At 40.5% G+C, this 66,002-nt stretch overlaps 3 protein-coding genes, 1 long non-coding RNA gene, 1 other non-coding gene and 1 pseudogene across 5 annotated transcripts; 2 read left to right on the top strand and 4 right to left on the bottom strand.

Annotated features, from left to right (window-relative positions):
- Window positions 1-5,509: 5,509 nt before the first annotated feature.
- LOC148907697 (uncharacterized) lies at window positions 5,510-11,934 on the bottom strand. The gene is made up of 6 exons (XM_089035708.1): window positions 11,591-11,934; window positions 7,955-9,737; window positions 6,749-7,772; window positions 5,977-6,072; window positions 5,573-5,653; window positions 5,510-5,523 (listed from the first exon to the last, which is right to left on the bottom strand). Exons 1-6 carry the CDS (start codon window positions 11,932-11,934, stop codon window positions 5,510-5,512), a joined length of 3,342 nt encoding a protein of 1,113 aa, XP_088891834.1.
- A 2,175-nt stretch (window positions 11,935-14,109) lies between these two features.
- Window positions 14,110-42,488, bottom strand: LOC116300759 (uncharacterized). Its single transcript, XM_089035707.1, has 7 exons — window positions 42,299-42,488; window positions 41,999-42,217; window positions 41,618-41,715; window positions 40,461-41,295; window positions 16,551-16,846; window positions 15,050-16,052; window positions 14,110-14,981 (listed from the first exon to the last, which is right to left on the bottom strand). The coding sequence occupies exons 1-7, from the start codon at window positions 42,486-42,488 to the stop codon at window positions 14,110-14,112; spliced, it is 3,513 nt and encodes a 1,170-aa protein (XP_088891833.1).
- On the top strand, window positions 28,962-30,009 carry LOC148907696 (uncharacterized). Its single transcript, XR_016120849.1, has 2 exons — window positions 28,962-29,347; window positions 29,884-30,009. It is a non-coding gene; the product is annotated as an uncharacterized LOC148907696 (long non-coding RNA).
- A 4,895-nt stretch (window positions 42,489-47,383) lies between the features above and the next one.
- On the bottom strand, window positions 47,384-47,456 carry Trnat-agu (transfer RNA threonine (anticodon AGU)). Its single transcript has one exon. It is a non-coding gene; the product is annotated as a tRNA-Thr (tRNA).
- Window positions 47,457-52,348: 4,892 nt separating this feature from the next.
- LOC148907695 (5S ribosomal RNA) lies at window positions 52,349-52,467 on the top strand (annotated as a pseudogene).
- Window positions 52,468-54,010: 1,543 nt separating this feature from the next.
- LOC148907694 (uncharacterized) lies at window positions 54,011-55,015 on the bottom strand. The gene is made up of 2 exons (XM_089035706.1): window positions 54,817-55,015; window positions 54,011-54,177 (listed from the first exon to the last, which is right to left on the bottom strand). The coding sequence occupies exons 1-2, from the start codon at window positions 55,013-55,015 to the stop codon at window positions 54,011-54,013; spliced, it is 366 nt and encodes a 121-aa protein (XP_088891832.1).
- Window positions 55,016-66,002: the final 10,987 nt, after the last annotated feature.

Raw genomic sequence — 66,002 nt, 5'->3', positions numbered from 1 at the left:
CAATCAAAATTTCGAAATCATTTCAACAAATATTTGTTTTAATTTTTACATCTTTTGAATTCGAAAATGAAAATTGATGAGATAATATTGGAATTTTGACATGATCGTAAGAAATGAAAATTCAAAAAATCAGGCAAATTTCATATGTCCAATTGACGCCAACTAAATTGAAAAAGCTCTTTGTGGAGTGTTACACGGACCATAATGTATCAGTATTAAACTATAAGCTTACTTACTCGGCAGAATCTCGTGAAAGACACAAATGATCTAGCCTGTTTGTCTTCAGTTTTTATAGCAAGCCATCGTTCATATGCTTCAAACAAGCATTTACTAGTCACGGCCTCGTCTTCTTCGTTTATCTTTATCATATTCTTTATGAATTCCATCAAAAAAGGAATATTTACTTTTTATGATCCTTGCGCAAAACTCTGCGTACGTTTATAAACTCCTCGTATTTATTCTCCATGATCTCAGATGCATTTTACTCTTGAACTATACTCTCGTTCGTGCGATATGCGAAGTACCAACCAAAAGCATGTTGGAATGTTTTCTTTACTGACAACTTGACTATCAGTCGGTACTTTTACTTTTTTCTACTGGCGGCAATAAAAAGCAAATTTTGGTTTGGAACTAAATTTTCGACAATGCGATCTGCTTGTGAAATAAGAATAGGTGTTACTGGTGAGAAGTTACTGTTAGTTTATGTACCATATTTATATTTTACATCAGAGACATTTTTTAAAAGACACAAACCGTTTATAACCTGACGAAACTACGGAGCCCGATTAGTGCCATGCAAATTTCGTGATTGTTTTTACTTTTCTCGACTTTTTTCTCGACTTTTTTCTCGGCTTTTTTCTCGACTTTTTTCTCGACTTTTTTCTTCGACTTTTTCTCGACTTTTTTCTCGACTTTTTCTCGACTTTTTCTCGACTTTTTTCTCGACTTTTTTCTCGACTTTTTCTCGACTTTTTTCTCGACTTTTTCTCGACTTTTTTCTCGACTTTTTTCTCGACTTTTTTCTCGACTGTTTTCTCGACTGTTTTCTCGACTTTTTTTCTCGACTTTTTTCTCGACTTTTTTCTCGACTTTTTTTGACCGCTGAACAACAGTAGAGCAGGCTCATTCTATGCTGAGAGCATGGACAATATGGCGAGCTGCAAATGCAAGTTCTCTATGGGGTAAAATACCGGTCAAAAATACGTGTAGTATACATGTATTATACAAGTGTCATACATGTAATGACGTTTGAAACGTGTACTTGAATATTTAAAAATTTAACAAGTCTTGAAACGGGAAAACGTGTCAATGTGCTGGGCAAATTGAATACTTTGAATGGAGTAAAAGAATATTTGGGATTTAGTCATTGTAAGACAGAAGAAAGTCCGTGGATTCGGTTGGACTAAAAATAGCGTATTTTGTAATTCGCTTCTATGGTGGAACGGTTAGAGCATGGGGTTGCGGCGAAATGAAAAAAAGAGAGAGAGATGTAAGAGAGAAAAATTGGTGCGACTTTGGAAGGTAAAAAGAAAAGAAAAAAATATTTGTGTCAAGTAAGGAAATGATTTCGTGTACAAAACGGGACAAACAAATCATGCAAGGTGAAAATCACTCCGTACTAGCTCCCTGCCGTCCGTCGTCCCTCTCCATCAATTTTCAAATCTTAGTCCGGTTTACTGGTGAAGCGCGGTTTTGTAGGGTTGTGAGCATGAACATAAATTTGGTTAATTATATGGCGTAAAAAGCCGGCACGTTCACTCCCCTCGTCGACGAGGGGAGTGAACGTGCCGGCTTTTTACTCAGGCTAGCAATACCACAGGGAGCCCGGCTTAGTGATGCTAAATCGGTAAAACGATCATGTTTCATAGTTTGATGACATTACATAATAATCGTAACTCAATACACCCATGACAAATGGTCACTACGTAATAGAACACCAGTGTTTGTAACGCGTACTAGTACCGTAATAAATTCAAATTCAAATATGTAACGGCTAAGTGTAACGCACGCGTCTAACACTATTGCATTACAAGTAGCGTAGTGACCGTTTGTATATGGGTGTATTGAGTTACGATTATTATGTAATGTCATCAACATATGAAACATGATCATTTTACCGATTTAGCATCACTAAGCCGGGCTCCCTGCGGCAATAAGGGATTGCAGTATCATACTTGTACTTAGTCTTACTCGGACTGCTTGGCTGCTTGTTCAAAATGGCGAGTATTCAAACGCAATGTGAGCTATTTTTCTAATATTCAGCAAACAGAAAAACGTAATATGGAGGAATGTGTTGTAGAAATTAAAGTTTGTTAACAGCTGTTGCTATAAAGTTCAGCAAGGAGAAAAAACAAATGTAAAAACATTGATAGAAACGTTTTATAGGGAGGTGATCGGGGAGGTGATGCAAGATGAGACAGGTAAGCTTAATACGTTTATGTTGTGGAGTCGTATAATACATCGCTTTTCATAGATATAAGTTATCTTTATTATCAAAATGTTAAACAATAAATAATGTTTTGTAGTGATTGCAAAAACGCGTTAAACAATGAATGTACTGATTCTTGAAAAAGGATGCACTGATTGTTAACTTATTGTTGTTATTTTCGTCTCTCTTATATTTGACGGGTTAATTGTAATCATTCTAGGGATTATGTCACATTATAATGTTCAACTCTTTGCTCAATTGCTATGCAGAAATTTAGAACAGAAACGTCTGTTAACAAACAACTTGAGCTTAATAACCTAACTAAGCTTTAGTAGTAGCTTACAACTGAAATGCATGCACCTACATGTACCTATACATACAATGTTTAACCCCAAAGAGTCAAAATCTGTACCTTGATCTTTAGCGTTGCCTGTATGCCTCCTTCAACTCTGGAGTTTAATGACATTTATAGGTGCATTACATCTTTGTAAGTTTATTTTTTTGTAGTTTTTAAAAGGTATTTTTCTTTAATTTTAAACTTGGAGTTGTTTTCATAAACCTATGAAATGTTTCTTAATGTATTGAATAGGTACATTAAAAATATTTTATTTTCATTGTATTTTTGTGAGTTAATAAATATAGTTTGTGTCATAAGTTTATTAAAACCACTCACACTTATAACATAACAAATTTACACAAGAATATGGTAAGAAATTACTTCTAACTTTCTAAGTATAGGCACTAACGACATAAGAATGAGAACAATAGGGACTCTGACAACCAATTTCTACTTTATTTTCTGGAAAAAAATTGTAAGGTTTCATTTTTAGTCTAATCTTGTAAAGTGTAGACAGAAAGTTCTATAGAGGCAATTATTACCTCACAGAAAGACAATATGTATCCATATCAACTAAGCTTATGTCAACTTGTTGTTGTCATTGCCTCTTTTTCTGATTCTTAAGGTCCTTAATTTAATAAGAATGCAATACTTTTCAATTGTATATTGCAAATGTGTAATCAAAAGCTTGAAAATCGAACGACATATACGCATACAGAATATTATAATTTTTCTATTAGTGGTGTAGCATGCATACTATATTTACCATTTTATCGATACACATTGTATACAAAATTTGAGACTGATCTGGTATATATGCTATAAGAATAGTAGAATGTTTGTTGTTTAATTGAATTTATAGTCATGAAAATATGGAGATATAAAGGTATAAAACATCTACAGTTTAGAGATATTGTAAACATAAAATGGTAAATGGAGTATGTATACTGCTCTAGTTTTTGTTTTGATCTATGTGTCTTTCTTAATTACATGTAACAACAACACTCAACCTATGAAAGCTAAGGTTCCTTCTTTGACTTTTTTGGCATAGGTTCAAAGTCTAATGCAACAAACTGCATATCTTGTTTTCTGTTTAAGCGTTTCAAAACTAGGATAGCATAAGTTTTCTTGCAAATGTTGTTGATTGATTCCTGTGCATTTTCTTCAAATTCAGAAATGTTACACAGGGTAGAGATGTTATCATGAAAGAGTACAAGTTCATGAGGAAAGTCATGAAGTGTCAAAGAAAAAGTATATCTTTGTGATACTGCAACTGGTTTGGAACATTTGGTGCAAAAAGATTCTGTGTCCATAGTTATAACTGCTGTTCTACATTTGTCACATGCATAGTAGCTTTCGTACAGTACTTTGTCAATTTTAGCTACAATTTTTACAGAGCTGTTGGTTTGTAAGTTTGGAAGGTCATCTAAATCAACAGTCTTGTATGGTTGGTTATCAAGGCGATGCTTTGTTAGAGGTAAAAAACTAACAGTTTTTTTCAATTTCATGTCAATCAACAGATAAATGGTCTGTTTTTGGATCATTTTGATCAGCATAGCATATTTTGGCACATGACAATGAGACTTCTGTCCCATATGTTTTAACAAGAGCATTTTGAATATAGACAACTTGACCATTTTGTGGGATAAATTGTTCAGCTTTCTCTGCCCATAAAGTGGCTTTAATTTTAAAATGCTCATCTGCAATTATGAGTGATCTTCTTGAAACTGTTGTGCCCTTGTTAGTATTTGTTGGGGTCGTTTCAGACTCATGATCAATGATGCCACCTACAGTATTGATTCTCTTGTTCACATATTTGGTGATATCTTCGATTGGGAGGAACTCTACGTCTGGTTCAGATATGGGTGTTGAGCTTATTTCTACAGTAACTCCAGATGTTAAAGTCAAATCAAATGGAATGTAGTTATTACTTTTGATGTATTGTGGTGGGGTTTCCTAACAGAGATGTTAAAGAACTTGTAGGTTGAATCAACAAAGATCTTATTATTAAAAAATATGGCAACTGGGCCCCAAGCTATCAGTCTTGCACGTTTAGAACCATCTGTCACATTAGCTTGGAAGAGATGGTTTGAGTTTGTTAGGTCTTTTAACTCTTTGTTTGTAACACGGACTTCGACTGATACTGTTTTAGTTTCATCTGTTATGACTGTAGTAGTATAAATAATACAGATGGATTATTTTTTAATTTTGTGTTTGAGAGGTAAACCAAAATGTTGTGATGATGATTCAATCAAGCCAAAATGCAAGTGATGAATACAAATTCACAGCTTGTCAGGTTGCTAGTTAACTATTATTATTATATAAACTCCAATGAAATATCAGGTGATCTCTTGTGTCAAAAATTGTTATCTTGACACATGAAGATACCATGTTATTTTCACCTGTGAAGATAACATGTTACCATGGTTACTCTGAGAAGTGGCTAAGTGAAGGAAGTTTGTGTTGACAAAAAAGGTATTGAAAAACCATGAAAGTGCTAAGAATCTTGATGGTGTTTTACATTTTGTACATAATGGTTTTCATGGTGGCCATGTTGGTAAAAGAACAAAAGAATTGTTGATTAATTTTTTGTTATATCCTCCAACATGGCAGCTGTGTCTTTTGTTATTTAATTCTCTTGGGAATGGTTTAAAACCATCAATAGTCCTTATTGGTTTCTTTGTTGACATACTTGCTGGTTCAATAAATAATGCAATAAAGTGTTCATAAAGATGACAATATCATTATGCTGTATCATCTGCAATTATCAAACGACATGGTAAAGAATATTTTTTTAAAGTTTTTACCTTCTAAACTCTCCAGAAATGATATATCTGTAGAACCATCAGAACCAGATTTTTTTTGGAAGTTCCTTCCTTGACTTGAACCTGTTGAGAGAAAAACAATTGGTTTATTTGTAACAGAGAAAATATGATGTGTTTGAAACTATCTTATATTATGGTGGTAAAGGGTTGTATGATAATAAAATATTTGCATTGAGTACTAGCTTTGATATTGTGATGTTCCATTGTATGCTTCAATAAATAAAAGTCATTTGAACTTGATTCAGTGTTGAGAAGAAAGTAATATTTAGTACCTAATGTGTATCTCCTGAAAATATTTGGTCCCATGCCTCACAGCCATTTTCATAAGTGTAAATGGCTTATAGATTTGAAAGACAATATAATTTTTTCTGTTCTTTTACTATTACCTTTAGAAGAGAGTCTTTCTTTTTCATTACTGCTAGTTGGTTTTTCGTTGGCACATTTTTTAGGAGACGAACTTGTACTTTCGTTTGTTTTTGAGCCTGTTAAAAGAAATAAAAGATAGTGTGGTTTCTAATAGTCCTAACAGTATTTTTTTCTTTAGATATTAGTGTGGCTTGCCATATGAAATTGATCCACATATAGCTTCAATGATATGAGACTAAATGCATCTAGTAATACCACGTCAGTATAATTAGAACATAAATTTCTGAATGGTAGATTCAGATTGATTGTTTAGCAATTGTAAATTGTTTTTGTCCCATGATGCTCATTATTTCCATTGTTTCCCATGTGTATTATTGATGAGTCTTTTATGAGAATTTTATGATTATTTTGAGAAGAAATTAAAAGACATGAACATTATGAAGGTCATTTGTTATTAATTGCTCCCTGGGTGCTTAAACACCAGCAATAGACATGCTTGTGTGAAGAGATAGTAATGATAATGAAATAAACAACAACAACAGCAGCAGCAATTATGATATAGTAAATATATATAAGGACTTACTTTTTTTTTTTTTTCTTTTGATGATCTTTGTAAAACAAATATGTATCAACATTGTTGTTTTGTGCCTGATTGTATATTTTTATAGTAAGTAATCACATTTTCAGAAGCATATATTTTCTTTGTGTCTAATGATATCAAAGATATAGCAGATAAAGATGTTGCTCTGCTCAAAGCCACATATGCCATTCCAGGTTGAAATACTTTATTACTCAAATCAATTACACATTTTTGAAGTGTCATGCCTTGTGATTTGTGTATTGTGGTACCCCAGCATGGTTTTAGTGGAAGTTGGATTCTTTCCCAAATAGTGTTATATTTGCCAAAGAATTTTACTGAAATAGGTAAAATATCAAATATCTGTTGGTTTTTGTCAGGGTGCTTCTTAATATTATCAAATCGTATTGTTACTGATATTGGTAAATCTGCATCTACATGTTTTTGAGAACTAGCCTTGTTTTCTTTTTCCCAATGAAATTCTATGATTGTGCCCATTGCTCCATTAGTAAGGCCTTGTAATACATCAACATTTCTAATAAGCATAACTCTTGAACCAATAGCTAGTGTTAACGTGTCTAGTAATCCAGATGACTTGCTATCATCTGAATCAATAAGTGAACTGATATCATTATCAAGTTGACTGCTATCATACTGTTTGTTTAGAAGATTGTGATGTGATTGTATGTGATATACAGTACAGCCTGTGTGTGATTGCAATTTGTCTGCCATTTCTTTGTTGTATTCTTCACATTGTTTGTTTGTTGGAAAGAGTTTTAATGCATTATCAAATGAGTTGTCATTTACATGAACATTGATTCTTTCTGATAATTTTTGTATGTCATCTTGTGATGGATTCCCATGTCTTATATTATTGAGTAGTTGTGTATATGTATCATCTTTTGATTGCCTGTGATTAAAATTTAGTATTAGTGGTGTAAAGTTGTCATTCCATAGATGAGTAAAATTGACTGCATTTGAATAAAAAAGGAAAGGAGCACAAACTGGTTTTAATTGGAAATAGTCCCCGAGTGCTAAAATATTTAAGCCTCCAAATGGTACTTCTTTCTGAGTAATCTCTGTTAATCGTCTATGCACTTGTTCCAAAACTCTATAACTAACCATACTTATTTCATCAATTATGACTGTTTGCATGTGTTTAAACATAGTTCTTCGTTCTTGTAATGCTTCTCCATTAAGCGGTGTGTATTCTTGTTTGTATTTATGGTCAATTGGCAACTTGAAAGTGTCATGCTAGCTATGTTATATGCTGCAACTCCAGTTGGTGCTGTTTTTATAACAATTGGTATTTGCGAGTTTGAACTTCTTAAGAGGTATTCGTAAATAACTGATATTAGAAAAGATTTCCCAGTTCCAGCTCCACCAGTCACAAATATATAATATGGATTGACTTGAGTTGCCTGGTTTCGACATTGTAATTGTTTTTTTGTATTGTCTGAAATTATGTTGAACACTTGTGCTTGATCATTCCTTAATTGCTTCAATGAATTGGCAAATTCAGAATCAGTCATTGTGTACATTGATAACAATGTCCATATGTGGTTATCATTGTTGTTGTTATTTAACAAAGGCTCATTCTCCTCTATGTCATACAAATTTGTATTCAGTGATGAATCAATATTTTCTTTTGATATAATAGTCTGCCAATCATCTTCATTTGTTGAATCGTGCTTCTCAGAATCACTTTGGTGTAAAGTATTTGATAGCAATGAGTCAATCAATGTATTTGTGTTGTCTGACATTAATATTCTTAATTGCTGAACAGCTTTAGTAATTTCATCAGTAAAATTGCCATATTCTTTATACTCAGAATCAAATTGTGACTGCTTGTTTAAAAAGGCCTCTGCAGAATTGTTGTAAGGTTGTAAGAGTTTGCTTTCATCATACCATCGAAGATAAAGAAACAGTAGCTTGTAGTAATATTCATCACCATCAGTTTCTGGTGTCATGTATGGAACTTTGAGACAAGCTGGTCTGGTTCTTTTTTTGAAAATTTTGTCTCCTGCTTGAAAGCAGAATGATTTTTCTGATATTTTTGTGTTACTTGGTACTGCAATAAATGAAGTTGCAAATCTTGCTAGACACATTGCATTAAAGTTTTCATTTTTTGGCCTCTTTGAATAATAATCAGTAGTATTGTTCAAAAATAAGTCCTGGCTATCATGGGGAAGTTCATTAAGCTGTTTTTTGCTTCTTAATATTCTAGATCGTTTTTGTGGAGGCTTGCAGTTAACAGAAACTGTTACTCGGGATGAATCTACGAAAGGTAAACCTGTTATTCGAAAAGCAGCTTCTTGTGCACTTAGCTCACGCTGACTTAAGAATTTCGTTCCAAATTTACTCAGTTGTTGACGGAAAGTTAAGTTACTTTGCTTTATCTCACAGATAACATCTCGTATTGCTTGGCGTAAACGTATTGGTTCTGCTTTACATACATATGAACATACATAAGATGCTATACCATAAGTACATCCAACAAATTGAATGTCCATGTTGGCTTGCCACAACTTCAAAATGACTGGATTATAAGCATTAACCCAAATATCAGTAGGTTTTCGTCTGGTTTCATAAAAATTAGATGATGTTTTTGGATCAACATTAGGTTTTAACTTAGTTGCAGTGGAAGGTTTTCGTGGAAATTTAAAACGGCAGAGTTTTGCCTTTTTTTGGCATGTTGTTGTATGTTTGTGAATTTGAAGCTGTGTTACTAAATCTCTGAGTTCTTTATTGTCGTCTGATGGTATCTCAGTACTTACGCATTTATCTAAAAATTTACTGTACTCATTTTGACCTTCGGGTGTTTTTAAATCTGGAGCATCTTTAATCCACAAAAATATATGCAAGTAAGGACTTCCTCTAGACTGAAATTCTACTCGAGCAAAGTAGTCTGTGACTTCACCAAGAGGATTTAATTTTGAATTTCGTATTACATTTTTAAAGAATGACTTCCATCTATGAACAAAGTGTTGTGCAACCAGAACAGGATTGGATCGTACCAAATCAATATTTGACATCTGTGATAATTCTTCATCTGAATAGTCCAACTTAACAAAATTGATTAAGTCTTGCCAGTGATAATCATCGGCACTTAAAGTAAGAAACCAAGTTGGTGGCCCCAAACTTCTAAATTTTGCTAAAAGATCAAATAATGTGTTTTTCCAGTATGCTGCTGTTCCGCGAATGCTTTTTATGAATGAATATGAGTTATCATTGATTACAACATTGGAACTGTGACTTTTTAAGTCTGCTGCTTTTATTGTTGACAAATTAATTGTAGAATTTGAGGATTTCATTCTTACAGCAATTTAAATTTGTTCTTGAAGTTTGTGTTGTTCAAATACATTGACAGCCCAAAACAAATATGATAAATATTTACGCCATCTACTATCTGCAGACATGATTCTATTCTTAAAGTATGATAATACAGAAAGTTTTGCTTCTCTTTCTTCTTTCAGTCCATTGATACCATAAGGAAACAACCAAGGGAAAAAACATTACCTCTGCTTTAGGGTGGTTAAATATATTGATAGGTTGAGATTGAATCCTAGGCAGACTTATGACTGGTACTTCATTGAAGTTGTGATTATGTAATCATTGATCGATATATTTGGTGCAACATAACTACTAGAAATGAACGATACGCTGTTGGTCAATGCAGAACTAACACTGGCATCATAATTATTACACTCGGAAAGAGATGAATAGACATATTGGCTTTTGTCAGAATTCAGTGTTTGTTTAGGAAAGTTTATGTTAATGTCATGATACAACTCATTGTTTGTTTTTAGCCAAAGGAGACTTTCTTCAATTCGTATTTTAGAGACAAGTTTATTTATTTGCTCACTCTGATAATCATGGTTGTTGAAATTTTTTTTTCTGGCATCTTAATTGCAATTGTATTGATGTCTGGGTTGCACGGAAGTTTTTTTATGTAACTGACATATATCTATTGGGAAATTTATAACCATTCCATCTTGAGCATACTGACTCCCAGCAGGAAGGCTCACAATAGTCATAAAAGCATGAATTTGGCTAATAAATCTCTTTACCATGAAATTTAAGACTTTTAAACAATTTGGAACTTTACCATCTTCAGTTTTATTCAGAAAACTTGCTTCAGGTATTGAATGCTTCTGGATTCGTTGACAGCATTTATTGCAACGTTCAGCAATTTTGGTTTGTGTTTTTTCAAAAATTAATTGGTGCAGTTTTGAAGTTGATGGTGACAAAAATAGCTGTTTTCCTTTATTTTTAAACAGAACTTCCCCACAAACAATGCAAGACATGAGCTTTGTAATGTTAATGTCGTCATAAAATACTTTCCTTATTTTTTGTAAATTACTAGTGCAACTTGGTTGTGCATGTACACCAACATTTTCTAGCTTTTGGTTTTTGTTATTAAAGCTGCTACATGTATCCTTCAGACTTGATTTCCATTGTTTAAACCTGTTTCAGATTCTACTTTGTTTTTCTTTGCCTTTCTATGACTTTGTTTTTTTGGTTTTCTAGTATTACAATTATACAAATTGTTATGAAATGAAATCATGTTCTCATTTACAAATGATAACTGTGGATGTGTTTGAAATTGGTCTGTTCTTAGTTCAAATAGTGTCATTTGTGAAACATTTGTACAGGGTACAAAGTGATTTGGCTGCCACATTTGATGGTGACCAACACTGATATTTGTCCACATGATATGTATTTTATGATTAGGGAAAGCATTCAATCTGGGAAGCAAATCACGATTCATGACGTAGCGTAGAAATGATCGAGTGGGAATTCTTACTTTCATGTCTGGATATATTGATGTAACTTTGCACTTTACAACTGAGCTTAAAGCACAAACATGCCACATTCCAACCCATGAATGTAATACTAGTGAGCTGTTGATACAGTTATTTATAGCTATTCTGCAATTCTCTTTCAGTGTAAAGTCAATATTGTCAAATACTGAAGAGTTTGAACATGATGTGACTGCAATAAATGGTATAATTGAATCATCACGTACTCCACATAAGTTTGTTTCATCAAGATACCAGTCAGTGTGTTCTAAAAGCTCAAGAATAGTTCTAACTCTTAGTTCTAAATGATAGTCTTGAGTGCCAAATAACAGTAAGCTAAATGCTCGAAAGCAACAATTTCCATCTCCTATTGTGTTTATAGGTAACAAATGACAAGGAGCATCACTTGGGTATATGGCTTTTGAAACAGTATCAATTATTAGTGTTTGTTTCCTGATGAACCTGGATGGATTATATATGTCTTCAATTGTTTCAGAAATAATATGAGCAACATCTTTTAGAGGAGATATATTGTGCACATTGTAGGTACATGCATTTTGTAACTGTACTAACAAATTTTCCCAGTTTGATATATTCATGTCTACCTTGAGCTTAACATTTTCCAAGAATAGTATTGATCAATCAATTCCTGTAAATGACAGTAATGTAAGCTTCTTGGGAATATGATGAAACGAACACTGATTTACCCTTGTAAGTATCTTATTTGATCACTACTCATGATCATTACTCTCATTCTTTCTTTCATTACTTCTTCCATCCATTTAGGGGCAGTCCATTAGAAAAGTGATGGGGGAAATGCAAAAAAACATTCGTGCGAGGAAAAAAAGAATGAAAAAATTCATGCAAGGGGAAAAGAGCGAAAAGAGAAATTTATGTAAGGGAGAAAAAAATCCTGCACCACCAGCAGAAGAGAAAACAATTCCTGCATGTTCAAAAATTCCCCACACCACCCCCTTATTTATTCATTTATTCATTCATCCGATCCATTTATTTATTCTATATTCTATTCATTCACTCATTTACTGGTCTACTTACATATTCATTTTTTTTATTTATTAGCTAAGTCCATTAACTTTGGATTTGTTCATTCAAACACATTCGGAATTTGTTTGTGGGTTTCCTGTGTTATTCAAAATGAGGGATTGATTGCCTGGTTAATTGATTGATTGATTGACTGAGTGGGTGAGTGAGTGAGTAAATAAATGACAATGCTGAAAAAGGAATAAATACACAAATAGAGTGTATGGATGGATGACTGGACTGATTCCGTTTTTGTCATTTATTTGTTTGTTTATTGAATAAATTAAAAAATAATAATAATAATATGTCTATGTATTGTAATGGGCTTCAAGACTTGTCATTAAAAAAAAAACAATAACTTTCAGCTCATTATTATAAAATAATTTGAGCTCTGTTATTTTTTTAATACCTAATTTTTATTTTAAAATAGTATTCAAATTTTTATTCGATGTTTAAAAGTGATGTCGATGACGCAGTAGAAATTCCCGTCATGGGCTGTCATTCAAGGTTTCGGCATGAAAAACCTTTTTTTTCATGAAAAAGATTCGACTAAAAATAAATATGACGGCTGACGCAGTAGAAATTCCTGGCCCGTCGATCTACAAGCTTTTATTTAAGGCGCTGAAATACGAGACACAAAACGTCTAACTTGTCGCGCAACATTGTTGCGGTGCAAGTTCGAAAACAATGTTGCTCGTTTTACACATTATGTTGCGTGACAAGTTCGACGAGTGATGAAAAACGAGCAAGAAATCGCAAATTTGTTGCAGAAAGTTGATCTACGTTCTACTTTTCGCAACAAGTTTTCCCAACTTGCAACAAAAGATTTTGTTGCGTGACAAGTTGGATAGATAGGGTGTAAAACCAGCAACATTGTTTTCGAACTTGCACCGCAACAATGTTGCGCGACAAGTTTTTGTGTCTCGTATTTCAGCGCCTTTACGTACAAACTATTAATTGGAGTTGTATCACATACAAAATTGAAACAAAAATCGCACTTCAATTTTCTAATATAACTCCAGTTTCAAATTATTTGCTTCGAATACTAAAGTAAGAATTTACGGCGCTTATACCTCTAAAAGAGCCTCCATATAATATTCAACCTCGACATTTAACTTCTTCGTGTCGCAATCTTGACGTGCATACTAGAAATAAATACGTTTTGCTACTCAAGCCAAATGTCATTTCTAGAATTTATAAACTAATATAAAACTCGTGTGAGTACTCTTTTATGTAAATTATGACGCAGTAAATTCCTCGTCCACCCTCATTGAAGGTTTCGGCATGAAAAGCTTTTTTTAATAAAAATATTCGACTAGAAATACCGATGTTTTGCTAATCAAAACAAATATCATTTCTTTAGTTAATACAGGGGCGTAGCGAGGACCTAGGAGCTGGGGGGGCACTGATCCAAAATAAGAAAAAAATTCAAATTCCCACGTGCAGATTCCAGGCTCTGACCGGGTTCGCAGTGCACAGGTAGCCCGTCCGGATAACTTCGTATAAATTCGCACTTTTGTAGGTTGTAATACTTTATTTTCCTCTTTCGCTTCGGTTTAATATGTTTTTTTTTTTGTTGTTGTTATTCTTTTTTCAAAATTTTTTTTTTCAAAATACTCTTCAATCAAGTGGTTCTCTGTGTTAATCCACGATAATAGAGCGCAGATTCAGCTTAAAACCATGTCACACAATCTAGGGTCAGGACAAGAGCACCCCGTCGTCGGTGGCTTTAGCTAGATTTCTTCCAAATAAGGGGCTTTGCGACGAATCGGAGGTTCAGGGACTTGAAGGCCAAGATTTTCACATATGAGCTGCAGCATTCCAACTTTTAGATTTTTTAAGGTATTATCTTCAGTCATGGCACAAACGTTGTAATGGTCGAAGACAATAGGATGCTGCAGATGGATGGATTCTATTGCTTTATCTGTGGCAGCTGCAAAATGCTCTTCTTCCTCGACAGCGTGAAGGTCAAGCTCTGATGGTGTTTGCTTTCGGATCTTGGCCGCAAGGCGTGAAAAATAGGAGGCGATTTGCTGAGTACTCAAAAACTCTGGAACTTTGAAGAGCCTCTCTCCATCTTGACCACGCGCACGCCTCATCTCCACAGCAACAGCTTCAGCATTAGCTTTCCTCCCAGTCGTCAGACCAATTTGGAATTTTGCGGAAAGATACGATTTCTGGTTTTTGTTAAAGCGGTACGCCTTTTTCTTTGCTCTTAGAGCCCAGCCTTGACTAACAGTGGTGACGCTTGTTTTCCCCCCTCGAACTGGAGCTGCTTGGAGAGTTGGTATTACTCCAACACCCTCTTCTAGCTCGCACTTGTATCCCATCATAAGGGAGTGCTTCTCGAGGGCCCTAGTACATTTTTCGGAAGTCAAGTGCCTTTCTAAATTCCCGACCTTCTGAAAAACACGAATGCAACCATCATGTGGGCAAGAGAAGAGTGCTTGGGAGGTATGGTCTGTACTCATATCTTCCGGCTCAACATTCTGCTCAGCGCCGGATTCGGTTAGCATCTCCGGTTGGGTCTTACGAGTGGCTTGGGGAGTAAAATATTTAAATTCTCCTGCTGAGAAAGACGAGCTAAGCCATTTATGATTGGCCTCTGAAAGAAAAGGGTAAAAAATTAAGTGGCAGAAAATGGCAAGAAATCTAACTCAGTAATACATTTACCTGTAGTCGAGGACTTTTCAATTTTGATGACTTTCCCAGTGCCTATACCATAAGCACCCCAGACTTTAATTTTCTCTCCAGACACAAACTCAAAATTGTTAAGCTTACTTATGTTTGGGATCTTTTGTGTGGTCTCTTGAGAGTTAGCAATGGACTGCAGTGAAACGACTCGAACACCCTTTACTCCCCCATTGGAAAGGAGGGCACTCTCTAGTTGTTTGGCGGTAACAACATCATTTCCTTCATTAATATACACGCGAATGTGTGATTTGCATGTTGCTGCCAACCTATCTGCCGCTCCTTTACCTCCCTGAGGATCACTGAAATCAAGACGGGCTATTTTCACTCCAGTAGATCGTGATATTTCTGGACATGAAAGGATCGTTGTGGCCGAATGATAACACCCAGCGTTGTCTTGACGGAGGTATGCCTTACTGATTTCAGGGTGTTCTTGCTTCAAGGTTCGAAGCACATCCTGCATTATAGAAACAACAGCTGGGCTATCTTGGCTGCACGATTGAATCACATGAACGAATCCCTGCCACTGTAGCTTGTCATCAAGTCGCCGGTACACAACAGAGATGTGCCAAGAGATACCACGCTTACCAAACCAGTCAGACTGCGACTCCCTGTACCTCTGTGGCAGGAACTTCATCGCCCAGTCGTTGACAATCAATACCGTTCGATGATCAAATAGTTCCCGGGTGTCAAAACGCGCTTGGTCTTGAATCCAAGATCGGAGTATGTGACACTTCCATGACTTGATGGCAAGCGTTGCCGACTGTATGATATAGAGAGCTTCATCTCGTTCATCATCGGAAGGGTATTGGCAAGCTTTGGCGCATTTTTCAATTTCCTTCAAAGTTTCCCCCAGCACTAAACATTGACCACATGTATCCTCATGTTTGTGACTACCGACCTTCCTAAAATCTGACTCGCAACCATCACTGAGGGAGAATACAACACAGTGGTCCGCTACCTCCGCAGCTTTGGCCAGATGCACCTGTCAGAAAACAGTCAAACTTCAACACATGTAAAAGGACACCAATTTCCATTCAAAAACGTAGTCAATGCCATAAATTTCATAAAAAGAATATCGAATATATAATAGAAATTGTTAGGCCATCATTGACATTATAGCTTTACTTACTGCCACTATCAAAAATGATAGCACACTTGTGTTAGTTGAGTTAATTAGCTGTTAGTAAATGTTTTGGAGATGTGCAAATGGCAAATAAGTAGTCCAATCGCACATGGAAAATATAAAATAAAAATGAATAAAAGGGCTATGAAGACTGGGAGTGAGGGCCGAAGGCAAAACAGAGCTAAACGTGTTTTGATGAAATTTACTGCTTAGCTGTTTTGTCTTACTATACTGTCTGCACGAGAAAATAAAAATTACGATAAGAAAGAAAATTCGGCGCAAGCATTCAGTTAGCGTGTACTGTGTTTACAAATATTGCTGTTCTTTCTAACTTTAAATTGTAATGAAAGGGTTTACCTTATAATCTCCCTTTAAATAGAGTTTAGTTGCCTTCAGAGCATCTGTCATTCTCATTCCCCAGTCCCGCTCAGCACCATATTCAATCAGTTTGGGAACTAATGCCAACAGTTCATCAAACGCTCTTGTACCATCCGCAGAAAAGTAATCAAGGCCTTGAAGAGACTTTCTCACTGAGGCACTGCATTCAGAAAGTATGCGATACATTGTACTTTCGCTAAATGGACGAAAATTTGTCTCTTGGCAGAATCGAACATACTGCAGCACAATTCGACGAGGAGCAGCAGTAAGGGGGACTCGCGGTCGATGTCGAAGATTTACGGGTTTTACGGGCGGTTTGAGGAATGTTCCGGCACGGGTATTTTCCGTGTCCCGTTATTTCTTGCTGCTATGTTGGGAATCAAAGGTGTCGCAAATGAGGGTTAAGATATTCCTTAGATATAGATGGACACCATCACAAGCATTCGTAACAAAACTGTGCGGCGACTGCGAACTCAGGTGTTGGATCGCCTGGATGCGGACTTTGCCTTCACAACGTTTATGGAGGGAGATACAGATGAGACGATGAGCGAGGAAAGAGCAGAAAGGATAATTGACTTAATGCCCGAAGGTAATTACCGTCTGGAGTTGACGTTTATAAAGTATTTAGACGGTGAGTGGATAATAGAAAAGGGGCGTAATCCAATACGGGCGTCGGGTAAGCAAAGCTTGTTCGTGCTGAATAAAGACACCAGACCGGGAGCGTTAGTAGGTGTGGACATGCTGTTCTACGAGGTTGCTTACCCGGTTACCGTAGTTATATACGGCGCGTACGAGATCAAGAAGCCGGACGTTAAGAAGCTTAAACCAATGCGTCATCCTGGTAACTGCGTAGGAAAGCTGGTTAGAGAGTTCTTTGAGGATTCCTCTCGTGGTGGTAAGTTAACTTTAAAGAGAAGAGAAGCCATCAGGAAATGGGAAAACGCCACTTACAACGCCGGAGGAACGATAGACAACATCAAGAAGTTAGAGGTTGCTTTAGAAAGGCGCATACACGTGAAAGACATCACCGACGGCTTCATTTACTCCGGGACGCACAAGTATGGGGGCCGGGGTGCGCCTATCGTAATTTACCAGCATAACGCACATGCGTGGAGGGAGTTAAGGTTCCCAAAGAAGAAGGAGACGCGCGCTTACAAGGAGTCGCCGCTTGCAGAACTAATGCACGAGAATTCTATTTGGTTAATGGATGCGGAGGGAAGTCCATTTATGACCCAAGATGGTACTTTGTATCGTCCTGAAGTGGAACAGCTGCGCATTCAAAGCGCCTGTGAGACTTTAGGAGAAGACTTCTCCGACGAAGTGCTTAGCAGTCGCAGTTTGGACTTCTTAGCCGCAAAGAAACGAAACGGTTGGAAATCCACGCCGGAGGAGTTCAAAGACATAGCTAAAGCTTGCGTAGAGCACGGTCATGGTGGCCTGTGGAACATGGAATACGACGAAGACGAATACGTGTCGCTGGATATGAAACATTGTTACCCCGCAAGCTTCAAAGGCCTAGGAGATTGTAAGGAATATTACGACCGTTACGGACATCCAGATTCACAGTTCTTTCGTGTTGCGTTGGATGGTCACTACGACGCCCCAGCAACGAGGTTTGTACGGTTGACCACCTGGAAATTAGCAGCGGGTCTGCACCCCATAATCTATGCGTGGTATGGGAAGCACCTGCAGGAGAAAGAATGGATACCGGTGCCCCTATTGAAGTTCTTTGAAGAGCGCAAACGTTTAAAATACACAGCGCATGAAGCCATACTTTGTCACAGCGCCTTCACGCAATGGTTACCGGAGCATAACCCCACAGCGCGTGTGGTCATAGGTAAATTCACGAAGGGCGCAAAAGAAGGTGAAAAACATATGCAGCGGCGCCTGATAACGGACGAAGGCGAGCTAAGCTTCCTCATCAAGCGCGCGCATGACAAAGTAACGATGGTGTCTGTAGAGAAATGGGACTACCTTGTCGACGATAAACTACACGAATGGAATGCGCTGTGTTATTACCAGGACCATCGACCGCAGTATTACCATCTGCGTGCCAGCATGCTCGCATATGCGCACATTAACCTTCTCGCAATGCTCTTGCGGTTTGACAAAGAAGATATCGCCCGCGTAGCCACGGATTCCTTATACGTGAAACCGCACGTATTGGAAAAGATGAAGGAATTCTACACTGCCGATGAACTTGCAGAAAGTGGCCAATGGCGCGTCAAAGACGAAGAGATAAGGTCTTGGAGGGCACGTGTAGAATATCACGGACGAGCACACCCAGGGCACCGTAACGCCTACCAAAGAGCCTCTACCTTCAGTTGCCGACCCCATTTCCTACCAACGCTTCTCTTACCTCTACGGTACGGGAGGCAGCGGTAAGACGACGCGTGTGTTAGAACTCTTTCCTAAGATAAAGGTGCTAACGCCAACGCACCGTTTGGAAAGAGAACTCTGCGAAATGGGCCACGACGCGCAGACCTACCACAGCTTCTTTCGTTGGAATGGCCAAAAGTGGGTACCAGAAGCCATCCACGACATACCTTCGGTGATACTTTGGGATGGGATTTGCACCGTGGCTTTGGAAATCCTGCAGGAGTTCGTAGAGTTCCTTCGCGGGAAATGTCAAGTAATATTCGCCAGAGATCCCTGCCAGCCTCCTCCAATAGCCGGAGAGATGCCCCACGAATGGCTAGAGGGGTTCGTAGACCATGCGAAGGAAATCAACACAGATTACCGCAGTAAGGATCAAATAAGAAACCTGAAAGCGGAATTAAGGGGCCTTAGTGATGCCGAGCAATGCAAGACACTGCGCAAACGCGTACGAGCGAAGAAATACGAGGACTTCCTTTACACATGGCATCCAAAGGATCTGGTGCTGAGCAGCAAACGCGCAGCACAGTCTCGCATACAAAAGGATTTGCTAAATATACACCGAGAGCGCTTCGCTACGCATCCCGTACCTGTTTGCTACAAACCCCACGACACCCGCATGCAAAAAAGAGACGTCTGGGTACCTGGTACCGACATCCAACTGCAAAATGCGGTAACGCATGATAAAGCCTGGGTACCCATAGAAAAGGTGGAAAAAATAACCTCCCATCCAGACTGGCGCTTAGGCTATTGCATGACAGTTCACAGCGCGCAAGGGCTTACCATAAAAGAAACGCTGTGGATCATAGACCAGCGGCTGTGTTGGAGCAACCTTATCTACACCGCCGTAAGTCGTGTGGAGTATGCCAAACAGTTAAAAAGAGCCTGGGGTCCGCAATTGCGCTACGATAAGACGCCAGAGGACGTAGCCAAAGAGAATATCGCCAAGAAACTCCTTCGCTACAAGCGGCACGACGAAGAAAAAAATATGACGTTCGACCTATGCGTGGACGACGTCTATAAGAAAGGGGCAAGGTGTGCCAAATGTAACATACCTCTACTATGGAGGTTTGACCCAAATGACGATCAGCAGTTCTCCGTGGATCGTTTAAATAACAAACGCGGGCATTGCAGAGGCAACGTAAGACTGACATGCCTAGAGTGCAATCGGGCGCGTGGAGCAGCACTACTCTGAGTCTTTGGGAACTATGAGCAGCTCTTCCTTGACAAATCCGCGACTTGGGCCATCTAGGTAATACAACACGGGTTGCCCTTCCTTGGTGACGGACTTTGAAATCTCATGCGTTTCCAGGGACCAGTTAGGATCCGTGGCTCTCTTACTGCCACTTTCAAGTTCCCCCGGCTGATAGAGGTATCTGACCACTATGTTGAGGGGAAGCTTTTTTTCCTTCAGTCCGACCGCCCTCGAGCTTCTGACGTAGGACTTGTGTTCCACGTGTTTCTTTTTTATGGCATCCTTGGGTTTTATTCCCGTAGCCCTGGCCGCCTCGTTGTTCAAAGCCGCGACGACCTGGGGGAGCCTCTGAGTCCATTCCCTGTTGCGTTTGGAGGGATCTTCCAGCTCTTTCCAATACTGGTACCCAAAGAGACGCTCGGCCAGGGTCTTTTTGAATCTTTCGACGATGCTCTGACCCCTGTGGTACTCTGCTTCGGCTCTTCAAATCTTGGTGTCGTGGTCTTTCAGGGTCTTAGTAACCACGCCCATGAACTCTGTGGCCGCATCCACTTGCAGCAGCTTAGGCCATTTCAAAACGCGCTTATAAATCCTACTTAGGGCTTCTGCGACTTCCCCAGAATCCTTGCTGGTTATGGGGTCGGCGTCTTTGTATCTGCTTGCGATATCAACAACGGTCAAAGCGTATCTATAGGTCTTTCTTCTCACCTTGTCGTGCGGTAAGAAAAGCAAATCCGCCTGATGAACTTCATTAGGGGTATTTACGGTGAAGCTGGGCCTGGGAATGTACTTGGGCACGGGAAGATAAACCTGCCAGAGGGTTTGTTTTCTTAACCAGTTCTTAGCCGTTTCTTCTGATACCCTGGTCGCGGTCGCGAGTTTCTTGATAGCTGACGCTCCTTTCCAATAGCCTTCGGGCCCATAGTAAATCCTTTTGAGTTTGTCCTCTACGCTGCCCATTACATGAATTCCAGGACGAGATTGATCTTATGTCCGTTAAAATCCACCGTCTTCCGTCCACTTTAATGGTGATGTTTATGCTTTCTACCAAATTAGACAAGTCATAGCTTAAAGAAATGGGAGTGTATTCCACCAGGTCAAATGGATTACCTTTGGGCAGGAACTTGGACATAAGAGAAGACTTTTCCCCATTGCTGTAAGTATGGACTAAATCGCAATAGACTTCATAAGAGGATGCGACTTTCCATTTCACGGGTATGGCCGTGTCGATAATTGTCTTGCCTGAGGCACATAATAAAGATCCCAATGGGTCAAGCTTTCCAAAAGTTACTGAATAATTAGACATATTATGTTTGAGGGCCATCTCGTGCGGCAACCCCGTGGTGAGAGTATAACCGTGTTTTGCTAATTCCTTGGCCAGTGTTATTGGCGTGTAATGTCCATTGGGCAGCAATACGGCTTGATAGTTAGATCCTCCTGTATGCTCAGTAACTATGCCCCCAATCAGGTTATACCACGAATTGTACAAAGAGCAACTAACCAGCCGGACCTTATGGGCTTTGATGGGAGGATTCAGATAAGTGGTAAAGTCATTCTTGTCGCTTTCCAAAAAGACGATCATATATTACAGGGGACAAGTCCCCTTCTAGAAGCAAGCTACGCTTGCTGACTTAGACTAAATACGCCAACGCTACGCCTCCTGCCAGCCCTGCGACTCCTACAAAGACCAATTCATTGTCTTTTTGTTTCTTAGAAGGCTGGTAGTAATTCTTGAACTGGGGCTTTCTTAACCCCGTTAATGCCGCGGGGTGCGCCTGCGCATAGAGCTTAAAGGCGTAGTCTGTATTTTGGAAGTTCTTGTCTGCCTGCATTTTGTCTTGGTAGTTCTTGTCCAACCAATCCCTGTAAGCTTGTCTTTTTTCATTCCAAGCTGCCACGTCTCGCTGATATTTCTCCAGCGCTAAGTCGTGTCTCTTCCTTTCGGCGGCTAATTCTCCGCTGCGATCACCTCTAACTAATCTATCCAAATACTGACCACCATAATTAGCTCCAGTGAATGCTAAAGCTGCAATAACTCCACCTGCGACCACGCTAGCCATTATATACCAGCAAACACAGTTTGCTTCTAGATTATGTCGTCGGCAGGTACTTTTTACTTCCGTAGGTAATCCTTTACCATGATAGCCCCGCCTACGGCAGCGGTCATCTTAGCAAAATTAGCGAAGCTCTTGCTTGGGTCTTCAGTAAAGTCTTCTTTGAGCACTTTCTTACCTACCCAACCAATACCCGCAACGATGGAAGTAATAATAGCTGCTTCTTCAACAGTTTTCAATAACGCGGTTGACATTATATTACAGAGCGAGAAGGTCATTACTCCATCACGGGTATTTTGCTTCTCTTAGGGGGCTCCTGCACGGGTGCGTGATATGTTGGAAGTTCTACTTTCGGCTTCGTTGCCCGCCATTGTAAGTAGAGGCTGCCTGCTGCTATAGCAACTCCTAACGCGCCGATGACGTACCCAGGATTAATAAAGGATTCCTCTTCTTTCTCTTCCACCTTTTCTTCTTTCTTTGCTTTGTTCTTCCTGTTCATCTCCGCGAGCTTCTTTCCGGCAGCGACTCTGCCTGGAGATTTAGCCTTGGTGATCTTCTGCTCCTCTTGGGGCTGCTCTGCTTCCATTTATATCTAAGGACTTGAAGGACTTGATAAGTACTTGAGAATGACTTAAGGACGACTTGGAAATAACCTGGGCGCGACCTGACCAAGTACTTAGGGATGACTTGACTAAGTACTTGAGGCGACTTGATCAGGTACCTCAGCAAGTGCCGCCTGGAAGACCTTTTCGACTTCTCTGTCCTTCTTGAAGTCCTTCCAAGACACCAGTACCTCCTTCAAGTTGACATGCTGAGCTACGTGCAAAGCCGCAGAGGCGACTGCCATTAACTTACCGCACTTCAAAGACAACCACCCGCAGGTTATCTTAAGTTCTTGGGCGATGACATAGTCCTCGCTTATGTCCTTCCACAGTTGCTCCACGTCGTCTATGGGCAGCGCAAGTCCAAGGAGTTTGGTGGCAAGTCGGATAGCGGAGTCTGCTACGGCGTCCGTTGTCTTACTTGCAAGGGCAGCCTCATACCTCTTATGGAACTTTTTAACCTCCTCTTCTGACAACTTATTAACCTGCTCATGGGTAAGTTCCTTGCCTATCATTTCTTTGCACTTCCCAGATGACACAAGGATGTTAAGTTGTTATTTGAGGTTACTTTCATCTAACTGTGTGGGGACTTCATCTAAGAGCTGCTCAATATCCATATATATTAAAGATCGCAAATCTTTATGGAATACGGAAACCTGAAAGAGAAGATCATTTTGGAATGTTGGTGCGTTTTTAAATGCCGCATGTATTCGTGCAACTGTTCCTTGGATATCTCACCGCCGTAGTCGCTTAAGATGGTTTCCAGGTCAGACTTACTGGGCGTGTAGAAGACGACAAGCGATCCTATGTTTTCCCTGAAGGGCTTAGAGACGCTGGTAAGCTGCTGGGAAAGCAACCAAACGCTGATATTGTCGTGTCTACCGCTGAAGGCGAGCTTAACGAGCTCGGAAGTGCGTCTTTTTACGTCGTCCCCGCAGGCAATGTCATCCAGTATGAGGAGTGTCTGAGTATCCTTAGGGAATTGCTTATGCCAAAACTTAAGGTGGCTGGATAACTCGTTGGGGTCTAAGATATCTACGAAGAAGTCGTCGTCTTTCACTCCTATGCCCGTCCAGGTGCGGTTGTTCACGTAGGTGGGGCAAAGCAGCACTATGTAGTCGAAGCGGTATCTAAAGGGTCCTAATAGCTGCTCTACCACGAACTGGGTCTTTCCGCAGCCGGTGGGTCCTACTATCAGAGCGTTACAAGGCATGTGATTTGGGTTCATTTATATTTAAACTTATTCGCTAAAATATATGGAGCCAGTGGAAGCAGTGCAAAGAATTGTCGCCGACGCAAAAGATAAAAGAGACACCATAGAAATGCAAAGGGAGGAGATAGACCGGTTAAAAGAGCGTGTGCAGGAGTTGTACGACGAAATGTGCGGCCTGAAGCGCGCAGAAAGGTTTGGTGCGCTCTTGACGATGGCGGGCTGGGCAAAAGAGTCCGTTAAGGACTTCATGCGGTATCCCATATAAGGCTTATTAAATTCTTAATATATATGGGGTGTGAACAATGTGGTAAGGAGTTCAGTTCCAAGCAGGCGCTGCGATATCACGTCGAAAAGAAGGTGTGCACCAAGGTGCGCGAAAGGCGTTGTAAGGAGTGTAATCATTTGTTCAGCAGCGTGCAAATGTTGGATTACCACGTGGATAACCGTGTTTGTTTAAAGGATGTCTGCGAGCGCTGTGAGGAAAACAAAGATGAAGAGTGGCATCGCTTTCGGTGCCGCGGTAATTACAACCTGCAGGAGGTTGTTTGTTACGAGCACGGCGACATTGCTGCGCGCTGTTGTCCGCTTGACACCAAGCGGCGGTTAACGCAACGTAAAAAAGAAATAGAACGGCGATTTGTGATGTTTGATCGCGTCGAAGGCGTGCGCTGGGAAGACCGGGAATATTGGGAGGCGTGCTGCGATCGCTGTGGATGTCAAAGAAGTGACCAACATATTTGGCAGTGTTTGTATCCGCAGTCCGATCCGGTCAGCTTTAAAGAATACGTCGATCGGTTTAATGGCTGGCACGCAGCTAACGAACGGGATAAGAAAGGTAGAAAGGGTTAGCAAGGAAGTCAGACTATGGTTTGCGCAAAGAGTCTCAAATCATGGTCTTATTTTTATTTATTCTTTATACGAATAATAAATAAGAATAAAGACCCCTTTTAAAGCGGCCTTGCAGAACTAACTAAGAATAAATAAGAATAAAGGCCCCTCTTAAAGCAGCCTCGATATATGCTAGCCTACGCAGCCGCATTCCTTGGAGGATTCCTGATCGCCCTTTCAATATATGGACTGTATTACGTGCGAACCCCCTGCAGATTGCATTGCGACACCCACTCCCAAACCGCGTAAAAAATACACCTGCCTTCATTGCGGCAGTGCATTTCTCGAAGAATCCTTTGTGGGGCATTGGTGCTCGGCGGATCCTAAAGCGCAGCGGATGCAGAGGACTCTCAGGCTCATACTTGACTACATCAAATACCCACCTGCCATCCCTCTTACCATGACTCATAACATGGGTAACATCCTGCCCTTCGATGGCGTACCTTATCCTATCGGGCGCCCAAAGGGTGTATGTTCTTTTTTTATTCTTTAAGACCAAACGCAGGCGGTCGATGTCTTCAAAGACCACGTAATTCTTTATCTCGTAAATCTCCCCCACCGCCAAATCCCTCCAGTGTGTTTGTATGAACTTCAACTCGGCGAATTGGTCCTTGTCCATTATACCTATGGATTATTCTCAAATGCGTTCCCAGCGTCTGCGCGCTCTTAAAGCGCTTGCAGCACCACCTACATGGCAGGCGAATTCCTCGTGCATACTCCGTGATGGCTCTGCAGATGTCGTCGCAATCGTTACTGATCAACACTTTATAGCCGTTTCTTTCGTATTCGTGTAAGAGTAGTCGCTGATCCTCAGATAATACCCCGTTGCCTTTAGGGGTCTTCAGCTCTACGCAGAAACCACGGTATCGTACATGTGCATTCAAGATACGAAGGTCGGGTTGCCCCCTTTGATATCCTTTCTGCCAGCACTTTATGCGTTTGCCGTCCGAATCCTGCAGTTCACCTAGACCAGGGGTCACGAGCATTTTGGGGTAAAACCTGCGGATGTAGTCCACTACCTTTTTATGCAGGTCGAATTCATTTTCGATCTTAAATACCAACTTGTTTGGACCGTCAAACCGCTTTTCTATTGCATACTTACCCGCTTTACGTAACGTTGGATGGACCTCTTCGAAGACCCAATCACGAAACTCCACAGCTTTGGGTAGCTCAGAGCTAAATATCAGTTCGTACAAACCAGGTTCGGATATAAACACGGAATGTGGTTGCGTAGTAGGGGAGTGGTGATTCGAAGCCCCTTGTGGATCAACCCATCTTTTCTGGTATTTCTCAGATACGTATGCTCTAATTGCATCTCTGGGGCGCTCATAGCCCAACGCCAAAGCCACCTCCTTTGCTTTGAAGTACAGTTTGTCGCCTTGCACTATGCATTGCAGTTTGGTGTCGTTATTTTCAAATACGCGCAACATGGTATATTAGACAAATAATTTAATAGGCAACGCTCTTTAGCTGATTCATTTCCACGCTTAACTGCGCGTCAGACACGACGAAGACGTAGCAGTTTATTTTGTCGCCGTCGCCGGCACTGGTGTTCTTGGTGCGCTTGATCTCCAATGTTATGCCATCCTGCGTATTTACTAGACGTAAACCCTGACCATGTAGGTCTTCGTCGTTCGTTGTGCGCATGTCGATCCACAGCGCGTACTTATCATTAAAGAATTCCTCAGGGCTAATTTGGTCGCCAAACTTACGCTTTGCCTCCCTGTAGACGTCTTCAGGTTTTATTCCCTGGGAGTAAACCTTGTTTGGAATGCCGTTAACGCTTACCCCCACGTTAGTAATATTGGGGTTATGAAAGGCTTCGGAGTCGCGCTTACCGGCCTCGTAGGGCTTAGCAAACACCAGCATTAACCCCGTGAGACTTCTTCGGGGGAGGTTAATGCTTTGGTTAATAACCTCGTCCGTCTTAGCCAAGAAGCTAAATGTCTTATACATCACCACGTGGTCGTAAAGGAATGCCTTCCCTGCACTGTATTCCATACCGGCGCTACGGGCCAGCTCTTCGCTGTATACCGTTTCGTACTGTAGCTCTAAGTTGGTAATAGAGTATGGGGTTGTTGTGGTAAGTGCAGTGCTTAGTCCACCAATAATGTTATTAGCATCTGCTAAAGTTACTTCAAACTGTAACTCGGATAACTGTCTTGGGTAATACACACCGTGATTCGTAATCACTTCAAAGTCCAGTGGTATGACATACTTGCTACCATAGGTGGTCTTTATTCGCTTTGCGTCTGCTACTGCGGTTTCTCCGCTGCCGTCAGTAGGTTGTGTTTTTGTAGGTGTTCGGACCTTACGTAGAATGACACTACCAATTCCTTGTTCTATCCTTTGCGCGCGATCAAAGGCTGTTAACCATAAGTCTTTGTACGTGGTATACAGATCGTACCTATTTAAGTCCAGCAAGGATTCCCCGGCGAACTTTACGTGCATCTTAGAAACAATGTTGCGACCCACGTTGTTAACGATAATCCCTTCGTCCACAGTGCTGAGCTGCACCGCTAGGTCAAACCTTAACGCCAAGGTGCCAGGAACTAAGACTAGGTTATCCGTTAGGTGGGGTACGCCTACATACAAGGTTTCTCCTGGCTTTGGGCTAGAAGGAGTAAAGGTGACCCGGTGAAAGGTGCGTTCTGCCTTCAGTCCGCCAACCTGCTTAGGTAATGCGTTGGTGTTTAACTTTGAGCTTATCATATATAATGGAAGTAGAAGGAACGGATTTCGATCCCCTTACCGAAGAAGGTCAAGTTGATATTAACGATGACGAATTTGATGCATGGACTCGGGGTATGGATACTGACCCCCTAGTTTACGACGCAGCCTTGGAAAATAAGTTTGGTGGTAGATGGGAAAATGCTAAAAACACCTTAAGGCGCATGTGGCAGTCAAAAAACCCCAGCAAACCCATCCCCGAATACTTAGAGCTTCAAAACATAGAGCAGCCGGAGGCAACCACACGGGAAACCGTAGAGTGGGCAAAGCAGGAGCTAGAGCTGCGCTACCCCCACCTTGATGCTGACGAGTTAAGGCTCACGGAGCGCGGAAACAAGGTTCTCATAAGCGTCAAAGACATGAGGTACCCCGACAAATACCGCTGGACAAAACCACAGCTACTTTTCGATGAAAATGGTGCAGTTAAGGTTAAGGTAGCGAGATTAAGGGGCTTCCAAGAGGCCACCCGAAACATGCTAGAAAGGTTGGAAGCCCTAACCGAAAGGGTTGGAATGGAAAAGCGTGCCGAGGAGCTGCAAAGGGAGTTAGAAAAAAGAGACGCAGAATACGCAAAGCAAAGTCGACTACTCGCTGATGCTGAGAAGGGGTCCGCCCATCAAGATGAAAGAATGAAAGAAATTAGGAATCATTTGGATAAAGCCCTGCGGGAAAGGGATAAAGCGCAAAGGGACCTGGAGGAGGCTAAAGGCTCTGGCGCCTCAACGGAAGCGCTGCGGGAAACGCTGGAAGAAAGGGAGGAAGAATACATGAAGCAAAACCAGCGGCTCGCCGACGCACATAGGAGGGAAGTCGAATTTAAGAATCAAGAAATAAGCGAGCTGGTAGACCAAAGAACCCGAATTCGGCGTGAAAGGAATCAAGCACAAAAGGCTCTTAACCTCGCCCTGCAAGAGTTGGACTTAAGAAGCGAAGATGCTAATGACTTACAAACTACCATAGCCGGCTCTTTAGTGGAGCGGCGGCGGTTAATGGCTGAAATTAATACTAAGGAAGAACAAGTCCGGCAAAGAGATCAAGCCATCGAAGACCTGGAGGGGCAAATAGATCGGCAGCGAGAAGTAATTACGGACACGGCGGGCGCACGCAATCCTCAATTCGGAACTTTAAATCGTCGAGATTTCAATTTTGACCGTTTTCAATTTGGGAGTACTGGTAGCGAATTAGCGAACTCCAATATGCGTCGACTTCGGAAGCAATTCGCCGCGATTGGTCTATTCCGAAAAGAAATCGATTGTTTGACTGAGATAGTACATCGGAAGGGCTTTGTTTTGATACCAAGCATTGATGTAATTTCGCCATGTAAGTTTGCAGGATTCATCAGAGTGTTCGTGGTTTTTCCGTTTCCAAGCAAAATTGTATGTGAAGACACATTTTCAGGCTTGGGAAAAATTTTTACTTGAAAGTTGAATAATATTTTCATGCTGTTTTGTTGATAGATTACAATTCAAATTAGATTTTGTTGACTTTACTTTTTCGAAAAGCTGGTCGGATTTCGCGCCATTCGCTTCGGCAAAATGCCACGATTTGATCTTGCGAGCTTTAACAAGAGAAAAAAAGAATCTCGAGAGAAGATGATTGCGAACACCAGACAAATTAAATTAATGGAGGAAGACATCAAAAGTACGAAAGACACGCTGAAGAGGAAAAGGGGAGAGTTGGATGCTAAGATCCACAAGTGCCAAAGACTTGACGAGAAGGTGAGGAACATATTATTTGAGGTCAGGAAAAAATTAATCCCTCATATAATAATATTATATGAGGGATTTATTTTTTCATGACCTTATATTATAAGCAAATAAACTAAACAGATTAATTTGAAAACGTTGGCTTCTGAAAGTTCAAATCAGCTGTTGAAACACAAATTCACTAAAAGGCATGATATCCAATAAACTTTTAAGTTAAAACTTAAAAAGAAATCCAATCTATTTAAAAGTTATTCTTGATTGTTGATTTATGTTTTGGATTTGGAATTTAAAATCTCCCTAGCAACAAATTCAGTTATTATCTTTTTAACGCACGGTGCACGCATTGACATTGCAGGCCCACTGAAACACAAAACATTAAGCTTTAATACCCTAAAGATCTATTTTACATGATATCTTTTAAGTTATAAGAAAACATTATTTGAAATGTACAATTTCTAATGTTTCTGTTTGCAGAAGTAAATTAATGTTGAAAAAATATTATCACCTATTCAACTGATGTGTGTGAATTTTGTTTTCATATTTTACAGGACAATCACAGATCATAACATTGTCATTATTGTATTAATAAATAGGGTGTAAATAGTCTATAAAGTGATTTTGATTTCCATATTCTGAAAAGTGCAGTTAATATAGGTATCTAAAAGATACAATAGGTAAAATATTGTATGGAATACATATATGTACATGCAAAGACTGAAATACTTTGCTTTATATTTGTACATCTTTAAGAAAGAAAAACAATATAATATTCAATTTGACACTTATTTACATTTTCTTTTGAGCACTTAGTGTGTTTAACCTAACAATTTGACTTCTTTGGTAATATATGATATAAGATTATCAATTCAAAACAAGTTTAAATGCTCAATGTTTATGCTTCAGTTATGTTTCAGTTGTACATTTTGCAATAAATTATTTTTCTTTTGCAAAGACAAGCTAAATGTGTTTCAAAGACTAGGCTCACCAGTTCATCTCATTTTTGTTGCATTGAATTACTTGTAGATTGGTAGAGTAGTGCAGGAGGTTGAAGAACTGAATTCTATAGAAAAAGAGTTAGGCAGTAGTCCAAAATCTAGTGCAATTAAAAAGAGAACTCCAACCTCAGATAAGGTACATGATAGGCTGGCTAGGAAAAGAAGAAGTGAGACCATGCAGATGGCATTCAAGATCCATGGAGGAACTCAGGAGGCAGCGGAGACAGGGCTGATTGATACTGTTATAAAGAAGTGCAAACCAGATCGAGTAGCAGAAAGGATAGGAGATAGCAAGACCATCATGAAGGGAATCATCAAAAAAAGAAAAAAGAAGATCAAGAAATATGAAGAATCAGAAGAAGACAAGATACGTAGTGTTGCTGTTTACTATAGTAGGGGGGGGTTATGGGAAAGAGAAAATATCGTAAAGTTTATCGCGAAATGTCATATAAGAGCAATTCCGATGGTAAGCAAATCATCCCCTTATCTGTTGATGGTTGTTCTTTTCCTAAGCTCATTCCGTATCACAGGTTAATGCCCTATATCAAACAGATTCCAATAGGTACTGTTCATAGTGTACATGATACACTTTGTAAAGATATGTCAGAAAAAGTACATGGTTGTTACAGAGATCTGAAAGAAACTGTTTTAACCCTGGCACAGTACTATTTGGATAATAGTAATTTTTATGATTTAACATGGTTTAATAATCTTCCATATAAATTTTATGTGTCACTAGGAGGAGATGGTGCCCCATGCGGGAAGGATGATACTGCATGTGCGTGGTTGGTAGGAATACTAAATATCGGTAGAAGCGTACTGAGCTCTAATGAAAGCTACCTGCTCTTTGGAGCAAACTGCAGTGAGGACAGCGAACCAGTACAAGTCTACCTTAGAAGACTTGTCAAGGAAATCACTGATGTAGAGAAGGGAGAATATACTCTAATTCATAATGGTCAACCTGTTAAGGCCTCATTTTCTATTGCTGAACTCCCCAATGATATGAAAATGCTTGCTTTTATCAGTGGGGAGTTAAACAATAGTGCAAAATACTTTTCCTCTTTTGCAGATGTGACAAAAGTTACTGGTCCCAACTTAGATGGTACTTATGGGAAGGGAAAGGAAAACACCTGGCATCCCTGGGATTACAAAGATAGGTTGCATGTTGCAAAACAAGTGGAAGAACTGAAGGAAAAATTGTCCAAAGAAAGATTGGCCAATTCAACAAACAGGACTAGAATTACCGCACTAATTTCAAAATGTCACAGTCGACAAGAATTTGTTCCACCACTTGGTCGTATCATTGACAGAGTACATGTAGAACCCCTGCATTTGAAAAATAACTTATGTGCATTACTCCACAAGCATCTTTTAGACACAATATGCAAACTTTCTAACTTTGGTGAATCTTGTTCTTTTTCTCAGATTCCATCCACATCTGTGTTTGCCCAGTACATTAGAACCATGCGTGTTAACTGCAATTTGTCAAGGCTAGCAAAACGGATCATTAAATGGTTCAATGACACAAGGATTCAACAAAAAGCATTTGATTACCGGTTCACTGGTAAAGATTCACGAATGCTTGTTCACAATTTTATGTATTTGATTGCATCAGTAGACAAATCTGCAACAAGAGATCTGGAGAGGGACCCAAAAGCCAGACAGCATCTTCATGCTGTAGCTTACTTGTGTTTGGTCTTGAGAGATTGCATCTCATTGCTTAGCCGCAGTCAAAGTAACAAGTGAGGAAGTAAGTAAACTTGAAAAGTTATGTAAGACCTTTTTTAGAGTACATCAACTTGTTTTTGGTTTTCATCCATCTGTATGGACTTTAGGATTTGTTGTACCAGCCCATATGAAAGACATGGTGTGTAAGTATAATATGGGCTTAGGTTTGAATTCCATGGAGGGAAGGGAAGCAAAGCATATTTCCATCGCACGATATGCTGTAAATACTAACTTTGACTCCAGGTGGCAGCAAATCTTTATGCATGAGCATATTTCCCTCCTATGGTTACGAGAACGAGGTCATAACCGAAACACCAAAGTTAGAACCTCTGGACTAACTTATATCCCAAAGCGTTCCCAGAAGCCTAACTTTTGTTACTGTGGGTACGATAAAGAACCAGTCCAAAGCCAGTGTAAATACTGCAGTCACAAACAACGAGCTCTGTTAATTGAGAGTGACAAACAAGGTAAACTACTTTTTCAATAAAACATATTAGCTTGATAAACTGATCATGAATTTCTGTGGTAAGATCCGAATAATAACCAGAAAGCATTTATCACTTACAAACATTTTTTTTTTTAGAGGTTTCATTTCATTTTTTTTTTAAATCATAAAGCCCCCTCCCTTTTAAAAAAAGAAAAAAATTCCACTTGTAAACAAAATATGGAATATATATATCTAGTCACCATTTAAGGTTGTTAAATTGTTTCACTGTATAAAATTAAGCATTTTGTGATAATTCTTGCTGTTTTCCAACTTTCTATATGATCATAAAATGTTCTTGAAATCTTTATTATTGGCATTTAATGCAGTGCTAACAATACTTTTAATTTAACAGCTTTTATTTCTTTTCACTTTCTATACAAAATGAACAACCATCAATCAAATTCTCAGGTGGTGAATACTGTGACACAAAATGTAAAACTTGAATGTCATTTTCAAACTACTTCAGGGCTATTTATCACTGAATTTAAATCATTAGAGTTCTATCAAATAAGGAAACGTTTTGCTTACCATCCCATGTTTTAAAATAATAGAGTACAAACATTAAACGGCTATTTCGTGTTATAAATTCTATTATCTTTTTGTATCAAACAGCAATATTTGTTGCGACATTGTGCTACACGTTTAATTTTTGTACTTACTATATGTAATGTGTGCTATAGTTTTTTCATTATATAAGTGAAACAAATTTTTTTGCAAAATTGCACTAATAAAAAAATTTAAGGCAAAGGATTTTGTACTTATTTGCACAATTTTGTTAGAAAACTATTTCACACATATAGTGAATGCACTCTACTGTGCTCTACTGATTTGTCAATATGTTATCCAGTAATTGTACTACTGCACATGTTGGACATTAGCTAACTGTAAAAATATCAAATTTGTGCTACTGCACATGTTGTAATGCACTAATTAGGCTAGAGTGCTACTGCACATGTAGGACATTAGCTAACTGTAAAAATATCAAATTTGTGCTACTGCACATGTTGTAATACACTAATTAGGCTAGAGTGCTACTGCACATGTTGTAATACACTAATTAGACTAGAGTGCTACTGCACATGTTGTAATACACTAATTAGGCTATAGTGCTACTGCACATGTTGGACATAAGCTAACTGTAAAAATATCAAATTTGTGCTACTGCACATGTTGTAATGCACTAATTAGGCTAGAGTGCTACTGCACATGTTGGACATTAGCTAACTGTAAAAATATCAAATTTGTGCTACTGCACATGTTGTAATGCACTAGTTAGACTAGAGTGCTACTGCACATGTTGGACATTAGCTAACTGTAAAAATATCAAATTTGTGCTACTGCACATGTTGTAATGCACTAGTTAGACTAGAGTGCTACTGCACATGTTGGACATTAGCTAACTGTAAAAATATCAAATTTGGGCTACTGCACATGTTGTAATACACTAATTAGGCTAGAGTGCTACTGCACATGTTGGACATAAGCTAACTGTAAAAATATCAAATTTGTGCTACTGCACATGTTGTAATACACTAATTAGGCTAGAGTGCTACTGCACATGTTGGACATTAGCTAACTTAATGTAATAGTAATACATGTAAAAATAAATAAATAAATAAATATCTCAGCTTAATTTATCCAAAGTGTTGAGCATTACCATGATAATTCCATTCACCAAAATGAAATTGTATCACTAATTGTCCAGACTTCAGTTTGTACATAAATGCAAAGTCCTTAGAGATTGATGTTATGACTCTGACCTTGTGGTTGTATCGTGTCATAGATGTTAGGGTACGTTTGAAGTATGTCTTCACTTCAGCAATGGTTTGGCTTGACAAACATGAAAACATCTTGTGTACAAATCCCATATTTGTAATGGAAATCACATCTGCTTTCTTGTTTCGGGCAAAGTAGCAGTCTAGTTCACTAGCTTTTAAATCCTTCAACACTTGGCGCAAAGACAAAAATACATTATATGGTATGCTTCTGGTAATTTCAGAGAAGTATGGCCTACGTATACCCACTCTCCCAGCCAGTCGTCTATGAATAGCACTAAGCCACAACCTGCTTTCCTGGTCTAGCACTGACCTAACACTAAGAGTCCTTGAATTCAAGCCTTGGGTAACTAACTGAAGATCTAAACAAAATAAAACATTATTGACAATTTCTCTTGTACATGTTTTATTTTATGATTTCTGATCAAAATTTACATGATATTTACAACACACGTATACTTTCTGGATCTGGCCTTTCATCATAAAGTTTTATTTAAATGGAAAAATCACTCAGTATTATTTTATAATATTTTTTTAGAAAATAGGAATTCATTTTGTTATTGTTACATTTTTATATTTCTACAACTGACAAGTAGTTTAGGATGGAAGTGGTAAGTATTTTCATATGTATTTTTTGAATTTTTAAATAAATAATTGTAATTGTAAATGATCAATTTTCATAATTAGGGATCCCATTTACAACATGCTACGTATTCTGAAGACATTACCCCGTTTTAAAAAAATTCATCATTTTCGTGCGCCACTTTTATTGTTTTAAAACAGATTTAAAAATAGCTATCGATCAAACAAATTTTAAGCGAAGTTATTATGTCTTTTGTATGTCTTCAGATGGGTAGTTTAAGTAAAATAAATCAGGAAGAACATCTAATATATAATTTCAAATGTACTTCAACAAAAAGATAATAAAATAATAATAAAAGCCTACCACTTTGGTCACTCTTTCTAAGAAATGCCTCTCGAATCAGAGGGAGAATAGACATTTTGGCGTTTTCCCTAAAAAAGTCATTATCACATGTCTCTCCTCCATCAAAACTGTCAATCCATTGGTCCAAAATCTCCTCCTCCCTATCAATATTATTTTCCTCAACTTCCTCCTCTTCTTCATCTTCACTACCATTAAAAAGTTTCTCTAGAACTTCCTCAGCACTATATTTTCGAGCACTTTGAGCCGCCATCTTGAATTTAAGCATTCAGTGTTATTGCGGTTGACCGCTTTCCAAAAGTAATGGCAAACAGTTCCGGTTCCAGGGCCGCGCGTGCCCTCCGTGGACCTGGTTCGGCCAGAAGAGGAAAGGGAGGCAGCTCAAAAGGAAGTAGAAACCCTAGAGGTGCGCCTTGCGGAATTACAGGCGCAAAAGGAAAACCTGGAAAAGGAGCTGGGGCTTACCACCAAGGAAAAGGTAAAAAGAGCCCTTTTGAAGTGTGGCGTTCCACTGGCATTTGCGGTTGCTATTTCGAGCGTAGTAGGAGTTATCCTTAATGCGCTTAAGGCTACAGGCGCGGGCGTAAAGAAATTAGGCAATGGGCTGACGGACTTGGGAAAAAAGATGGCAGCCGGTCTTCCTGGGCTGCTGGGTTCGGTTGTTTCCTTGGCACTTAGGGCCGGCGGTGAACTGTTGAAGTTCGTGGGTAACAACATTTGGATCTTGGTCGTCGCTATTGGAGTGGTACTCCTGAAGAAGATGAAGGGTTAATCTTATCCTTGTGTATTACTGGGGGCTTATCGTCGTCAGGCATCCGAGGCGTCCTCGACTGGGGATAAGTAAAGATAGTATTCGCGCCGCCTTGATAATGCGGAACTAGCGGCAGCACACTCATGGTGCTAATGGGCTTATGATTCCAAACAGCATTCGTTGGAGGATCTTTTGACGGGGCGGCATTTATCCGAAGGTAGGCAACGTCGTTGGGAAGAACCTGAAGCTTCGCATATTGACAATTGGCTATCATATGAAAAGTTACCGGCGTTAAGTCTTCTGTGCTTAACGTTGGGGGCTCCGACGAGAAATGAGCTGGGTTCCTATTATTATCTTTTTTTCTGTAGGGTAGTAATGGGTGGTTATCCTCATCGACGATCCTAAACCCGACATTACACGAATACCCCGTCGAAATGCTAATGGTACACATGACCAACCCCAAGCCCCCAACCTTCACCCACAGCCCGGTGTCATGCCAATGCTGTTCTAAGTAGTCCTTCTCCTCCAGGTAATGGAGAAACCAATCTTCCTTCGCGTGTGGGTTCATATATTTCCGCAAATAAATTTGCTTCTAAAAGCTAAGCAACGTAAGAGTGCTGATGGTTGCGTGGTTATAGATAGTATCCCTTTGATTTTCTATGCTATTTACCGTAACCTTTCCCGTATCGTCTACGCGCATTTGCAGCTTTACCTTCCCATGGCAATCGGCGACCATGTGGAAAGTCCAAACCGATAGATTTTCGGCGCTGGCTGGGTTGGGCTCTACGGAGAAATGCGCAGGCTCCCTGTTGTTTGTCTTATTTCTCATAGGCTGCAGTACGCCATTCTCATCCAGGAACCTAAAGCCGACGTTGGCATGGCTGCTCGTACCAATGCAAATACTACAAAGGATCAATTTCTTTCCTGAGTAATTCAAATTCACGGACATACCCGTGACATCAACCCAAGATGCCTGGTTGTATTTTTTCTCGCCTGTGTAAGTCGTATAAACGCAATCTACTCCAGCTACGTAGGGGTTGTTCATCGCCATATATAATAGCTCAGACCAATGCTTGCAGCTGCTAGGCCGGCTTTTAGTAGGGTATGGTCATATTCCTCGGGTATGGTTGGCATAACCTTCTTTTGAGGCTTCTTCTTTGGTTCGGGTTTTTCTGCGTGTTCCTTTTTTGGTTTCTCTACGAAGTGAGGAATGCCCTTGGTCATGTCAGAGTTCACGTCATTCACCCCAAACTTCATGTCCTTAGTAGCTCGTTGAAGTTTGTTGTTGTATCCTACTACAGAGCCAGTATTTATAGATAAATTACTAGGCATTAACCAACAACCAGGGGCTACGGCATAGTCCAACCTCGCCTTAGAATTTTGTATAGCTAGTTGGTAACGCTGTACGCCCTTGCTAATGTCACCCTCCAAGATCGAACTTTCGAATAAGATCAAGGCTTCGGCTCGCGTCTCTTCTGCGGCGCCCGTATTCCCAATTATACTTGATCGGGTGTTTACCTGAGCTCCCAAAATGGAATACACGTAAGCTTCTATGCTGCGATTCAAACGAGCAAGACCAGCTCTAGTTAGTCCTTTACCTTCTGGAGCTATGAAATTAAGATATTGCTTCGTTTTCTCGTCGTTGGTAATTTTGATAATCAGTGGATTAGCCCCGGCATACTTACCGCCCTCGTCTTTGAACAGAGGTCCGTCTCTGACTTCCTTAGTGGTCTTAGCGTTTGGTTCAAAGAAGGTGCTACTGTCGTGAGTTTCTTTGTGATACCCAGTATTCCATCGTAGATTCAACGCATGAACTTCCTTATCACTTAGCTCGTGTCCACCAATCCCCCAATAAGCCCACATGTGCCCTAGACCATTGTTAGCACCGACAGTGCATCTAAAATCCTTCCCTACAACACCGAACTCCTTACAAAGCCTGTTATAGGCCGGAACGTCGTATTGGTTATCTCTTGGATAGAACGCAGCATCTCCTGGCAATGCAGTAACGCCCATCTCATGCAGTATTCGCCTCACCGTAAAGTGAAAGTGAAACATAAATATCGAATTCTTCATCAAGTTTGCGCTTACCCCACAACCGCTGGTGGCACACCAAACCGCAAAGTTGAACTGCTGCGGCCAATAACGCATATTAGGAGCGCTTAACCATTCGTGGGCTTCTTTCGCCGTGGTATGAATAATGGGCACGTTTTTGAAGATATCTCGCACCTTTAACGGAAAGGAATGCTTGTTAGAGATCCGCATGTTCAGCGTTAGGTCCAAGCTTGGGTGTTTATCAAATGAAACTGCGGGTATCGGATAAGTACTGGTACCCAGCAATAATTCCTTTGACCAACCTTGTACGGGCTTAGACTTAGGATGCTTCAGCTGAGAGTCTATCTGATCGACCAGCGTAGGTTTCAAATCCTCATTGCTGTACATCCTAGAGCCGTTATAGTAAATGCCATCGGGCCTTCTTTCGAACTTACTAGGGTCTGCATGCGGAAACATCTTCCTAAACGCTCTCCAGTTCCAGTAATCCCTGTTGTCATGATGTGGCTGCTCCTCAATGTCATTCCCAAAAGCGTCGTACATTAGTATATATAATGGATGTTATACCATCAGCACCTCCACTTTATCCTGAACTTCCTAAGGAACCTAACGAACTAAACGCAGAAAACTTTCGTCTGAATAAAGCAAATTTAATCCTGGCTTACTTGGAAGGGCAAACAAAACACTACGAAAAAGTTAGGAAGAAATACGTCAGAGCCCGGAGTACGCTACATAAGATTGCGATAACTTCAGGATCCATATCTGTTGTGTTAACGGGCTCTGGCGTTGCTACTTCGCTTACTGGACCGGGAATAATTGTTGGAGTTCCTTTGGCCGGCGTTGGGGCAGCCTGTGGTATTATTTCTGCTGTTGCTACGGGTATTATGAAACAGTTGTCAAGCACAATATCCAAGCATGACACGACAATAGCTCTGTCTAGGGCTAAAGTAAATACTATTACCAACCTTGTTTCAAAGGCTTTGCGTGACAGAAAGATAGACAACGTAGAATTCTCGCTTATTCTGGCCGAAGAAGACAAATACGAGAAACTAAAGACGGACATAAGGAATAAAAAAACAGTCGTAAAAGATCTTTCCGAGGAATCTCGCAAAAAGATCTACCAAGAAGCGAAAGAAGAGCTTCAAAGAAAGCTTGCTCAGTAAACATCTGCTTTGAAAAGAGCGTGACGGGATTCTATTTACATATCGAACGTCAGTCTAGAAAATATGCAAATTAGAGTGTAAGACATAAATATAATAATTTTCACATACATAAGCGTCCAGATGTGTCTGGCGTTCGCTTGTGATCGTGGACTTTGGAGCTGGGGAGGCCTAAAGGCCCGAGTTCAAGCCTCGCTGTAGACGCATTTGGACCGGTTGCTGTGAGTGAAAAAAAAAGCCTCCCCCACTCACAGCAACCGTGGGGGGAGGGGTAGAAAGTGCGATTCAACCCCGCGATGGGGGGTTTCGCGATTGGAAAAGTCAGGGGGTGTCTCGGGACGCTGTCCGGAGTTCACCCTCTGGTGGGTCGTAAGAAAGATATATGTGTATCTACTAGAGGGCCTCTGGCGCGGGATGAAATAAGCCCCGTAAGCCCAAAATGCAAAAAACCCCACTGGGGATAGCTTGGTGTTCTGCGCGATGCATTCCCCAGTGGGGTTTCTGGCAAAATAAACGCCAGTTTTGCATTTTTATTTTCTCGGAATCCATCCCAAGAGGGGGTGGTTGGGGTCTATTTTGTAAAATATTTCGTAAATTACGTCAGGGTAATAAGGAACATCCTTATCCAGCCGACAAAACATCCACTCGGCTTTTGTCATATCAGAAACCTCGGGAATACCGGTAATTTCAGACAAAAGATAGGGAATAGCTTTGTAATATTTCCCTAGTTTTAATTTTTTCAGCGTTTTCCGTAGGCTTTGTGGGGTTGGCTCTTCTAAGTGGTCTATGATTTTCTTCCTTACTTCGTTGTTTAAATATACCGGTCGATAACCTTGGATATGACTCATCCAGTCTCTAAAGTATTTTATTCTCTTATAAGGTGTTTTCTTACGACCTCCATTAGCGTAATATTGCTCTCTGGTAGCATTTGGTACGGCATTACGAATATTCTTACCACACTCGTAACACTGTGCTGACGTGTCGTCTTCTATTTGCATTTTCTTACCACAACACCAGAAACTCTTGGGCTTGGGTATGTTAACTTTGGATCTTAGGCAAATTATACAGAAGTCATTGGTGAACTTTTTACATTCATGCATATATAAGACAAATATTCCTAACATAGCAGCAACAAATAACGGGACACGGGTATTTCCCGTGCCGGACCATTCCTCAAACCGCCCGTAAAACCCGTAAATCTTCGACATCGACCGCGAGTCCCCCTTACTGCTGCTACGAGGTATCATAGTGCGTATCACATTAGGCACTTCGAGGACTTGACCAGAGGAAAGAGTAAGGTGTTTTTGGCCATAAGGGAGGTCTTGGACCAAATGCGGACTAGTAATAAAGGATAAGAAATGACTGAGCTGCTTTGGATCTACTTTGATACGTGATGCTTTTTGAACAGGAACTGGTACACCTCTACCAAGCTGAAGACGATGTAAGTTTGCTGAAGTGTAACGGTACTTGGTAAGACCAGGAATGTATGAATTTGTTACACTGAAGCTCGCTAAACCAGCCATTATTGAGAGGATTTGTCGGCGGGTATCCCAGCTAGACGCATTATTGTAGGTTTCTGCAAGGGCCTCTAGGTAGCGGTGGTCTGCCTTTGTTAGTTCATCAGTACCAAGGAGCTTACTAGTAGTGCTGGATGATATCAGAGCTTGCCAGAGGTGTCCAGCGTTGTCAAGAGAAACCGTTTGGAGCACAGCAGCTACAATCTCAGCGCTCCTCTTTGTATAGCGTTGTTTGGTCACTTCACTGATCTCATTCCAGTCTAACCATCGTCTTTGAAGGGGTGGAATCTTTGAAGCTACTAAAAACTTGTTCAGTTGTTGAAGTGGTTGGCTTCGCACTTCATCACTATACGAGGAAGCACTAGTACTCGCAGTATCCGGGCTCAGAAAGGTCTCGTCTGAAGCTTTGATGGCAGAAATAGCTTCGTCACTTTGTGTGGACGCAGTACTCGCAGTATCCGGACTGAAAATATTAACTTCTTCAATCTGCAGTTTCTTGAGGGACTCTATAAGTCCAGTCTCATCAGCTGTTTCTTTTTCCCTCTTCTGAGTGATCTAATTGAAAATATTAGGAATTCGAATGATGTTTTAACCAATCGGCCGTATGCTTTTGTCTCTAATTTTTGGTGACCACATGAAAAAATAGTAATACGACTCAAAATGCTAACCTCCTTGGCTGACCCCCTCCCCCCTCCCCTCCCCCCCCTACCCACACACACACACACACACGTACAAAAGGGCGATTAGCACCCCAGCCCACACCATCATTCCTAAAAATCTACTTAAGCCTCACTCAAACTAATATATTATAACTGTTATAATCAATCCTTTCTTATAGCACTCTAGGCTTAATGATCACATAATAGATCATACTCACTTCCACCGTGTCAGGTTCAGGTTCAATAAGGGATGCATCTTGTTCTTCTGGTTCTTCTGCAATGCTCATTATATATGCGCTGCACGTCTTACATATTGCTAAATCCAAGAAGAGGAATATCGATTTATTTTCGAGTTAAATGTCTCAAATTCCGCTTGTGAATTTGCTGCAATTTTCATTTCAAATATTACGATTGGTCCGCTGCATATTTCACTGGCCTTAGCATATAGGTCGTTTAGTACGCGAATCAACACCCAATGCGAGCGATGTATTTCATAATTTATGACGTTGCTTGTAGAATAGTACAATCGTTTACCACAATGCCCGGCATGGAAGCATTTGTACTTCTAGCCTGATAAAATAGATCGATTTTTAACTTACGTGATCCAACAGCAATAAGTTCTCCTGTTTTACCCAGAATAAATGAGGATTGTCTCGTGTTTATTCGCCTCGTGGCTTTTACCGTATAAGTTTTGTGAGCAGCTAGGGGGTGTGGTACGGAACATCTAGCTTTGCGACATCGCCACCGAATCCCGTATTCAGCTCGATGCTTTGGACATATCGTTATTGCTTTGTGAGAATCATCGGGTGCGAATATACCTAAAGAGAACTTTTATCAACTGATATTCATATTAAAAGGCAGGCAACGATGAAAAATGGATAAAACGCAGACTATATTACCTGCACGAGCCAACAATAACATCATTTCATTATCCAGGGACGAATCTTCACTAATGCCAAATATTTCCAGATGCCTGGAAATATCTTTTTGACAGTCAGATATAGCAACAGAGTGCACTTGATCTGGATAGTCTGTACTGGTCCCGCAAGGACTATATCCAATAAGAGCCGAAAATCCACAGAGCGCCATCGTACCTAAACAACTCAAAAGCGGACTGACCAAGCTAATATTAGCGCGTTGTGTTAAGCGCTAATAGATAATGATTAACATTTTGGGAAAATTTATTCAACTTGTAGTGACAAAGCATGCTCCGATTGTCACTTCACAGTATTGCCATCCGTTAAAACAGGGGAAACGCCTAATGATATTTGGAGTTAAAGAAACTTGCAATATCTGTTCCGACCAAGTAATCAAAGTTTGGTGGTTTGGTAACTGGTAAGCTACGATAATGATTTGGTAGAATTCATGTGTTTATTTAGAGTGCCGTTGACAGCTCGCTAGGACGTTAAATGTTTACATGCAAGTCTCAAGACAGTCATGGTAATAATTCATCAAAAACCGGTTCAATAGTTTAAAAACCGGCTATATTCATAGAGTATTTGGTATCTCAGAGTAGGAGATAAATCTTTTGCATTGGGGAAGAAATCTAGCTAAAGCCACCTACGACGGGGTGCTCTTGTCATGACCCTAGATTGTGTGACATGGTTTTAAGCTCAATCTGCGCTCAATTATCGTGGATTAACACAGAGAACCACTTGATTGAAGAGTATTTTCTCTCTAGTTATGCTATTTATACTCTTGGCAAATCATCTTAATAAAAAAAAAAAAAAAAAAAAGAAAGAAATATTGAGTCGATTTAGTGTTATATTGATAAACAACCCGTGTAATTGATTAGCCGTATAGCGTGTTTGAACGCTACAAGTTGAAATTCCTTCACGCGGTGGCATTTTAATAGTCGGAGATAAAACTTGGCACAAGTAAACTAGAATATACATACATACATACATTTATTGAGGCTCCTTTTTACAAGGCTTTTCAGCAACAATATAGATAAATATAATATAACACTAATATAAATGATACTATTATAAGAATATAAAATATAAGAATATAAATATAAGTATATACAATTATAATCAATATGTAAATTAAACTACTTTATTGAAACTAAATAATTAAAAAGTCGTTTTCTAAAAATTTTAGAGTCATTTATACATTTTAAGTCTTTCTGGAGACCGTTCCAAATTTTAGCTCCGCGGAACGCGAAAGAACGTTGGCCCGTAGCTAGTCTACATTTGGGCAGATTCAGATCCCCATTGAATCTGGTCGATCTAGTGTGGATTTGAGATCTATATATAAACTTCTGAGTGAGGTAATTAGGTGTTTGATTGTGAAGGCATTTATGTACCATTACACAATCATTGAAAAATAACTTATCTTCTATATTAAGCCACTTAAGGGACTTAATCCCTTTGGATATATGATCATATTTCCTGAGGCCAAGGACTATCCTTGCCGCGTAATTTTGCACCAGTTGCAGTTTGGCTTTATTTGCCCTAATGGTATTGCTCCATATTGTAGAGCAATAGAATAATTTAGTAAATATAAATGAGTTCATGAGTAATAATATTGTCTTTCTGTCTAATAAGTGTTTAATTCTATTGATTCTATTTAGTTTAAAAAAACAGTTTGAAACAGTTTTTGTTGTATGTTCGTTGTACCTTAGGCAACTATCGATAATAACTCCCAAGTCTTTAGCGACAGGAACGGCTTCGATCTCTTTTCCTAACAGTGTTGCTTTGAGTGATGGTAAAGTTTTTGTGAGCTGCGGTACACCAATAGTTAGTATTTTTGTCTTATCTGGGTTGATGAGAAGCGAGTTCATGCAGCACCACTTTGCAATTTCTTTCAGATCTTCATTTAGAGCAGGGATAGCTTTGTCGATTTCTTTCGAGGGTAAGGCAAGAAAAAGCTTCGTATCGTCGACATAACTCATTACTTGACAATGCTTTGGGATAGATAGAAGCTCATTGACATATAGAGTAAACAGAACTGGTGAGAGAATTGTCCCTTGAGGTACGCCAAAGATAAGAGAGCGAGCGTCAGATAAAGTATTGTCTATCCTCACCACTTGTTTCCGATGGGACAAGTAGCTCTCAAACCATGCCATAGCAGTGTTAGAAGTTCCCATACTTTGAAGCTTTGACAGGAGAATGTCGTGTCGAATACTATCAAAGGCTTTTGACATGTCTAGTAGTGCAATGATTGACACCTTTTTATCATCCATGTTTTTTAAAATTTCATCTGTAAAGTAGAGGAGGGCAGTTTCAGTGGAATGGTGTTTTCTGTTGCCACTCTGAAGATGGGATATTATTTGGTTTTCTTCTAAGAACTCGGTGAGTTGTGAGTGTGCGGCTCTTTCACAGACTTTAGACATGATTGGTAGTAAAGATATTGGGCGCGTTTTGGATGGATCATCAAAGTCTTCAGATTTTGGACAAGGAATAACTTCGGCTAGTTTCCACGACTGTGGAAAAGTACTTGTATTGAACGAATTGTTGATTAAGGTGGTAATTACTGGAAGCATCGCTGGTAAGCTGTCTTTCAGGACTCTTGCGGATATTCTGTCTATTCCTGGAGCTTTATTTGAGGGCATAGCGGTGATGATATTCAAAACGTCTTCTTCTTTAACTGGTCTGAAGTCAAACTGTGAAGTAAGGTTGATACTGAAGTTTAAAGCAGGTATAGGCAGTGTATCGGGGACACCGAGATTATGTTCTTTTGAGAGAGCTTTCGCTTTGGTAGCTGTAGACTGGCCAACAGTGGTGTAGTACTCGTTGAACTTGTTAGCCTGGATGGCAGGGTCTTCAGTTGAAGCCCAAAGGGGTCTTTCTCTGGGAAGGCAGCGATTTATAACCTTCCAAATTGAGTTTGTATTTCCTTTACTCTTTTGAAGTTCGGAACGTACATGTTGTTTTTCGGCGATACGGATTTCCCGCTTGACTTCCTGTCTAAAGAAGCGGTATGCATTCCAGTGTAGTTTATCCTTTGTCTTGATTGCACTTTTGTGCCATTGATTGCGTGTTTTCATGAGCTGACGTATTTCAGGTGTAATGTAAGGGTTTGGTCTTGATTTTATTTTTGTCACCTTAATAGGTGCATGTTCATTGAGAACCCCAGAGAATAAGCAATTGAATGAATCAATTTGGTCATCAAAATCGTCGAAAATATTAACAACATGAAAAGGAACCTTAGCCAAGTCTTGGACGAATTTATGTGGATTGTAATTTTTGTAGCTTCTTGTCGTGATATATGAAGCCCGTGGTTTTGGTGCCTTCAATGTGAGAGTCAACAATATTAAGTTATGATCGCTAATTGTTGAGGTTTTGACTTCGCAAACATCAATAATGTTCTTGTTAGTTGTCAGGGCTACATCTATTAAAGTTTGTGATGTGTCAGTGATTCTTGTGGGTTCCTTTACAAGTTGAAGTAAATTGAAAGTAGAACAGAAGTTAGTTAAAGCACGGCCATCGGGGCAGTCTCCCAGCATGTTCGTATTTGTATCTCCAATTATTATTGTGTCAAGTCCCAGTAGTTGGGAGTCTATGAAAGTTGTGGTCAAGTCTTCGAGGAAGCTGATCGGTGTACTAGGAGGCCTGTAGACTGTGCATAGCACAAATGATTTAAGTTTCTTGCATTGTAATTTTAGCCAGAGTTGTTGGAAGTTCGTTTCGGATACTGTTGATATATGCTCTATGGTGGAAGCTTTGTAGTTATCTTTGACATAACCGACTAGTCCACCGCCGATTTTATGCGCTCCACGGTTCTGTCTAAACAGCAGATATCCAGGGATGTTGATGTCTGCATTGCACGTAGAGGGGTCCAGCCAGGATTCGGATAGCGTAAATATGTCATATTTACTTTCTGTGATTGTTTGGGCGACCAAGTGAAAGTTTTCGCGCGACTTCAGGGAGCGTACATTCAAGTGGGCTATGGTGACATTAGTTTTCTTCCTCCGTCGTTTGGCACATGAAGACTGTGGACCTGGATTCACTTCTATGTCATGTATCAGTTTTAGTACCTGATGAAAGCTTGAAACGGAGTTACTGTAAAAGGGGGTTGATGATTTCGACCTTTTCACCTTCGATATAACACGTGTGTTGATCCGCCATATTGCTTGGCTAGCAGCGTGGAGCTGATTTTCCGGATCCAGAAAGCCAATCACTATTTCATTTTCTCCAATAATATTTGATCCTGGAAGAGTCCCGGTAGTATTATTTAATCTTTGGTTGCTTCTAGCGTTGTATAGAACAACGTAGGGGTAGAAAAAGCTTGAAATCCAGAGAGCAATTAGAAACGTGCCTTTGCCTTTCATGGTCCACATGCCATGATCCAATCCAATCAACAAGGGATAAATGATAGAACATAGATGGGAAAGGGATAAATGATAAAGCATAGATGGGTACGGAATAAATGATAAAACATAGATGGGAAAGGTATAAATGATAAAACATAGATGGGAAAGGTATGAATGATAGAACATAGATGGGTACGGAATAAATGATAAAACATAGATGGGAAAGGGATAAATGATAAAACATAGATGGGAAAGGTATAAATGATAAAACATAGATGGGAAAGGTATAAATGATAGAACATAGATGGGAAAGGTATAAATGATAGAACATAGATGGGAAAGGGATAAATGATAGAACATAGATGGGTACGGAATAAATGATAAAACATTAATGGGAAAGGTATAAATGATATAACATAGATGGGAAAGGTATAAATGATAAAACATAGATAGGAAAGGGATAAATGATGAGGTCTTATCCACACACCTTCACACCTAATCCATTTGCCGATACTCCTTGGCCATAGAAGGTTAATACCTCTTTATCCTTTGGCAGATCTGTCCGGGAGAGAGGGGACGGAACGTCTGAGCGGCTCAGCGGATTCGTACCAAGTGAGTAATCTAATCGATTATCATATATTAGCAACGCGAGACCGATGAGGATAGAGCTCCAGTCAAACTTACAAAAATTTGTACTCACAAGAAATCAAAGGAAATAATAATAGAAAGCCTTTGGAGAGACTCGAACTCTCGACCCCTGGTTTACTAGAGCAGTGCTCTAACCACTGAGCTACAAAGGCACTGATATTAAGATTCTAACATAAGAAACATTTAGACAAATATGGCAATAGAAATGTAACATATTTAAGACGTGGATAAGCTGGATGAGCTTTGCTTCACGGGTGCTTCGTAGAACGGTGTGCGGTCGAAGTTGTTTCACTTTGATCGAGCTGAATGTTCATCCCTAGTTTACTACATACTAGTCAGGCTCTATAACCACATCAAGCACAATCATGGGTTAGTAGTCTTATGAACATAGCGCGACGTGAATTCTACATCAATTTTACTGAGGAAAAATAACTGACAAATGTAAGCTTTTCCGTGCCAGTAAGAGCTTGTTAAACCAATCAAGGGATGATGGTATTCTACCACATTTGCATGCTGAAGGTTCTCATGGGAGGCGTCAATTTCCTTGTTGAGCAAGGTGGAGTTTCGAATGATCCACGCTCGACTTGATTTTAAGAAGTACCTTATTTCTTGTTCTCGCCAACCTTCTATGAGAAGTAAGAACTCTGCAGAGGTACATCAATAACATTCAGACAAACATTGCATTCTGTTTAACCGCGACGAGGAGTATACGAACCGATTTTATCATTTTTACTTAAAGTTAGAATAATACCCCATTTTAAGTGAGTAAGATCTAGTGCGATCGGCTGTGAAAATTATCTGCTCAAAGTAAACTTGTAAGTTTGTTTTCTGAATTTCGCCTTTGTCTTAGTCTTGATGACGTAACGGTTGCGCTTCACTATAGCTTAGATCAGATCAGAAAGTAATCATGCATTTGAATAGAAACAAGCTTCAGCAAAAAACTTTACTTGGAGAATCCCGGTATCGACACCAAGAGTTGGAGATAACCAAGATTGTTCTTCACAACACGAGACATGATGAAATAATAAACTAGAACCATGAGTGAATGAAATTTTATAGCGTGTAGCCGGGTGGCTAAGCTATTGATAGTCGGATAGTTTGATAGCTAAGCTATCGATAGCCTGATAGCTAGGCTATCGATAGCCTGATAGCTAGGTGTCTTGGTGTCTTCTCCTGAACACCAAAAGAACTTCCTTCTTTGCACTGCTACACCCGAGCAAGTTCACACAATTATTCAAGTGATTCATAATATGTTGTATAAGTATATCCCTATGTAGTCTCCAACTACATAAATAGTCGAGCCTTTGTACACATTGACTCCAACATACGTATTTATTAGCTCCAGCTTGACAATTGTTCGACAATTACACGGAAGATTGTAGAGTGCATTTAGTAAAAGCGTGAAACGTTACTAATACTAAATTGTACGATTTTGTACAAATTAGTAGTCTAATTAGTAAATATAGTGTGCACGTGCAATCACTGAACCGCGATTGTGCGAATAATCAAGTCAAGCGCAGTCGAACGCGTTTTAGAAACGCTTGTGTACAAAAAGCAACGAAATGACTAGGTATATGATTACTTTTGTGATATTAAATGCCGTGTACATTCATTGACGTTTACATCCAGCCAGAGTATTTGTAAGGTGAGCTACAATAGAGTAAGTACATTTATTCTTTTAGTGTGCCAAACCATTTCACTTTCGTATTGTGGTTATTTTAGCTTTAGCTTTAGCTGTGTCTTGTGTCTTGATTTTGTAGCAGCGCGAAGAAATAAAGGCTTTAAAACCATTTCACTTTCGTATTGTGGTTATTTTGGCTTTAGTTGTGTCTTGTGTCTTGATTTTGCAGCAGCGCAAAGGAATAAAAGCTTTAAAACCATTTCACTTGCGTATTGTGGTTATTTTAGCTTTAGTTGTGTCTTGTGTCTTGATTTTGCAGCAGCGCAAAGGAATAAAGGCTTTAAAACCATTTCACTTGCGTATTGTGGCCATTTTAGATTTAAATGTGTCTTGTGTCTTGATTTTGCAGCGCGAAGGAATTGATAAAAACTTTAAAACCATTTCACTTGTGTATTGTGTTATTTGTTTATTCGACGCACGTGCTCATTTTCACGCTTCAACTAATTTTTAACAAAATTGTACTAATTAGCAATTAGCGTTTCACGCTTTTACTAAAAGCACTCTACGATTCGCTACAACAAACAACTTATAATTAATCAGCTTCACAAAAAGGGGCAAATTAAAAAGGAAAAAGAAAAAAAAGAAAAGTACATACAAGTTAATGATGCACGCTCGACTGATTCTTGATGTTAAATATTTATGGCGCCTGCGGGGCCTCTAGTCTGCGGAAATTCTTAATCTTACACCCTACGACAAAACAAGAACGGAATCATCTGCTACCCTACCAAAGCTCAATATGTGATCTTCACGACCCTGGTGTTCCATATAAGAAAAAGAAACAAATTCTTGTACAAGAGTGGGGTGGATTCATTTCGGATTTACTGACCCCGGCTTTGATATCGGGACTTTTGATGCTATAAATGGATAGTGATGTAGGCGCGGGCAATCATTTGATTTAAGACTCAGTTGGGGATACATCACCATGAAAAGAAAATTGGAATGGCGGGAACAAGAAGACGAAGAAGACAATGAAGAGTCCAATGATGAAGAAGAAAGTGAAGAAGAACCGCTTATTCAGAATGTTTTGCAAGATCTTTCGGACGGTGTTTCAGCGTCAGATGCCAAGGATCTTTTGCATAGCATGGCGGCTTCCAAAAATATTGTGTTCTGGACACCAGGCGGTGAGCGTTTACGAAACCAGCGGCGCACACCTGTCACCAGTATTACAGCCCTCTTAGATTATGTATTGTTGCCCTACATTCTTGATATCCTCAAACCTAGAGCCCTCAATTCGTTCCTGGAAGGATTGGCAGAATTGGGGATTAATAAGAAATGGATTCGAAACAAAAAAGTCTTAAGTGATTAAATGGAAAAAGAAGAACTTGAGGATAATAAAGAGCAATCCGATGAATCTGATAGTGAAGAATCAAGTAGCGAGGAGGAGGAGGAGGACCGAAATTCTGAGACTAATGACACTGAACAAGACCAGGAAGAGGTGGACGAAGAAGACAATGAGGGAAGTGAGACAGAAGAAGATCCCTGTGTTTACTGTGGAAACAAGGATGTCAAAGTGAACAGAATAGTGAAATGTCCAAAGTGTCTTTGGCACGAAAAGCTAGTAAATTTTCCTAGTTCAACACTCTGTAGTATTTGTGAACATCCATTTGCAGTCAATAGAAAAACGCTCAAAAGCGTGCTTACACGCTGCCATGGTTGTAAGACTATACATCACCAATCACCCAGAAGTAACAAGAAAGAAACTTTTAATTTAAGTAGCGATGAAGAATGAGCATTGTATTTTTATGTTAGTTTATAAATAAAGATGTTTTACTCTCCAACGTTTTCCTTCGTATTTGAATAATTAGGTAGAACTTCGTAAGTCTTATTCTTTGTGGTTTATGAGTCATTAATTGTATTGTGTTGGATACAATAGTCACTAAATTATAATTCATAAAACGATATATCTACGCTTGGCGTTTGTTCTTAAAAGAATTATGGAAGGATGTTATCAAGAATTTGGTCAACACATAAAATTGTTTCAAAAAAACATTTATTTTCATTAGAAATATTACACATGAGTAATTACATCTAAAACTAAAATAGACTGAAATTAGTTCCACGCATGCTATCGGATTTAGAAAGCTTGTTTGATTTCTGTCATTTCTTGGGAGGTTCATTTTCTTTGCCTCCTTGCTGTCTCTTAGCGAAACCTTTTGACTTAGGGTTCGTAGCTCGTGGATCAATTACTTGTTGGTTCTGAATTCTTGTTTGATCTCCGGGTTGGGTGGATATAGGACTCGTTTCTGCCATAACGTTGACCATCTCACTCAAGTCCGTGATGACTTTTTTCAATTCTTCAAACTCTTGAATGGAAAGAGATACTCCATACTTTTTTGGAACCTTTTCCGCGTCAGGAAAATCAGTGTATTTTCGGATGTGAATCAGGATCTGCCCTTTGAATTCATTGACGGTAGCATGATATCCTCGAGATCCTAACTGGAATAACGTAGCCATTGCGTTTCTCAAAAGTAAAATTTTAGGTCTTGCTTGCTTGGTTGGTTGAGTTTTGGAGTAAAAAATTCAAAATCCCCGCGCTCTTTAAATTGGATTGCTAAACAAAAACTTGCACAAACTTGCATAACAATACCTACCCTTCGTTTTATGGTAATGATTTAATAAACAATAGTCTGCTCGTCATTTTATGGTAACGATTTAATAAACAATGGAGGTGCCCATCCCTGGCCCACCATTCCCGAAACAAAGACTTGTTCATACCGGTCAACAATAGTCTTATGACGTCAATTGGTCGTCATGGTAACCCGAAACAATACCTACCAATTTTTTCCAAAAAATTGAAAATAATCTAAAAATTAAACTTAATATAATTTCCAAGATATCCAATTAGATTCATATAGGCTATGCAAATATAAAAAGAAGTATGGATTTTCAGGACTTTTGAAGTAGTTTCAATAGGACTTCAAAAGGCTTGTTTAAAAAATCCAAGATGGCGGCATTGTGGTCACGTGACATGGTTTCCATGGTAACACATATGTGGTAATTGCTTGCCTTGAAGAATTACTACTACGAGCCAAAATTGGGAAAGATTCATTATAAACTGTCAAAGATATGAATAAATAACTGATTTTCCATCATTTTCTCAAAAGAGCCATGCCTTAATGGTGCTGAGTGGGTGACCACCTGGGAATAACTGGTGCCGTAGACTTCTTTTCATTTTATTCCCCTTGACTTTTCGATTGCTTTATTTCACTTTATTCGTTCAACTTTTAATTTTTACTACTCTATTCATTGCTGTTCATGTTTTTTGTTTGTTTTTGTAGTAGTATTTTCTTCCGTTCTAGAAAAGTTTGCAGGCGCTGAAATTGTTTTGCAGCATAAAGTAGCTGGAGTTGTGCAATTTCTTCTGTCTACGGCCATACCACCGAGAAAAAACCGGTTCTCGTCCGATCACCGAAGTGAAACTGGGTAGGGGCAGCGTAGTACTTGGATGGGTGACCTCCTGGGAATAACTGATTCTTTTCATATTATTCCCCTTGACTTTTCTATTGCTTCATTTCACTTTATTCGTTGCATTTTTAAGTTTTACTACTCTATTCATTGCTTTTCTTATATTCTATTTGTTTTTGTTGTGGTATCTTCTTCCGTTCTAGAAAAGTTTGCAGGCGCTGAAATCGTGATGCAGCATAAAGTAGCTTAGGTTATGCAATTTCTTCTGTCTAAGGCCATACTACCGAGAAAAAACCGGTTCTCGTACGATTACCGAAGTGACCAAGGGAAATAGAGGGACTTAGGGTGAGTATTTTAAAATGAGTATGAGGATTACATTTACATTTACATTTAACAAATTACAAGCATAGCCTTTCTTCGAGTCTTAAATGATCGGGTACAAATATTTTACAAATATTATTGAAATACAAATACAGTTAGGAGGCCGTTATCTAAAGGCCGCGGGATTTTAAGACATTCAGTGGTGTTGTTACAAACCTGATACTGTTTTTCATTCAATCGTTTTCCATATGATATCATATGTACGAACATTTGTTGGGAACGTACTAGTATAGGAATGAGTTGAAAGCAAATCCAAACCGAAAAGTGATTGATGTAATATACCTTTATTCATAGTGTGACAATGTTTTCCCAATTCAGCGTGACGAACCTCCAGGGGATTAATTTTCTTTTGTTTTCACTCTTCCAAAAATTCAAGAGTATCCCAAAGGATACGAAAGGAATAACGATGATATCCCGACGAGTTTCAAAACAATAGCTCTTCATTCCCCTAGAGGTTTGCCACACTGAATTGGGAAAACATTGTCACCCCACAAATAAGGTCTATTACGCATTCGTGAACGATATCCATAACTGACCGTGCACGATGTCCAAGCTGATCGTTTACCGCATTACGAATAGACCTTTTGTGTATAGGACATTTGTCTCATGTCTGGTTTTGACCCACTTAAGTCATCTATTGTTATGCATACACGCGCCGCAGTAGAACGATTTTACTGAATCCCCTGAACATTCATGCACAGAAAGTGAAAAGACAAACAAGCACGAAAGAAAACAATGGAATTAGTGTCTTCTGAAGGTTTATTTTCCCAAACGACGAAAAATACCAATAATAAAAATATTATGGTTTTCTTGTGCACTTTCACGATTTTGTTGTTTAGCTGTTCGTAGTTATAGCATTCTAATACATGTCATGATCAATTGAATTGCTAAGGTTTCTCAGTTTAAAGTTCCAAGGGATCAAGGCAGCTCCCGTTTGTGGATAAACGCTCCAGTTGGCAAATTATATCATGGATAATAAAATTATCATCGATGATAGTGTGCACGCACTAAACCCGTGAACTTCATACCGAATCTCTTGTTTTCTTTTGTTTAATCATAGTTTTATATTGTTTAAAGTTAGTATTTGTTTCACGGGTTTAGTGCGTGAACTCTAATGTTAGAAATAAATAGTGAGCAAACATATGAACACTGAAAATGACATTACGCCAGGCAAACAAAGAGAACAGAAAAACTTTATTGTGAACAATAACACGTCAATATATAGTATCATCCAACTCGCTAATCAGAGTCAGAGATCGACAACCCTTGCCACTTTGAAACGGCTTTTTCATGTGCCTTTGCCGGCTTGGTTACAGCCTCCGTCATTGTAGGCATCATTGCCATAAGCTCATCTAGTTGATCTTTCTTCTTTTTCTTCTTTTCCTTCTTCTCTGTTCCCTTTCCAGCTGTAAGAATAGGGACAGGAATACACCACGTTTAAATGAATAACACCGCGTGCGATGAATGCGGGTTGAGTCGTTGTATTGGGGCTACAAATCAAATATTGGATATGCTCGTAAAAAGCTTCAAAACCCTACTCAGGAAATCTACTCAGCATATAGAAAATGACTTCGGGAGAATGTTAACCCATAGGAAATACAAACATAAAAATTACAAAATGGCTGTTAAATTGTGCGTTTGATGATGAGTCAGTTATATCGCCTTAACTAATTTTAAGTGCAAAAAAGGGATATCGATAGGAGTCCTACTTCGATACCCTAAAAGATACCAGGAAACGCCGAAAAACTCCAGTTTGTACACCCGAAAAGATACCCGACGAGTGTTACGTGCCAACTAGCCAACTAACCCCGAAGTTTCAACTTGTCAACTATGGTATGGATCCAAAATTTATAATTCAGCCTTAAATTCTTTCACTCAGCCTTAGATGGTAAAGGCAAGAATATATGAAAAATAACTTTAGGTCTGACCCACAACCCCAACCCGAAAATTACTCAAAAGAGCCGTACTCCCTCGTGCTTATTCTGAAGCCTTACGTAAGAACATAATATCGATGACGGCAATGAAACTGATGGATAGCATCTCACCTTTTTCCTCCTCTGCAATCAATTCATCCTCTTCAAATTCACTAAGAAATCTTGAACGTTCCGTTTTGGTTGTGGTCTCCGTGTACTTTCTGGCATCAGAGGCTTTACGTTTTTCATCTTCCCCAACAAGATAAAGGCCGTCCCTTCCATAGTCTTCTTTTCTTTTCGAGGTACACTTTGCATCGTTTTTGATGTCCATCGGCGAATATTCTTCACTACAACTACTCTCGTATACATCCTCCGGGTCTTTTACTGATGGTTTGTCGTTGCTAAAAAATTAAGGAAAAACCAAGTTCATTAGCTACATTAATACTAAAAGTAATAAGAATTTATAGTATATCAAGAAATTACCCCGAGACTTGCCATTCTTTTATTTTTCTTCCTATTCGCCTAAGTGCCGTCTGTTTAGTTGGCCCTGTTCCCTTGCCAGTGGATGTATAGTAGGCCTTTTCGACAGGACCGAGCTGGTCGGCCATAAGCTCAACGTAACTAAGTACTCGTTTGGGAAGACATCCAACTTTGCTCACTGCTTCCCTTACCAGCTGTAGCTCGAGGTTTCTGTTTTTGGATTTTATTTCAGATTTGCTAGACTTGCCTTTATCGCGGTCTGCTTTTCGCTTTTGCCTGGTTTTTGGCGTAAAGAAAATCCTTTCCAGCCTTTCCAACTCTTTGTCTCCTTGGTCTTCTGGATTCAGCTACAGGCTCTCCCGCAAAAGCAGCTTCGAGAAATATGTTTCTTCCCTCCATGGAGCCAAGAAACTTCAACCACACACATGAACTCCAGGCGGTATTTATACAGAATTAAGTGTGAACATGCCTTTGAGCCTCTCAACTTACACTTGTAAAAAAATGTGTAGTTTCTTTCATATATTGCACAAAACAGAGAAATGCAAAGACAAATCTGCTCAATCATATCCTAAAAGCTGTGTAAACAATTACACCCCCTATTATGGTGTCATTACAAAATATGAACCTCCCTTGACAAAGTCTTACCTGCGTCAGCATCAGATCTTTTTCGCACTATTTCTCGTCCCTTTTTGTGTCATGCATTAAAGCGAGCTTCATGCACGAGGTGACAACTTGTTCAAAAACTACATTATAACCTTTGAACAATATAATGTGATAATTATTTTTTGCCAAGGTTAAATATATCCGAAGCCGAGAAATTACTCGATTGTAGATTCACGCTATTGTCATCAAGCACGATACAATGCTCTTACCTATGCATTTTTGGCACACACGATAGCAGAATTGCATATAATCTCGTGAATACTACGCTGTATCTTCTGAAAAGCTAATTCTCAACAACCGCTGTAAACAAGATGCCGCCTCCGGTTTTGCCAACGTTCTTCATTCTGGCTTACTTTGTTCTCCTCCAATTTTTGAAGCTTCGAGATGCCGGGAATGACTTCCCAGCTTTCCTGTTTCATCGTTTCACTCAAATCTTCTTCGTCTTGATATGTATTATTCGCGTTTTGGACATGTGTAAAACAAATGATGTCATTGATCGACTTGGCCTTACAGGAATCGCAGAACCAAATGGAGGCCGTGACTATTACCATTACATTGCTAGCTTTCCCATTAAATTCTGGTATCTAACTGGCGAGACACTTCAGACATTTGGTGAGGTCGTTGTGGACATGCGAATGTCAATAATATTGCACGACAGGACATACCGTCGCAACAGAGTCCGTCGCAGGATACGAGTTCAAAGATTGAATATTACAAACAGACTCCTCCTAGTGTTTATTTGGCTTAGAAGATATCTTAGAATGCAAACCCTGGCCATAATGTTTAAAGTGGACATTACATATGTAAGCAAAACAATGCAAGAAATAGTTTCTCTTCTACTTGAGAAATATTCGCGACAAGTCGTTTGGCCAACTTTAGTAGAGTGGAGAGGTTGGCTGGGGCACTGGAAAAAAATTCCGTTCTGTGTTGGGATAATTGATGCAACGACTCATCCAACATGGCGACCATCTCAACGACAGGCAATGTTTTATAGAGGCGACAAAAAGAAACACTTCATGTCAAGCCACATCATCGTTACTCCAGATGGGATGATAGTTCATTGTTCGGCTGCGTAAGTACTTACTACTGTTTTATTTTGGTAAACTTGGAAATGATATTTATTGCTGAAATATCATACAAGTGAACGATTAAAAATTCGTCCGGTGGGTATGAAGCCAGCCTATGCGTCCAGGGTTTGCTTTAGATTTATTACTGAGTTTTATATTCCCTACATTTTTAGATTCCACGGACATCTCAACGACACTAATGGATTTAACATGATGCCAAGGATTGGTCCGCAGTGTGCTCTAGATCTACCTGCTGGCTGCCATATTATTTCTGACAACGGTTATCCTCCCCATCCTGCTCTGATTAAACCTAAAAGAAGAGCCCAAGTCAATGGAAACCCAAGACTACAGGAGATAAACAGGGAGCTCACCAGCTGTCGGATTAAAGTGGAACACGCCATAGGATTCTTTAAAACGTATCGCTGCATTTCTGAACGTTGGAGAGCAGCAGTAAGGGGGACTCGCGGTCAATGTCGAAGATTTACGGGTTTTACAGGCGGTTTAAGAAAGGCGCCGGCAGCGGGAAATACCCGCGCGACAAGTCCTTACTGCTGTTGTGTTGGGTACCGCAAACGGAGGTTAAAATATTTGTTGGATATACGATGCATGAATGTAAAAAGTTCACCAATGACTTCTGTATAATTTGCCTAAGATCCAAAGTTAACATACCCAAGCCCAAGGGTTTCTGGTGTTGTGGTAAGAAAATGCAAATAGTAGACGACACGTCAGCACAGTGTTACGAGTGTGGTAAGAATATTCGTAATGCCGTACCAAATGCTACCAGAGAGCAGTATTACGCCAATGGAGGTCGTAAGAAAACACCTTATAAGAGAATAAAATACTTTAGGGACTGGATGAGTCATATCCAAGGTTATCGACCGGTATATTTAGACAACGAAGTAAGGAAGAAAATCATAGACCACTTAGAAGAGCCAACCCCGCAAAGTCTACGGAAGACATTGAAAAAATTAAAGCTAGGGAAATATTCCAAAGCTATTCCCTATCTTTTGTCTGAAATTACCGGTAGGCGTATTCCTCATGTCCCAGATATGCAAAGGGCCGAGTGGTTATTCTGTCGGTTGGATAAGGATATTCCTTATTACCCTGACGTAATTTATGAAATATTCCAGCAAATGGACCCCAACCACCCGCTGTTAGAATGGATTCCGAGAAGATGAAATGTGCAGCCGAAATCCACCTACGCCTTTTTCAAAGCAAATGTCTACTGAGCGAGTTTTCTTTGTAGCTCCTCTTTTGCCTCCTGGTAGATCTTTTTGCGAGATTCTTCGGAAAGATCTTTTACGATGGTTTTTTTATTACCCGACTTTAACTCCCCGTATTTCTTTTCCTCCGCGAGGATCAAAGAAAACTCCGCGTCGTCTATGCGGCGGTCCCGCAGAGCTTGGGAGACTAAGTCGGCGATGGTGTTAGCCTTTGCTCTTGCTAGGGCTTTGTGTGTATCGTGCTTGGATATCTTACCGGATAATTGCTTCATAATACCTGTCGTAACAGCGGAAACGATGCCGCAGGCGGCTCCGACGCTGGCCAAAGGAACGCCAACGACTATTCCAGGTCCGGTGAGTGAGGTAGCAACGCCGGTGCCTGTTAACGCCACGGACATGGAGCCCGAAGTTATCGCAATCTTATGCAGCGCGCTTCGGGCTCTAGCATACTTTTTCCTAACCTCCTCGTAGTGTTTTGTTTGCCCCTCTAAGTAAGCCAGGATTAAATTTGCTTTATTAAGCCTGAAGTTCTCCGCGTTTAATTCGTTAGGTTCCTTAGGTAAATCGGGATAAAGTGGAGGTGCTGATGGTATAACATCCATTATATACTAATGTACGACGCTTTTGGGAATAACATAGAGGAGCAGCCACATCATGACAACCGGGATTATGCCAACTGGAGAGCATTTAGGAAGATGTTTCCGCATGCAGACCCTAGTAAGTTCGAGCGTAGACCCAATGGGATTTACTTCAACGGCGAAAAAATGTACAGTAATGCGGACTTGGAGCCAAAGCATCCTAAGATTTTACAACCAAAACCCGAGCATAAAGAAAGGCAACCTAATTTCCCGGAGAATCTATTGCTGACAACAGAGGATTACCCATTTTACGACAACAAAGGTGGAGCGGATGACTTTGCTAAGATGGTTACCTCTTTGGAGATTCCCGTGGGTCCTACGACTTTCAAGACAAAAGTCAGAGACATCTTTAGAGAATTTGCCATGAAACATAACTCGGGGAAAGAATCCAGAGAATGGTTATCAGGTCCCAACATGCGGTATTGGCCGCAGCAGTTAAACTTTGCTGTCTGGGCTGCTACTAAAGGATGTGGTATAGCCGCGGATATGTTCCATATTACTTTCCTGCGATTTCATGTTGCTTTTACTATTCGTAGAATATTGTTTGAGTTAGGAGCGCCGCTTCCTAGTGACACTATCTTTAACCCGAAGGATAACAAATATGACAAAGTCGCATGGGAGCGATTAAGGAATGAGTTTAAGCTTACCGACCCTGATTTTCGCAACAAAGAGGGTGCCGCCCATGGTTTAGGAGAGACTTACACCTATGCTTCGTATGTTGGCGCCAGCATAGAAAGGCCGGGCATGGGGTATCCCAGTTCCTACGAATTCTCCGACTTAGGAGGCAGCGGAACGAAGGGTAATCTAATTTACTACATAGAAAGCAAAGAAAAGTATCCTTGGGCGCCTTTCTTTGCCGCAAAGGGCATTGGACTGAAAAACCTAGCAAGGATTAATCGAAGCATCGAAGCCTTTGTTTACTGCATTCTAGGGGCTCAGGTTAGCACTCGCAGCCCCATCGTAGATGCCTCCGGTGCGTCACGGGAAACGCAACAAGTATTCCTTGTCCTCTTTGAAAGCGCTGTTATCGAGAATTAGATCTCTAAGTCAGTTCAAAGGTATCAACTTGCGGTGCAGCAATCCAAAGTGCGACTTGGATTACGCCTTGTCGCCCGGGTGTTGGTTGATGCCAAGTAATTTGGTTATCAACGCCGATTCCGTCGTGGGTTACAACAACAAACTTCAGCGAGCTACCAAGGACATGAAGTTTGGGGTGAATGACGTGAACTCTGACACTCTTAGGAACATCCCCCATTTCGTGGAGAAGCCAAAGAAAGTGCATGAAACAAAGCCGCCGGTGGTTAGGGAACCATTAAAGAAAGCACGCATAGCAACGCCTAAAAAAGAAGAGGAATATGACCATGACTTATTAAAAGCCGGTCTAACAGTCGCAAGCATTGGTCTGAGCTATTATATATGGCGATGAACAACCCTTACGTAACTGGAGTAGATTGTGTCTATACGACTTACACAGGCGAGAAAAAATACACCCAGGCGTCTTGGGTGGACGTTGAGGGCATGTCTGTGAATTTGAATTACTCAGGAAAGAAGTTGATTCTTTGTAGTATTTGCATTGGCACGAGAAGCCACGCCAACGTGGGCCTTAGGCTTTGTGATGACAACGGCATACTGCAGCCTATGCGTACGAAAACGAACAACAGGGAGCCTGCGCATTTCTCCGTAGAGCCCAACCCAGCCAGCGCCGAAAATCTATCGGTTTGGACTTTCCACATGGTGGCCGATTGCCATGGGCTAGTCAAGCTGCAAATACGCGTAGACGATACGGGGAGCGTTTGCGTAAATAGCATAGAGGATCAAGGGGATAATGACTTTAACCACGCAACCATTACCACTCTTACGGTGGTTAGTCTTTAAATATATGAACCCACATACGAAGCAAGAGGGGTTTCCCACTACTTAGAAAACGCTAGCTTTTGGGGGGATTTATGGCAAGATACCGAGCTGCAGGCTTACGTGGGCGGCTTAGGTCTAGTAATGTGCACTGTTAGCATTAGCGGCTGGAATAGCTGCAATTTAGGCTTTAGGCTGGTCGACGAAACCAACACCCCCTTACCGCCTTACAGGGGAAAAAAGAACAGCAGGCATTCGGCTCACTTTTCATTTGAGCCTACGCCAAGGAGCGCAGAGAACTTAACGTCGGTAACTTTTCACATGATAGTCAATTGCCAACGCGTAAAGTTGCAAGTGCGCCCAAGCGACGCCCGCACGATTGCAGGGCAAAAGTACATCGGCTTTGTTGGAATAAACACTATTCATTCTGCTGTGGATGTTCCTAAAGATGAAATTTGGAATCATAAGCCCATTAGCACCATTAGCGTGCTGCCTTTACTACCGCGCTACCAGGGTGGTGCGAATACCATATTCACCCCCCGTTCGCAAACGAGGACGGCTAAGGAGGAAGTGGGGGGAGTGATGCGCTCGGACAAGCTTAAACCTTCATCTTCTTCAGGAGTACCACCCCAATAGCGACGACTAATATCCAAATGTTATTCCCCACGAACTTCAACAGTTCGCCGCCGGCTCTAAGTGCCAAGGAAACAACTGAACCCAGCAGCCCAAGAAGACCGGCTGCCATCTTTTTTCCCAAGTCCGTCAGCCCATTGCCTAATTTCTTTACGCCCGCGCCTGTAGCCTTAAGTGCGTTAAGGATGACTCCTACTACGCTCGAAATAGCAACCGCAAATGCCAGTGGAACGCCATACTTCAAAAGGGCTCTTTTTACCTTTTCCTTGGTGGTAAGCCCCAGCTCCTTTTCCAGCTTTTCCTTTTCCGCCTGCAATTCTGCGCGGCGCACCTCAAGCGTTTCTATTTCTTTCTGAGCTGCTTCCCTTTCTTCTTCGGAGCGAGTTAGGTCCTCGATTATTTCCTGCTTTTCGGATATGTTTTTTTCCAAATCTTCAATGGCCTGAGTCCTTTGCTGGATTTGCTCTTCTTTAATCTTGATTTCAGCAATCAACTGTCGCCGCTCTACTAAAGACCCCTCTATGGTGGTGTCTAATTTCCTAACTTGTTCCTGGGTCGTGTTTAGGTCCTGCAAGGCAAGCCTGAAGGCCTGTCGAGCTGTATCCCTTTCATCTAAAGCCTTTTCAGCTTCTCGTTTAATTTGCAGTATGCTTTCGTCTTTACTTTGACCCAGCCGCAGTAACTGCTTTTTATAGCTTAGTTCCTTTTCCTTTAACGTTTTTTCTAGCGCCTTTGTTGTTGGAGCGTGCGATTTCTTAGCCTCCTCCAACTCCCTTTCTGCTTTATCCCGATCGCGTAAAGCCTGATCTAAGTGCTTTGTCATTTCTTCCATTCTTACGTCTCGTTGACTAAAGTTTTTCTCAGCATTAGCGAGTAGTTGGCTTTGCTTCTTGTACTTTGCATCTTTTTCTTCCAGCGCCTTTTCCTGTTCGATAGCGCGCCTTTCTAGCGCGACCTTTTCGTTCAGGGTTTCCAACCTTTCTAACATGCTCCTAGTAGCCTGCTGAAAGCCTTTTAATCTTGAGACGTCACCCCTAACGTCACCATTCTCATCAAAGAGGGCTTGTGGTTTCGTCCAGCGGTCTTTGTCAGGAAATCTCAGGTCTTGAACGCTTATTAGGACTTTGTTTCCGCGCTATGTAAGTTTTACGCCGTCAGCATCGAGGTGGGGATAACGCATCCTTAGTTCTTGATTTGCCCACTCTACGGTTTCCCGCGCAGCTGCCTCCGGCTGCCCCATGTTTGGAAGTTCCAAGTACTCAGGAATGGGTTCATTAGGCTTTTTAGTTGTCCACATGTCTCTTAAGGTGGCTTTGGCGCGTTCCCATCTGCTACCATACTTATTTTCTAAGGCTGCGTCGTAAACTAGGGGGTCAGTATCCGCGCCTTTAGTCCATACGTCGAATTCGTCGTCGTTAATGTCTACTTGACCTTCTTCGGTAAGGGGGTCGAAGTCGGTAGTTCCTTCTACTTCCATTATATATGATAAGCTCAAAGTTAAATCCCAACGTATTACCTAAGCAGGTTGGCGGACTGAAAGCAGAACGCACCTTTCATCGGGTCACATTCACGCCCAGTAGCGCAAAGCCAGGGGAGACGCTGTATGTAGGCGTACCCCGTCTAACGGATAACCTAGTATTGGTACCCGGTACCTTGGCGTTAAGGTTCGACCTAGCGGTACAGTCAAGCCCCACAGATGGAAGGATTATCGTTAACAACGTGGGTCGCAACATTGTTTCTAAGATGCCCGTAAAGTTTGCCGGGGAATCCTTGCTGGACTTAAATAGGTACGATCTGTATACCACGTAAGAAGACTTATGGTTGACAGCATTTGACCGCGCGCAAAGGATAGAACAAGGAATTGGTAGTGTCATTCTACGTAAGGTCCGCACACCTACGAAAACGCAACCTACTGACAGCAGTGGGGAAACCGCAGTGGCAGACGCAAAGCGAATAAAGACCGCCTATGGTAGCAAGTATGTCATACCGTTGGACTTTGAAGTGATTACGAATCACGGTGCGTATTACCCAAGACAGTTATCCGAGTTACAGTTTGAAGTAACTTTAGCAGATGCTAATAACATCATTGGTGGGCTAAGCACTGCACTTACCACAACAACCCCATACTCTATTACCAACTTAGAGCTACAGTACGAAACGGTATACAGCGAAGAGCTGGCCCGTAGCGCTGGCATGGAATACAGCTCCGGCAAGGCGTTCCTTTACGACCACGTAGTGATGTATAAGACATTTAGCTTCTTGGATAAGACGGATGAGGTTATCAACCAAAGCATTAACCTCCCCCGAAGAAGTCTCACGGGGTTAATGCTGGTGTTTGCCAAACCCTACGAAGCCGGCAAGCGCGACTCCGAAGCCTTTCACAACCCCAACATTACTAACGTGGGGGTAAGCGTTAACGGCGTTCCAAACAAGGTTTAATCCCAGGGAATAAAACCTGAAGACGTCTACAGGGAGGCAAAGCGTAAGTTTGGCGACCAGGTAAGTCCCGAGGAATTCTTTAATGATAAGTACGCGCTGTGGATCGACATGCGCACAACGAACGACGAAGACCTACATGGTCAGGTTTTACGTCTAGTAAATACGCAGGATGGCATAACATTGGAGATCAAACGCACCAAGAACACCGATGCCGGCGACGGTGATAAGATAAACTGCTACGTTTTCGTAGTCTCAGACGCGCAGTTAAGCGTGGAAATGAATCAACTAAAGAGCGTTGCTTATTAAAATATTTGTCTAATATACCATGCTTCGCGTATTTGAAAACAACGACACCAAACTGCAATGCATAGTGCAAGGCGACAAACTGTACTTTAAAGCAAAGGAAGTGGCGGCTGCGTTGAATTACGAGAACACCAAGAAGGCTATTAGAGACCACGTTTCTGAGAAGTACCAGAAAAGATGGGCTGACGTGCAAGGGGTCCCAAACCGTTCCCCTTATACTAATTACCCACATTCCGTGTTTATATCCGAGCCTGGGTTGTACGAACTGATATTTAGCTCTAAGCTACCCAAAGCTGTGGAGTTTCGTGATTGGGTCTTCGAGGAAGTCCTTCCTACGCTAAGGAAAACAGGTAAATATGCAATAGAAAAGCGGTTTGACGGTCCAAACAAGTTGGTATTCAAAATAGAAAATGAGTTTGACCTGCATAAAAAGGTAGTGGACTACATCCGCAGGTTTTACCCCCAAATGCTCGTGACCCCTGGTCTAGGTGAACTGCAGGACAGCGACGGCAAGCGCATAAAGTGCTGGCAGAAAGGATATCAACGCGGTCAACCCGACCTGCTCGTCTTGAATGCACACGTGCGATACCGTGGTTTCTGCGTAGAGCTGAAGGCCCCTAAAGGCAACGGGGTATTATCCGAGGATCAACGACCACTCTTACAGAGGTACAAAGAAAACGGCTATAAGGTAATAATTGGCAACGACTACGATGTCATTTGCAGGGAGATCACGGAGTATGCACAAGGAATTCGCCTGCCATGTAGGTGGTGCTGCAAGCGCTTTAAGAGCGCGCAGACCCTGGCAACGCATTTGAGAATATTCCATAGGTATAATGGACAAGGATAAATTTAAAGAGTTAAAGTTCATACAAACGCACAGGCGCGATTTGGTGGTGGGGGAGATTTACGAGATAAAGAATTACGTAGTCTTCGAAGACATCGACCGCCTGCGTTTGGTCTTAAAGAATAATAAAAAGAACATACACCCTTTGGGCGCCCGATAGGATAAGGCGCGCCATCGAAGGGCAGGATGTTACCCATGTTATGAGTCATGGTAAAAAGGATGGCAGGTGGGTATTTGACGTGGTTAAGTATGAGCCCGAGAGTCCTCTGCATAGCTAAGCTTCGTTCCTCAGCTTACTAGCGCGTCTGTTAAAGTCCGCTGCGCTTTAGGATCCGCGGAGCACCAATGACCAACGAAGGATCCTTCGGGGAATACCTTGCCGCAATGAAGGCAGGCGTATTTTTTACGCGGTTTGGGTGTCGGCGGCTTACAAGGGGTAATGCAGTCTTCAGGGGGTTCGCATGTAATACAGTCCATATATTGAAAGGGCGATCAGGAATCCTCCACGGAATGCGGCTGCGTAAGCTAGCATATACTTAGGGGGCTTTGCAAAGGGCTCTGCAAAGGGGGTCTTCATTATTCTTGTTGTTTTGTTGAGGTATTGTTGATCCCTAACAAACAACAAGAAAAATAAGATCAGGATTTGAAACTCTTTGCACAAACCCTGCTTTACTCTTAAGGACCCCCTTACTACTTCCGAGCTTTCCTTACCGCCTCATTACTGGCATGCCAAGCATCAAAGCGATCTAAGTACTCTTTAAAGCCGCCTTGGCCCTCATACAAACACTGCCAAATATGTTGGTCACTTCTTTGACAGCCGCAGCGCTCGCAAAGCGCCTCCCAATGTTCCCTGTTCTCCCACCTTACGCCTTCGACGCGGTCAAACTCCGCGAACGTTTCGTCTATTTCCTTCTTGCGGCGCGTTAACTCCTTCGTGGTGTTGACCGGACAACATCGGGCGGCAACGTCGCCGTGTTTTAAACATGCTACGCCCAGCAGATCGTAATTACCAAGGCATCTGTGTCGGTGCCAGGCGTCGGTAACGTCCTCGTCGCAGCGTACGCATACGTTCTTTAAACAAACCCTTTTATTACGATGGTACTCCAAAGCCTGCGCACTGCTAAACTGCTTATCGCAGTCTTCGCTAACGGTAAGGTTGTTTACTTTCTTACTGAAT

The sequence above is a fragment of the Actinia tenebrosa genome, unplaced genomic scaffold (assembly GCF_029948245.1).
Source record: "Actinia tenebrosa isolate PJP-AT-01 unplaced genomic scaffold, QUT_ActTen_1.0 PGA_scaffold3__52_contigs__length_22856419, whole genome shotgun sequence".
Classification (NCBI taxonomy): domain Eukaryota; kingdom Metazoa; phylum Cnidaria; class Anthozoa; order Actiniaria; family Actiniidae; genus Actinia; species Actinia tenebrosa.
Note: the sequence above shows the minus strand (reverse complement) of the source record. Positions and strands in the feature narration are given on the sequence as shown.

Excerpts from the sequence above, each read along its gene's own strand:
- LOC148907694 (XM_089035706.1), bottom strand. The coding sequence starts at position 55,015 with ATGGACATCAAAAACGATGCAAAGTGTACCTCGAAAAGAAAAGAAGAC. Across the intron at positions 54,178-54,816 it reads GATTGCAGAGGAGGAAAAAG|CTGGAAAGGGAACAGAGAAG; the intron begins GTGAGATGCTAT and ends CTATTCTTACAG.
- LOC148907697 (XM_089035708.1), bottom strand. The coding sequence starts at position 11,934 with ATGAATATATCAAACTGGGAAAATTTGTTAGTACAGTTACAAAATGCA. Across the intron at positions 9,738-11,590 it reads CTTTTAGAACACACTGACTG|CATTCGCGGAACAGCAGCAT; the intron begins GTATCTTGATGA and ends ATTCATAAAAAG. Across the intron at positions 6,073-6,748 it reads AAAATGTGTAATTGATTTGA|GCTCAAAAACAAACGAAAGT; the intron begins GTAATAAAGTAT and ends TTCTTTTAACAG.
- LOC116300759 (XM_089035707.1), bottom strand. The coding sequence starts at position 42,488 with ATGGCGCTCTGTGGATTTTCGGCTCTTATTGGATATAGTCCTTGCGGG. Across the intron at positions 16,847-40,460 it reads GATACGCACTATGATACCTC|TCCCCCTTACTGCTGCTCCT; the intron begins GTAGCAGCAGTA and ends ATCGACCGCGAG. Across the intron at positions 14,982-15,049 it reads TGAAAAGTCCTCGACTACAG|AGGCCAATCATAAATGGCTT; the intron begins GTAAATGTATTA and ends CTTTTCTTTCAG.